Here is a 72,089-nt window from a genome sequence, read left to right on the forward strand (position 1 = left end):
GATGACGTCTGTCTGACACTGCAAACATCCATACCTTTGAGACCTTCAAAAGTGAAATATCTTTAGACATAAAGTCCAATTTTGCCGTTAGTAGCCTTGATGAACTCTCATCACGTCACTGCCTAATCTGTTAACTTACTTTTGAAAATGGCAGCAATAATTGAATTACCCTAAGGAATAAGAATGGTATTGGGTCAGGAGAGTCCTGCAAAGCTGGAAGTCAAGTCACATGACAGAGTCCTGGGAGGCTAACATTATTTAATAGATTACCACTTGGGTGAGGTTAAACCAGGTTGGTCAGTGCAAACTGGGTGTGTTAATTAAATCCCTTGAAATTAGGAGGTGTGGAGTTTTCATCAATTAGTGGTAATACACAAGCTGATTCTCTCAGGGTACTTACTTGGTAATGAAGGGAGCGCTGCAAAAATACTACGTGGTGGAGGAACGTACAGCTTAATTCCAGCTACAGTGGCGCTTGTTGAAGGATGGGCTGGACAAAGCTGCAACGGTGTTGAGGGGAAATATCTAATCAAGGAAAGGTATCTCCCTAGACCATGAGCTCCCTGATGGCATAGACTTGAATCTCATACACTAACATTCCCCCCTGTTTTGCCTAGTACAGTGTCTGGCACTTAATAAGCCCTCACAAATATTTGGTGAATAAATAATGTCATGAGCATGCATAAACCCAGGACAAATACTTAGCTTCTTGAACAGCACAGGATGAAGATTCATACTGTTTTTTTCTTCATTTCATTTTGTTTGGGTCTCCTTGGAAAGTGATCTCTTTAGCTTTAGGTCACAGCTTTCCAGTAGAATATGTATTCCCTGCCCCTCATCCAAGTCATTGCCAATGATCACAATTATCACTCAACTTAAAACTTCCTCTCAACTTCTGCCTGCAACTCAAAAGTGCTGAGTTCCTATAAATGTCCACTAGAACATCAAAACCACACTTGTAGTCTGTATTCAGTGGAAGGATCATTTTTTCAGATCACGGACAGGTTTCCAAACAAAGACATTTTAGGCGTACACAGCCTGCAGAGGCGACTTGAATAGAAGCTGTTGTGGTGAAAATGTTTCACATCTGTGGACTCTTGATCTTGAGGACATAATCATTTCAGGTATTTTAAAACTTCAACAAAGGGCAAAAATTAATTTGAATGAAGGGTGTTATAACAGTCAGATGATGACAACCTTGAAAGTCTATGAATAAGAATTTACTGAATGTGGGGCCTAATTACTTTTTGAGGCTGCAAATATAATTCCCACCCACTTAATGGGGAGACAGAGTATACTTATGAACAGGTAAATAACTATTAAGGACCACTGGTTCAGAATTCTTTACGTGCAATCGGTGATACTTATATAGATGAATGGGAAGAATTCTACACACGTGTAAAACGGCAGATTTCAGTGTCTAACTATAATCACTTATATAATTCAACAAATATGGGTGAAATTGATCAACTATAAACAAGCTTGGAGAGATATGAAAAATTAGTATGTTACTCAAATAAGAATCAGTTCAGTTCAGTCGCTCAGTTGTGTCCGACTCTTTGCGACCCCATGAATCTCAGCACGCCAGGCCTCCCTGTCCAACACCAACCCCCGGAGTTCACTCAAACTCATGTCCATCGAGTCGGTGATGCCATCCAGCCATCTCATTCTCTGTTGTCCCCGTCTCCTCCCACCCCCAATCCCTCCCAGAATCAGACTCTTTTCCAGTGAGTCAACTCGTCGCATGAGGTGGCCAAAGTATTGGAGTTTCAGCTTCAGCATCAGTCCTTCCAATGAACATCCAGGATTGATCTCCTTTAGAATGGACTGGTTGGATCTCCTTGCAGTCCAAGGGACTCTCAAGAGTCTTCTCCAGCACCACAGTTCAAAAGCATCAATTCTTTGGTGCTCAGCTTTCTTCACAGTCCAACTCTCACATCCATACATGACCACGGGAAAAACCATAGCCTTGACTAGACGGACCTTGGTTGGCAAAGTAATGTCTCTGCTTTTTAATATACTATCAAGGTTGGTCATAACTTTCCTTCCAAGGAGTAATTGTCTTTTAATTTCATGGCTGCAATCACCATCTGCAGTGATTTGGGAGCCCAAAAAAATAAAGTCTGACACTGTTTCCACTGTTTCCCCATCTATTTCCCATGAAGTGATGGGACCAGATGCTATGATCTTAGTTTTCTGAATGTTGAGCTTCAAGCCAACCTTTTCACTCTCCTCTTTCACTTTCATCAAGAGGCTTTTGAGTTCCTCCTCACTCTGCCATAAGGGTGGTGTCATCTGCATATCTGAGGTTATTGATATTTCTCCCGGCAATCTTGATCCCAGCTTGTGCTTCCTCCAGCCCAGCATTTCTCATGATGTACTCTGCATATAAGTTAAATAAGCAGGGTGACAATATACAGCCTTGACGGACTCCTTTTCCTATTTGGAACCAGTCTGTTGTTCCATGTCCAGTTCTAACTGTTGCTTGCTGACCTGCATACAGGTTTCTCAAGAGGCAGGTCAGGTGGTCTGGTATACCCATCTCTTTCAGAATTTTCCACAGTTTATTGTGATCCACACAGTCAAAGGCTTTGGCATAGTCAATAAAGCAGAAAGAGATGTTTTTCTGGAACTCTCTTACTTTTTCAATGATCCAGCAGATATTGACAATTTGATCTCTTGTTCCTCTGCCTTTTCTAAAACCAGCTTGAACATCTGGAAGTTCACGGTTCACATATTGATGAAGCCTGGCTTGGAGAATTTTGAGCATGACTTTACTAGTGTGTGAGATGAGTGCAATTGTGCGGTAGTTTGAGCATTCTTTGGCATTGCCTTTCTTTGGGCTATGGACATGAGCAAAAGGCATTATTTTAGCAGAGAAAGAATAAGTGAGAAGTAAGAAAAAACAACTGCAGACGTTAATTTTTTTAGAATTTTGGATTTAGTATATGAATATTTAATGATTTTTTAAAAAACGACTCCTAACCAGGTAGCACAGAGAAGGCAATGGCAAGCCGCTCCAGTATTCTTGCCTAGAAAATCCCATGGATGGAGGAGCCTGGTGGGCTGCAGTCCATGGGGTTGCTAAGGGTCGGACACGACTGAGCGACTTCACTTTCACTTTTCACTTTCACACATTGGAGAAGGAAATGGCAACCCACTCCAGTGTTCTTGCCTGGAGAATCCCAGGGATGGGGGAGCCTGGTGGGCTGCCGTCTATGGGGTTACACAGAGTCGGACACGACTGAAGTGACTTAGCAGCAACAGCAGCAACCAGGTAGCACAGTGGTAAAGAATCCGCCTGCCAAGCAGGAGACTTGAGTTTGACCTTTGGGTCAGAAAGATCTGCTGAAGAAGGGAAATGGCAACCCTCTCCAGTATACTTGCCCGGGAAACCCCATGGACAGAGGAGCCTGGCAAGATACAGTCCATGTATTAGCAAAGAGTCAGACATGACTTAGGGGCTAAACAACTTCAACAAGGTAGCACTGAAGACTTAAAATGCAAATGAGAAGGCAAAATCATTTGCATGTTATTTTCATTTCGATCACTAGATGGCAGCAACATATTTAAAAATTTCTTTTGGGTCACTAGATGGCAGCGAAATAATGACAAAAATGACAAATGAAATGGCATTTGTAGAGCAATAAGGGGTTATATTTTTAAATCCTGAACACTATCTACTTTTCTCAAATGTTCAGCATTAACCATCAATACCTATCTGCAACAGAAAAGATGGTGAAAGTCTTAGATAGTTCTGAGAATTTTCACAGCCAAATGGGAAGCCAGGCTTCTCTGTTGGCTCAGCAGGTAGAGAATCAATCTGCCTACAGTGCAAGAGACACAGGCGATGTGGGTTCGATCCCTGGGTCGGGAAGATCCCCTGGAGAAGGGAATGGCAACCCACTCCAGTATTCTTGCCAGGAGAAACCCATGGACAGAGGTATAGTCCGTGGGGTCACGAAAGAATCGGACATGACTGAGCGACTAACACTTTACTTTGTGAAGCCAGTAGTTGCTACACTAAAATTGAGACATATGAGAAATGAGCTTTCTACAGCCCCGTTCACTCTTCTGGAGACCCGGGTGCAAGGTACACAACACTCCCCGGATACATGACCTCAGGCAAGTTAACTTCTCTCTGCCTCAGTCTCCTATCTGTGAGCAGGAATGATAATAGCAACTGCTGGAGGGTTATTTTAAGAATTAAATGAGTTAATATACCTAAACCTCTTCGGTAGCTTTTCTAGCATGTAACAAAACCATGGGCTTCCCTGATAGCTCATTTGGTAAAGAATCTGCCTGCAGTGCAGGAGACCCCAACTGATACTTGGGTCGGGAAGATCCTGGAGAAGGGACCGGTTACCCACTCCAGTATTCTTGGGCTTCCCTTGTGGCTCAGCTGGTAAGGAATCCACCTGCAATGCGGGAGTCCTGGGTTTGATCCCTGGGTTGGGAAGATCCCCTGGAGAAAGGAAAGGCTACCCACTCCAGTATTCTGGCCTGAAGAATTTCACGGACTATACAGTACATGGGGTCACAAAGAGTCGAACACGACTGAGTGACTTTCATTTTCATCTTAAGGGGCTTTCCAGGTGGTGTTAGTGGTAAAGAACCCGCCTGCAAATGCAGGAGAACTAACAGCCTCTGGTTTGATCCCTGGGCCAGGAAGATCCCCCAGAGGAGGAAATGGCAACCCACTCGAGTATTCTTGCCTGGAGAATCCCATGGACAGAGGAGCCTGAGGGGGCTACAGTCCATGGAGTCACAAAGAGTCAGACACAACTAAAGACACTTAACATTAACCATTATCTTCTGTGAGTTAATTTTACTTCAACCAAGAAAAAATTCTAATGGCTTCTTCAATACCTAAAACCATGCTTCTTTCTTTATGTAAGGTCATGAATCCATATCTTAGCAATTCAGAGGATACTTGGGAGTTACTATAGTGAGCTCCCCTAATGAGTTTCCTCCGTGCTTGGCATTAGGGAAAATGCTGTTTGAAAGCAAGGGTGGTAACTCTTGTCACATACTTTTCAGCAGGAAAAACAAGCTGTGGCCACACTGCAAACAAGCACAAAGCTAGGAAGGGTGATTTGGGGAAGGCTAAGAAAATGTTTCTGGAGGAAGGTTCTATTCCGAGTCTCCGCGTCTGAGCTTCTGAGAATACGTATGATTAGCAAAACATTCAAAGACTAAACCAAAATAGACAGGTGGGGAACTGCGACGGTCATTCTGTTTTGCTGACTTAGCATTGTTGGCAGAACAGAGTCCCTTGGAGCGCTCTGTAAAGTGGAAAACCTATCCTTATAGTAAGTACGGAAAATCTCTTGCCATGAAATTAATCTGGGGCTTGTCTGGGAACGACACAAAATCAGAATCCTGAATGAGGTGCGCAAGTCATCCACCCAGCGGGAGGCAACTCAGCTCCAGTTGCACAAAAGGAGACAGAACAGTCAAGGCATAAAATCCAGGATCCGGCAGGTGACTAGAGAACCAGTTAAGTCCTTTAGATTTGAAGGCATTTAATGGCAGCCACTTGACAACTTGACCAGGCACATAATCACAGGTAATCAGCAGGAGTGCGAGGGAGGGTAACCGTGCAGTCACTGGGGACCACATGCACTGCAGCGGCACAGAACCCAGTGATTTAACAGCTAATTTTAGCCAGGTGAGAATCGACTGTGTGCAGTAAACAAGGAATCAGATTCTCCCTTGTATTTAAGTTATTCCCAGGAAGCGCAACCTGTAAGCTCAGGAAAATTATTTTGGTCATTAAATGTTTAAGCATGTCCATGTATTTCTACCATACTCCCTCAACTCATGTGAAATTTGGGTGGTTCCAAACACGTTTGTTCAAGGCAAGTCGTCCCCCCAAGGGCACTTGAATCCCTTGAGAGTATATTACAAATGGAAGTCCTTGAAAATACCAGGCAATCTGGGCTTAAAGAATTCTCCTTTCTCACTCGGGTGTGTGAGATTAGTTTAACGGGACACAAGGCCCCGGAGCAGCAACATGTCATGGGCAGGGAGATTGTACAACCCAAGCAGAGAAGACAGAAGGGTGGGTTCCAGCCCAGGAAAGAACTGAGAAGTGAGTAATAAGGAAACTCCAGTCCAGCAACGACTTCGGGCTCAGGTTCTTGCATCAGGGATTAATTTTAAGAGTTAACAAGCAAACTTGTCAATTCTATCTGTAATGTAAGTTGGTGTGTGTGTGCAGATGTGTGTTTGTGTGATGACCAGTCTGGGCAAAGAAGTTTTAGGAGGGTAAGGACTTTGTCTTGTGATACTGCAGAGGCCCCAGTACTCAGCACAGTTATCTGGATCATAGAGCCTGAGAATTATCTGTTGAATGAAAGGAGGAGCAAATGGACGGATGGACAGATGGACAGATGGAGGAGGCAGCCGGAATCTGAAAATAATGCATGCCAGTCCAAGTCCACGAGCTGGCGGGACCTCTGTGCTTATTCTCGGAGGGGCAGGAAGTGACATCCCGAGGGGCTCTGGACGAAAGAGCGGTTTCTGCTGCTGCCCAGGTGAGTCTGCGCAGAGAATAGGGGTGGGCATCATCCTGTTTTATAGACACGCCAACCTCATCATCTGCAAATTCAACTGGGTAGAGAAGAGACATATTTTAGGCGATATTAAAGGAGATTCTCTACCAGAACATTTATCTCTTAGTGCCCATGCTTCTCATATGCAGTTTGAAGGCAGCTGGCAACGAGCCTATGACTCTGGACTCTGGCGATATAAACTGGCGCAGTTCATGCTAGGGCTTGAACTTCTATAAATTTGCCTTTATTTTCTTATTTGTGATTTTTAGTTCTCCTTTTCCTTCACCTTTGTGCTCACAGCAATTCCACACACATTATAAAGATAATTCTTTAACTCAAATGTTTGTGGTGTGGCCAGGAACGAGCCAAGTGTGATAGTTTTGAAAATTCAATAAACATTTTCAGCTGACACATTCTGCCCCACCCCAAGCGAACTGGTAGATGTCCTGCCCTCCATAAACAACACAGACAAATATACCCTAAACGTCCTCATGCACTTGTAGTTACTACTCGGAGCTTACTTTACAGTATAGTGGAGTATTTGGAAAGAAAAAAAATTTACCCAGACTGTAAATTTACCAGAAATCAAACTCAAGTTATCTCTTGATGGATGGGGAGGAGAAGGAGAAATGGTACTGGGCGGCTGAATTTGTAACTTGAAGTGTAAATCTCTGGTTGCCTCTATAATTTTTTTTTTATTTAAAGAGGTATTTTAATGATATTTCATCAGAGGAATAATTTATTTCTTTCAGTTTGTTTTCTCTAACAGAAGGCCTGTTGTCAAGATTGTGAGGTGTACTAAGCCTCTTGCCCTTAGCAGCTTAATTGATATGAAACATTGATTAGGCCCCAGGAAGGCTGGGGAGTTTCAGAGGAATTATGAAATAACCATAAGAAGCAAAGAAGAAAGTTTGAGCTTGCTAAGAATGGGGCAGTTTAGGCTGGGCAAAAACATTCAATATTTGATGTATAATTTTATTTTTTTAGAGACTTTTTTAAAAAATGTGGATTGCTTTCTAAAGTCTCTGTTGAGTGTGTTACAGCATTGCCTCTGTTCATGTTTTGGCTTTTTGTCTGCGAAGCACGTGGATCCCAGCTCCTCGACCAGGGATCAAACCCATACCCCCTCCCCACCCCACCCGGCAACACTGGAAGATGAAGTCCCAACTGCTAGACCACCAGGGGAGTCCTTTGACGTGCAATCTTGGAAGTAAACACAAGTGACTAAACAGCCTTTTCCTTTACAGAAAGCAGTTGCCTGCAGAGGACAGAAGATGGAGAAGCAGTCGAGCAGCTGCCTGGGAGCATCACAGAGGAGAAAACCATGGAAAACAGAAGGAAGCCGTCAGGCCCTGCTCGAGGGAAACTGTGCCAAGTGTGGCTGTGACTGCTGGGGGAAGGCCTTATCGGGCACAGCCAAGGTGCCCAGCACGCTGGGCACGAAGTATGTGGTACATAGTGATATCAGCGCCACTGGAGACAGGGAGACAGCGCAGAACCAAGGGCAAAGGCGACCTGCAAAACCTGGCCCCGGGGCCCCGGGCCTCTGGGTCAGCGGAGACTCCAGACTCTTTGGCTGATGTGGCCACAAGGGCCCAGTTTTAGAACACGAACCGCCGATACAGAATTTCTAAAAATAAATATTATGCTCACAGCATTATACTACCGCATATGCTATCAAATATAAATAAGGTGGAAATTTTCAGGGGGCGAAAAGCTCACTATGAAGAGAATCATTCTTGTGTTTCTTCGCTACTCGGAGCAGGCAGGCGTGTGTGCACCGCATGTGGAAGGGGCTGGTCGGGAGCCTTGCACGAGCAGGGTCCCCTCCAGCAGACTCCTGCCAGCCCGTCAGCTTCCGCCTGTTCTGTAATTCCGCACCTCACTGGGTAACTGCTCTATTCACTGTCTCCCCGAGTGGGGATGAGCTGAAAGTGGAAGGAATGGCCATCACAGGTGTTAGACAAGCTGTGCAAACAGGCCGTGCAGTGGCTTGTGAGCAGTGTAGCTTGCGGTTTTGCCTCGCCAGTTTTGACCTTGGGTTGGTTGGTTGTTTTTTTTTTTTTGACTTGGTTATAAACTCTTTAGCATCATCAAAGATGAGACAAAGGAAAAAAAGAAGGAAGAGAGGAAAGAAAAAGACATGCCGTCACACCAAAGGATGTTGGCTATACGGTTCCTTTTTTCCCTTAAAATATTAACGTACGGAAATTTATTCGTCCAAGTGTATATTGCGCTCCCTGCTCGAGTGGAGGAGAAACAGAGAAAGGAGCAGGGAGCGGGGCACGGGGAGGGGGAGAGCAGGGAGGAAAGAGAAGGAGACGGGCAGTGCTGAGAACCACGGAGGTGGTTCGCAGAGCCACTGAAAACGCCCTGGCCTGCAAAACAGAGACAGTTCTGGTGAAGCGGTAACACAAACACACATACATAATGTGGAACAGCGACGCACAGGGAAAGTGCCGTGGAGATTCAGCGCCAGTGCGGGGTTTTCAAGTTATAGACTGCTTGTCTCCTAGCCCCAAACCCTCATTTAGCAGTCCCAAACCTTCAAGATATCTTTCCTTGCATAAAATAGACTTCTCTTTAGAGTTAACCTGGATAAGTAAAAAATTAACAAACCACGGGGTTATAAAATGTAACCATTTCTGTGTCCTGTGGCCTATCCATATATTTCTTAGGGTAATAAAAAATGCCCTTTTCCCATCTGTATACTCTTAAGACAGTTTTCAGAAAACCAGACTGACCTGGATCGAGGCCTTCCAGAGGCCTGGCGTGCTGCAGTCCACGGGGTCACAAAGAGTCAGGCACGACTGAGCAGCTGAACACCAGCAAACCTTTCACAGGCTATTCTGGCGTGAGCGAGGCCCCAGAAGCATACAGCTATTTACTCCTGCTTTTAGGAGGGCTAAAAGCCAGGTTCTCATTGGCAGAAAAAATTACATGGAGACACTTGAGGGCACCCTAAACAACAACCGAACACAGCAACAACAAAACCGTTAAAAGTATACATTCAAATTTAACATTTGGGAAAGAATGTTTTGCTCTATGATAACAGTGAATCCTGACTCTTGCCCTTGGTAAGGGGGAAAAATTACTTGTCATGCCTATAATTCCCCTTGTATGGAAAAATTAAATTGTTCTTGTTTCTAAAAGGAAGTAAAAAATTCCCCGTACAACCTGGTTATTTATAAGCAAATGAGAAGTTGAATCATGTGATGAAGTTACTACTAACATATACCAACCATCGTGGTTCGGGTAGGAGAGCCGTTATTGGAGATAAGGTGAAGCAAAGTGAACAAACAATCATTGGAAGGTACAGTGGTGAGATTTTACATTTTCTATCCCATCCAACCAACAAAAACGAGTGGGGGCATATTGTGGGCAAAGGACTGTCCCAGGGCTCTTGTCTTGCTGGACTCATACATAATTGTGACAAAAGCATTACTTTACGGATACTCTTAAGGCAGGGTTTCATGATCAGGGTACTATTAACATTTGGGACTAAGTAATTTTTGTGACAGGGAGCTGCTCTGTGAATTACAGGGTGTTTTACAGCATTCCTGGAGGCCCGTAGCACACTGGCCCCCACCAGTGGTGACAACCAAGATGTCTCCAGACCCTGTTGATCTCGCCCCCGACCAAAGCTCTAAGGAGAGAAGGACTTTTGCTAGTACTTTGCGGTATCCCATGTGGCAGACACTATGGAACACCAAACATTGTAAATGTGTAATTTGCATTTCCAGTGTAATTATCCCACCTAATACTTCCACTCCAGTTCTGGTTGATTGAAACAATATTTGAATTTACCAACTACTTTTAAAAACTAAATAGACTTAGTTATAAGGAAAAGTTGAGATGTTACTAGGCTATCATGAAAGAAAAAGACATATTTAGGAACTGACACTTTCAAAGTCTGAAGAGCAGTTTATAAAGGAAGCTGAACCCATCTGTTTATTAGGTGTACGCTGTGCTGTATCTATCTGTCTCATCTGACTCTTTGCAACTGCATGGACTATTACCCTCCAGGCTCCTCTGGCCATGGGAGTCTCCAGGCAAGAATCCTGGAGTGGGTTGCTATGTGCTCCTTTAGATCTTCCAGACTCACGGATCGAACCCTTAGCTCCTGCGGCTCCGGCATTGCAGGCAGAGTCTTGATTGCTGAGCCACTGGGGAAGCCCTTTCCAGAGCAGCACTTCATGCATATCTGAATGCATTGTTAACTGTAACACCGTGAGGCTGCACAGCGGATAGCTAAATACCCAAACCCTGTTCTGGGACAACCTGGGGCAAACTGAGCTACATCGATGCCTCAGGGCTATGTAAAATCCTCAGAATCGTGCTTGCAGCATTATCAGATTTCCAAAAATGTTTTTTTTCTCTGTGTGAGAAGGAACTCCGAAAGTATTCCTTAAGTAAATGTGAGCTTTTTCATTGAAGTTAGAGAAACAGAAAAACCAGTTCATGATTTTACAATGGGAAGTCCTGTAATAACAATTAAACCATTTATTCAATAAAGAAAATGTTCCAGAACCATATTATGCTGTCTTCCAGAGGTCAGTTTTCATCATAATGTTTCAGCAGCAGAATTTCTCACTAGTTTACAAACAAAACAAGTAGCGTTTAGAAGGATCCCGAAGCTCACTCAGGCTGATGGTGACAAGGCATGTGACTCACGGAGCCGGAATCTGGACTCAGGTCCGCTTTCTCACGAAGCCGATTCCCGCTGCACAGGTCTCCGCCTCTCTGAGGACAGTCTTAACGGAGCCGCTAACCACACCGGGCGGCAGGCTAGCTCACATGCCTAAATCACACGAATTAGCTCATCTAACACTCCCGCAACTCTAGGTACTCTTATTACATTCTGGATATGGAAACAGACTTGAGGAGGCAGAATAAATCATCCAAGATGGAGTAGAGGGTAAAGTTTGGATTTACCTTTGAGCAGCCTTTGAGGGCTTCCCTGATAGCTCAGTTGGTAAAGAATCATCTGAAATGCAGGAGACCCCAGTTCAATTCCTGTGTTGGGAAGATCCCCTGGAGAAGGGAAAGGCTACCCACTCCAGTATTCTGGCCTGGAATTCCATGGGCTGTATAGTCCATGGGGTTACAAAGAGTTGGACATGACTGAGCAACTTTCACTTTCACAGCCTTTGAGTAGAAGCTAAGTTTGAATTCGGAAAACTCAATCCAAATTCAGGACACCTGGACTCTCGGCTACTCCTCCTATCCCTTTGCCGAAGAATGTCAAGAGACCCAGAGCCAAGGGGAAGGTCAGAGCCAGGATTAAAATGGGTCAATTATGGATCAGGAAAAGGAGCTTAAGTCTTTTTGTGAAAAGTCACTGTCAGATGGCCCAAGGCAAGGAAGTGAGGGATAGTGAGGGATCCGTCAATACGCTCTGGGAACCTCCACCAGTTTCCTCATCCATAAAAAATAACCAAACGAGATGATCTCGGAACTCCCGCTGGTTCTGAAGAGCCTCATGTCGTTGCAGTTTGCACCACTCCCTTGCTTCCAGCCTCCCGGCAGCTCCCCGGTGCCATCCTACAGTCTCTCCCGGGAGCGGGCTGCTAACCCTGCACAGGCGGCTGTCCCCGCCTGCCCCTGGCTCCCCTCCTTGTGTTCCTCAGTCACAGTGCTCTGGTCACAAGCGTGACTTCTCTGGACATGTCCTTGATCAGGGCCTTTATACTGACTTTTCCCCTGCCTGGAATGTCCTTCCCTGGATCTTCCTTTGGAGGCTTCTGAAATGCCATGGCCTTCAGTAGGTCTTCATAAGTCACCGCGGTGCCTCTGGTAACATCCACTGCCTTGCTCTTCTCTATTTCACAGGAAGCCCGGGTCCCTTGTTGCTCATTCATTTATCATATTCTAGGCCTATCCGTTCCCAGGTAAGCTCCATGAGAGCAGGATCTTGCCCATCTGGCTCGTGGCTGCAGCCCCTGAGCCTGGTACATTACAGTACTTGATAGGTGTTTTGAATGAATGAGTGGATAGGTGACTACAGCTTTGACAGCCCACATAGTACCTAAAAATAATAAGCACATAACAGGAGTTCAAAAAACATATAACAGTAGTAATGAAAGCTAGGATTTATCAAGCTCTAAATATTGGCACCATGCTAAATCTTTTTATTTTTTTACAAATTAGTCCCCTTAAACATTGGTCCTTGCCACAACTCCAGAATGTGGGTAATATTATTTTGGCTTTTCAAATGAGGAAATTGAATCTTTGCAAGACCAAGCAATTGGCCCAAGGTCAGAGTGTTAGTCAATTAGCCCAGTTTCAAAACCAGGTCCAATTTCAGCACAATGTTATTTGTTACTGGCTTCTGGGTTTTCCTTGTGGCTCAGCTGGTAAAGAATCTGCCTGCAATGCGGGAGACCTGGGTTCGATCCCTGCATTGGGAAGATCACCTGGAGAAGGGAAAGGCTGCCCACTCCAGTGTTCTGGCCTGGAGAGTTCCATAGACTGTACAGTCTATGGGGTCGCAAAGAGTCGGACACGACTGAGCGTCTTTCACTTTCTGTGAAGAAAGGTTGCTATTGCTTCCATTCGGATTAGTGACTTTGTATTTCAAAGAGTATTACTTGGATAGTTACTACTTGTGTCCTGGAGCTGTCATAGATACCTAGGACTCAAAGTCGAATAATGTGATACAGCTTTCAATTTCAGATGGCTCAGTTTAATAAAAACTAATATACAATTGTGCTAAAATGGACTTCTCTGTGACACGAACACTCCTCGCCGCCCCTACAAAAAACCCACACTGCTGGAGCCTCTCTTCTTAATTGTTCCCCTGAACCTTGCCCAGGTATTTAATTTTGCATTTATTACATTATATTCTAACAATGTAGCAATGTCTCGGATGAACTGAGAGCCTCTATGTAGCAGGTGATTTACATACAGTCCCTAATTAAGTCCTTGTAACAAGCCTGAGGCTGGTATCATTATTCCTACTTTACAAATGAGCAGTCAGCAGCTTACTGAGGTGGTGGATCACAACCTGCTGATCGTAATATAGTGTCAGATTAGAATGTGGTATGGAAAATGCTAGGGTAGATGGATATGCGTGCAAAGACCTACGGGAGCCCCAAGAAGGGGACGGTTCTCAGCCTCCACAGATACTTACTTGAAACCTGTAATTGTAACCAAGAAGAGACTAGCAAACTGTTTATTATCTTACTAGCTTTATAGTTGAATGTCTAATAAACTATGTATATTTCACTTTGTAAAATATATTACCAATATATTTACTGGAGGGAACAGATACTTTACCATTTTATTTTATATTTTTATGAAGATTAATATGTTAGAAACCTTTTTATTATGATAATTGGAGCACAGACGTCAAGATTTTTGTATTATAATTTCCTGATATATAGCCTGCCATTTTTTCCTTCTGGGGCAGAAAAATGTACGTTTCTTCAGGTACTGTAACAGTTTCTTTATTTAGAATTATTCTTAAATGAACGGTCTTCCTGTCCAGTAGAAGCACAAGTGTAGGCTAACTAATATTTTTGACACATAAAATCCAATCTTAGAGTAGTCGCTTGAACATAACTGAATCATGACTGCCTGCTAAGAATGCCTCAGTAAAATAAAGTTCCATTCTGAATGCATTACGTGAAGGCACAAAGTCGTCTCTATCATTAAAAAAAAAAAAGGACAGAAAAAAGTGCTAAGACAATTAATGTAATAAAAAAGAAGTTAACAAAAAAATGTAGATCTCTACAGAATATCAAAAGATGAAATATTTTCTGCCTGCAGTGAGTATGCAAGTTCTCTCCAAGCTCAGTTCTGTGGGGAGGGTCTGCCCCACTAAAAATGAGTTCATTTTCCAGAAGTGAGAGAGGAAGGGGGAGACTCACTTGAATAATAAGAATCTATTTCCTGAACTGCAGTTTGGTGGTGTTTGAAGTTTTAGAAATATTTAATAATCAAAATGTGCTTCTTTACTTCCATGTAAGTAAAGCCACAGTCCAGCTTCACAGAAAACAAGAGACAAGGATTCCAGCAGGTCTGAAAACCTAGCTACCTTAACAGAATCTTTAGAACCCACTTTATATTCATAGACTTAGTAGTCAGCTCTTAACACTTACCAACAATACATCTCCAGGGCCTAGTGAAGAATCTCATATCAACTGCAAGGCCCTCGTCTTTTCAATTAAGTAAATATTTGAAAATTATGCAAAGAATCAAAATTATTTTAGGGGACTCCACAATATGTAGCTGCTGCTGCTGCTAAGTCGCTTCCGTCGCGTCCGACTCTGTACGACCCCAGAGATGGCAGTCCGCCAGGCTCCCCCGTCCCTGGGATTCTCCAGGCAAGAACACTGGAGTACAGTATGTAGCTGCTGCTAAGCTGCTAAAGTCACTTCAGTCGTGTCCGACTCTGTGTGACCCCATAGACGGCAGCCCACCAGGCTCCCCCATCCCTGGGATTCTCCAGGCAAGAACACTGGAGTGGGTTGCCATTTAGCTACAGAGTCATAAATAAGAGGTTCTTTGCAACTACAAACTACATTCTGTGATGGTATCCTTGCATGCACGCACAGTCATGTCTGACTGTTTGGGACCCCATGGACTGTAGCCCACCAGGCTCCTCTGTCCGTGGAATTTTCCAGGCAAGAAAACTGGAGTGGGTTGCCATGCCCTCCTCCAGGGGATCTTCCCAACCCAGGGATTGAAACTGCATCTCTTGTATCTCCTCCATTGGCAGGCAGATTCTTTAGCACTGTGGCATCTGGAAAAGAACTGTGATGGTACTAGAAACCAAAAATACTCATTGCCTAAGAATTCATGGTGACATCAACCAAAAGACTCCAGCACAAAGAGGTGCACACTTTCCTGGAATTTTAGGACAATAACAATTACATCTAACTGTGAATCATGTTTGTGTGGAACTGACTGAAATAAATAGCAAATGATGACTTTTGAGATCAATATTGCAAAAGTTTGCACTAATATTATAATTAATTTTTTATTTATCTGTATAAGTAGTATGATGTTTAGGCTGATAGGATTGTGTAAAACTGTGTCCAGCTGACCCAATGTTCCCTCTAATACTATGCTCTCAAAGATCACAGCAATCCACAGGACAGAAAATCCTTCTCTTTTTGTGGCAAAGCCCCTTGAGGGAAATGAAATCTACCCCCACCAGAAAACAGTCCTGACTTACGCATTAGGTACTAGGAAACAGAACTTCAGGCCCACAGTACTTTTAGATATCCATGAAAATGTTTTCTTTTAAAATCAGAAGAAAAAAATGAATACTTATATAAAAAATGTTTAAAATACATAATATTAACATATTAATCTTTATGTCAACACAGCAACAAATTCACGTATGTGTATGCGTGCCCTTGTGTGTGTGTTTATGAAGAAGGGATCCATAAAGGCAAACAGCCTAAGGCCCAGAAAAGCCATAATGTTGCCTTGCCTCAAAAAAATATCCCGTTAAATTTCTTTGAATTGATTCTTAGGTATAACAGATGCCAAGTTTTCTTTGGCAGCCAACTTCTGAGTTTTCACCTTTTTTCAAGTTCTCGTCATTTCGCAAGATGTTCTTTTACCCAATTCGTTAGAAGAGTGATTCTTTAGAAGTCTTGATAGCTTTAAATCAGTATTTACTCGCCTAGGCAATCTTCCTCTCGTCCCCCAAGTTAATTTTTTAGAAAGAAAGGAGGTAGGAAGAGAGGTCAGGGTGTCCATATGCTACCTTGTCAGCTAGCAAGGAAATGTCCCTCTCCCATGCACGTGCCCAAAGGAGATCCGTCCTGGGTGTCCATCGGAAGGACTGATGCTGAAGCTGAAGCTCCAATACTTCGGCCACCTGATGCGAAGAGCTGACTCATTGGAATAGACCCCGATGCTGGGAAGGACTGAGGGCGGAAGGGGACGACAGAGGATGAGGTGGCTGGATGGCATCACCGCCTCAATGGACATGAGTCTGGGTGGACTCCGGGCGTCGGTGACGGACAGGGAGGCCTGCGGTCCACGGGGTCGCAGAGAGTGGGACGCGCCCGAGGGACTGACGGGGAAGCAGGCTCGCCCGGCGCGGACTCCGCGGTGCGCGCACGGCCGTCCGGCAGGGGGCGCGCGCTGCCCGGCCCTCCGCGCCCTCCGGGGCCGCAGCCCCGTCCGCCCCAAGGTCACGCTCCGCGCCCCGCGCGCGGGCGCAGGGCCGGGACCCCGAGGGCGCCCCCGGGCTGGGGCCGCGGCGCGGGCGGGGCGGACGGCGCGCGGCCCGGGCTGCGCTCACAAAGGGCGCCCGCGCGGTCCAGCCCCGCGGGGCTCGGGGCGCGCGCACACGCTCCGCAGCCCAGTCCGCGCGGAGCAGCCCCGGCGCCCGGCGCAGCGCCCCGCCGGCAGGGCGCTCTCCCCGCCCCCGGAGCCGCGCCCGCGCGGAGCGCACCTCCGCCCGCGCCCTGCCGCCGCTCCGCCCGGGCCCCCACCCCGGGGCCGCCCCCACGCGCGAAGCTGGCGGGCGCCTATAAGAGCCGGCGACGGCGCGGCCCGCGGACACTCGGCGCGGGCTCCTGAGCGGCGGCCCCCGACCCCGGCGCGACCATGTCCCATCACTGGGGATACGGCGAGCACAACGGTGAGTGCGGGGCGCCCGGGCCGCCCCCCGGGGCGCGGTGGAGGGAGCCCTGCGCCCCGCGCCGGGCCGGGGAGGGGGCGCGCACCGCCGCGGGACCCGCGCGGCCCCTCGCGGGTCGGTCACCACCCTGTGCCGACCCAAGAGGACGCTAGGAAGGGGTGCCGCGAAACACTGGTCGTTGATCGCAGAGAAATTAGGACACTCCCCCCTCCCACCGCCTTCATCCCCTCTCCCCCCAACCCGCTTCATCCTCGGCACCACCTGTGGCTAAGATTCTCAGCACGAACTGTGCCCGGGCGTTTTCTTGTGCTGGTGGTTTGAATCCTCTGCGCCGACCTCTGAGTTTTCCTGATTTCTTGACTTCTGAGGTCAGGCGGTCCCCAGGAACCCGGCTTTTTCGGGGCCACAGGTCCGGGTTCCCCCAGGCCCGCGGACGTACCGGCAGGATGTGTCCGGCGCGTCTCTGAGCGTCTTGCGGGGTCCGGGGCTTCTCAGGTGCTGGAGATCCCGACCCTTCAAGGCGAGGGGGTTGGCGGGGCTGTGACTCAGTCCTTGCCTCTGGCAGGAGAACTGAGGAAGGAATCTCCCTTTGCGGGAGTGTCTTTAGGAAGCTTGCTCCTTGAAATCCTAATCACAAACCCAGGGTCAGCCGCTCAGTTTCAGTAAAAGAAACATAAAAATAGTTAATATGTATATGACGCTCACTGCTTGTTCTAAAAGCGTTACATGGATTGTGGTTAGTTCTCACACCAACCTCTATGAGCCAGATGCTATTGGTACCCCATAATACAGAGGGGAAAACTAAGGCACAGATCAAATGTTTTCCCAAAGATTGCTTGCTAAATCGTTTCAGTTGTGTCCTACTCTTTGCGACCCCATGGACTGTAGCCCGCCAGGCTCCTCTGTCCATAGGATTCTCCAGGCAGGAATGCTGGAGTGGGTTGCCGAGCCCTTTTTCAGGGGATCTTCCTGACCCAGGGATCGAACTGGCGTTCCTTGCATCTGCCTGCATTGGCAGGCACTTTACCACTAGCGCCACCTTGTATCCGACTGTGAAGTGGTATGGCCAGAATTGGAGCCAAGCAGGTCCAAGAATCATTGCCCTTTCCCCGGAGTTGGGGTGTGCCCTTCCCCACGTTGTGGGGGCTCACACATCTGTTCAACCCCAGGCCCTGAACACTGGTATAAGGACTTCCCCGTCGCCAACGGAGAGCGCCAGTCGCCAGTTGATATCGACACCAAGGCCGTCGTTCCCGATCCAGCTCTGAAGCCTCTGGCCCTTCTCTATGGGCAAGCGACTTCGCGAAGAATGGTCAACAATGGCCACTCTTTCAACGTGGAGTTTGATGACTCTCAGGACAAAGCAGGTCAGTGTTTACAAAATAACTTGTGTGTTGGCAGCAGCTCTTTTCCCAGCTTAACAGGCGCAGGACCCCCCCACCCCCACCCTCCTTTTACTACACTCTGATCATCTTCGTTGGATTTCAGCCTCTGGGAAGCAGGGTAATTTTTTTGAAGTGGCAGGGGCTGTTTCTCCCCATACGATTCCCGGTTGTTTCTATGTAGGGCATTGAATAACTGTGCTATACCTGAGATAAGTAAAAAAAAAGGCAGGGCCCCTTGGTGACAGAGATCAGCAATGAGGAGACTTGCAAAAACTGAACCTTTTAGGGTTGGTTTTCACCGTAGCATCCAGAAGAGCGATGAACACCCGCCGCTTTAAAATCTGGAAATTCTTGAAACATTGTGTTTGTGAATATTTTCTCAGCCTTGGGCCAGTGTGATAAAGGTGCCTGTGTATCTTGGTATCCATCCAGAATTTCATTCCATAAACGAAGATGTTTTAGAGTTGGTGGACATACCTGGTCCCTTGCTGACAAAACCAGTTACCACAATTTATTTCTAGTAGTGCTGTTTACAGAACACTCTTTGCTTCTTCTTTTTATTAATTTTTTCTTGCTTAGAAGTAGAACGATCCCCTTCAGACACAGTAGCAGCCTTCTTTGCCCACTGGTTGATTTCCTGGCCAGTCCCCTGTTTTCCCGAGTGAACTGAGTGAGTGGTGCTGCAAACACGTTGTGTGTGGTGGTGGTGTGTGACTGGGAGTGTGTGTAGCATTGCACAAAAGGAGAAGAGACAGATCCAACATTCGGCAACGCTGTCAGAACGTTCGCCTAATGACCTGCAGTACCAGTATATGAATTTAATTATAATCATTGTAGTCGAGTTGCCTTGCCTTTTTCGGTAGCTGTCCGATGTGTTCAGTACAGTTTTGAAAAAATTCTTCTTCCTCCCTCCTCTCCTGGGAATGATAGTAACTTAAGCCCTCTAAGTTTTTGTTTTCTTAACTGTAAAATTGGAGTATCTATTACAGCGGAAGTATTAAATGGGACAGATATATAAAGCCCAGTGCCTGGCGGCACCTAAGATTCCTCCATGAATGGCCGTTGCTCTTGCCGGCTCTTCACAGCACTTGGCTGCCTTTATTAGGCAAGTGCTGTAGCTGATGAAAACTTTTTTTTTTTAACATGGTAGCAAGTGAATAGGATTTATTAATGAGAAAGAAAGTAAAGTTTTTAAATTGCTTTAAAATTACTTCTTACCACTTGATGATGTTTTAAAATCTTATAACACGTATTTTTCCAAACATGCCAGTTATTATGTTAAACTATGAACTGATTTTACATATGACATTATTACATAGTAATATGTTTTACCATGAATATGTCCAGTTCTGATGGATTTCTACATGAGCAGTAACTGATGAGAGCCAGCTGCTGCTGCTGCTAAGTCACTTCAGTCGTGTCCGACTCTGTGTGACCCCATAGACGGAAGCCCACCAGGCTCCCCTGTCCCTGGGATTCTCCAGGCAAGAACATTGGAGTGGGTTGCCATTTCCTTCTCCAATGTGTGAAAGTGAAAAGTAAAAGTGAAGTTGCTCAGTCATGTCTGACTCGTAGCGACCCCATGGACTGCAGCCTACCAGGCTCCTCCGTCCATGGGATTTTCTAGGCAAGAGTACTGGAGTGGGGTGCCATTGCCTTCTCTGGAGAGCCAGCTACCTTTTTCTAACTACCTCTTCTGGTGAATAACACACACATTACTAAAGCAACTGTGTGTGTTTGATTGTGAAACAGATGAAAACCAAGTGGTTCAGATAGAGGCTCAAGTCCATGTCTTTAGAGACAGATGTATTATTCACTTAGTTTTTATATAAGAAAAGAAAAATCTCACTAGCACAACCTTTGTGTAAGACAAGTCAGGCACCCGGAGGTCAGGATGGAGCCGTGGTCCCTCACTCGCCTCCCCTGAGCCCGTGCTGGGGATGCCTCAAGCAGGAAGACGAGCAATAGGTGCTGACGGTCACTTTGGTGGGTGCAACAAGGAGGTGTTCTGAGGAAACATGGAAAGCAGGTTTGGAGTTGGCCCGAACAAGTCAGAAAAGACTTTTCAGGGTCAATAAGGTTTGAGCTTAAAGGATGAGGCTTGAAGGATTTCAGCGTCTTGGAGGAGACTCCCAGCAAAAGGAAGCAGGAAACAGGGGGGACTTGAGAGAGCCAGGCAGGAGGTACACTAAAAACAAGAGGAATGAGTGCTAGAGAGGTGGTTCTCCTTTACAGACGAAAGAACCCTTTGTAATTTGGCCTGATACCTCTTCAGCATTTGCAGGTGTTTTGATTAAACAAGGAAGCATTTTTTTTCTAGAATATGAATATATTAAATGTTGATGTTAAGGGAAAACACATCTACAGGATAGAAAAAATAAAACCAAAGATAGCATGCAGAGAAACACCCTTTGGACTTTTTCTTTTAAGATCCTAGACTCTCAAGTTAGAACACATGGTGGAGGTACTCTAGTCAAACCCACTTAAAATAAACATGAAGAAACGGGATGCTCAAGAGTTCAGGTTACTTGCTAGTCGTCTCCTTCCTAGTTTGTTGGAATGAGACTAAATGGCAACTACTGAAAAATGGAAATTGAATAAGAATCCTTAAATGACAGTTATAGTTAATGTTTAGTGTGTTCATACCATGCCATACTTTTAAAAACTGATATACTTTTCTGTTCTAAGTCTAAAAATAATTTTTCATTTTGTTCATTCAGTTTTTTAAAATCTGTAGTTTATTATCATCTCTTTTTATTAGGAATTATTTTCACTGGGTTAATATTTTAAGATATCCTTTATTTTCTATATTTAAATGCTTCAGTTCATTTACTCCCCTCCCCTGCACCCAGTGAGATATCAGTCTTTAAGAACTTTTCATAGGCTCAGATTTTCGGATATATCCTAAATGTTCTTACACCCAAACTTAAATACTTGGGTATAAGGAACTGAACTGGTAGAATCTATTGTTATGTTTAAGCTTGCAAGAATTCTTTTTAAATATGGAGTTAATAGGCTTTAACTAGGAACTTGGGTTAAAGCTCTCCTCAATCTTCTAAGTGCCTTTAAAAAGAAACCACCTGAAATTAATGAAAAAATGTTAATCCTGTTAGGTTTTTTAAATTATTAAAAAATAACTCTCCCTGTTTGAGATCTTTTATTACATTCTTTATCTGGGAAGAAAAGAATAGTAGTCAAATTATTAACTCCTGCTAACTTATTAACTTTTACTAATGAGTTTAAAACTCTCTTGCTGTATTGCAAAGTTAGAGGCAAATATTGAAAACCAGAGCTCGAATTATTGGGCCAACCCTAAGCTTCTGTGAGATAGACGAAAGCATTCTAGACCCTGTATTTAATTGTGTTCATGTCAAAGGGTTACTTAAAAAAAAAAAAGAAACACAAAAGCTGTCAAATAATTGCCATAAACCTGAAACTAGAAACTGCTGTTCCCTTCTGGCTTCTTTGTGGTTATGTTAGCGAAAGTGACAGCTACACATCTCACTACTGAAAAAGAAGAGTGTGGGCATCTTTCCCTCAGATTTGTCTCTGCTGACACTTGCTTTTTTAACCTTAGCAGGTAGCCCTAGAATGGCTGACCACTGCCAAAACCCCAAAACAGATTAAGTTTCAGATTCTTCATAGAAATGAGTATTCACCTTTTAGAAATGTTTTTTAGTAGACTATTTACTTCATTAATAGGAATCCCTTAAATTTTAAACTAAGGATTATTTGGACTAGTTTATTTATGTTTTGAATTTAAGAGAGATTATTGACGTTCACTAAGGTCTGTAGTTTATTTGGATGCATCTTATATCATGAACACGTTAGTAGCTCAGTCATGCCTGACTCTTTGTGACCCCGTGGACTGTAGCCCTCCAGGCTCCCCTGTGCATGGGATTCTCCAGGGAAGAATACTGGAGTGGGTTGCCATTTCCTTCTCCAGGGGATCTTCCCAACCCAGGGATTGAACCTGGGTCTCCTGCATTGCAGGCAGATTCTTTACCAGCTGAGCCACCAGGGAAGCCCTCGCATCTTATATTAAGTAATATTAACGTGATCAAGAAGGAAAAAATATTAATGTTACATTTATAGTTTTTAATTCGCATTAATAGCTAGTTTATTTCAATGTTACTAAAATGAACCTTTCACAAGTAGCATAATTTACATAAGTAATATGAATAAGAGGACAGATGATAATGTTACTTTTAGTGCTTCTGTTGTGTTTTATATATAGTATGTGTAACTGATGGAAGATCAGGAAAATGAAAGTCTTCTCGGGCTCTTGATTTTGTGGTTTGGATTTAAATGAAGTCTGGAGGTGTCTTGAGCAGGACCTTGGGTCTTGGAGTAGAAAACCCCATTCATGTTTCTCCATCGCTTGTGGAAGACGTTTCTGTGGTGCCACAGATGATGGACTCTACACACAAAAATGCCTGGATTTTTCCAGAGGGAAAAAAATGCAGTCAGCAGTTTCTGCTATTCCTTAAATCTATTTTTTCATTAGAAAAATGAAATTTTAAAGTGGAGTAGTTTAGAAAATGGCATGGAGCAATCAAATTAAGTAAAAGAGTAAGTTCAGTTCAGCCACTCAGTCCTGTCCAACTCTTTGCGACCCCATGAATCACAGCACGCCAGGCCTCCCTGTCCATCACCAACTCCCGGAGTTCACTCAAACTCATGTCCATCAAGTCGGTGATGACATCCAGCCATCTCATTCTCTGTCGTCCCCTTCTCCTCCCGCCCCCAATCCCTCCCAACATCAGAGTCTTTTCCAATGAGTCAACTCTTCGCATGAGGTGGCCAAAGTATTGGAGTTTCAGCATCAGTCCTTCCAATGAACACCCAGGGCTGATCTCCACCCAGAATCCTGTGTAAGTTCCCTGTCTTGAATCTCGTCTTTCCTATTTCTCAAGTAAAAAGATGCACGCTACCTTTATGAGTGTGTGTGTGTCGCTCAGTCGTGTTTGACTCTTTGCAACCCCATAGACCTTATGGCGGAGAAGGCAATGGCAAGCCACTCCAGTACTATTGCCTAGAAAATCCCATGAATGGAGGAGCCTGGTAGGCTGCAGTCTGTGGGGTCGCTAAGGGTCGGACACGACTGAACGACTTCATTTTCACTTTTCACTTTCCACTTTCACACATTGGAGAAGGAAATGGCAACCCACTCCAGTGTTCTTGCCTGGAGAATCCCAGGGACGGGGGAGCCTGGTGGGCTTCCGTCTATGGGGTCACACAGAGTCGGACATGACTGAAGTGACTTAGCAGCAGCAGCAGACCTTATGGAGTTGGAAATGACATTCCTTCCCCTGGAGAAGGAGATGACAACCCACTCCAGCATTCTTGCCTGGAGAATCTCATGGACAGAGGAACCTGGCAGGCTACAGTTCATGGGGTCACAAAAAGATGGACATGACTGAGCAACTAACACACTAACACCTTTCCTAATGACAGTAGGGGCTTCCCAGGTGGTGCTAGTGGTAAAGAATCCACCTGCCAAGGCAGGAGACCCAAGAGACACCGGTTTGATCTCTGGATTGGGAAGATCCCCTGGAGAAGGAAATGGCAACCCACTCCAGTATTCTTGCCTGGAGAATCCCATTGACAGGGGAGTCTGGCGGGCTACAGTCCGTGGGGTCGCAAAGAGTTGGATGTGACTGAGTATATTCTATTTACAGTGGACTTCTCAACTACATAGTAACATAGCTTTATTTTAACAGAAGCTCAAATAGATACCTGGTAATAGTAGATTAGTCCTGAAAGTGTTTAATCGTTGAACACTCAGGCATTTCTTTTTTTTTTTTTTAGTATTAGAAAGCCTTATATAATAAAAGCTCATATTACTCTTGCCTAATTCTAAGTCTTTATAAACTTTATAAACATATTTTTTTAAGGGTATGTATAGTTATAAATTGTATTTTCATCTTGGAAAAAGTCTATTTGGGGGGTATAAGGATAATTCTTTAATTTTTCCTTTATTATCAGATTTTTAAAAAGCACTTTTACAGTAAGTTTTTTAAAGTTTTAAGAGATGTGATTAAAGTTTTAAGAGATACATCCACATTCATGTTTCTTAATAGATCAGTAATATAACACCATTTTAATTTGTTCTCTCTCTTTTTAAAACAAATTCTTTTCTTGTCCTGGCCTATTGTAAGGCAGAGCTGTCAGCCAGAGGTTGTATCAGGAGCCACAGAAGGACCCAGCTGCCTAGATATCTTCCAGCCAGCTTTATCTTTTCTTTGAATAGACGAACGTGTGCTGCTACCAATTAAGTGTATTTAGGTGAAGTTGTCCAAACAAACTTTATCACGAAGACCTTGTCCCTTGGTTTTACAAAGCTGGAGTTATCTTGGGCTCTACTCTGCTGAATTATAAGCCAAAACTAATAAAATTCACTTACAGCAAAGGGGTTCTATTTCCAATTCTAGCGAAATAAACCTGAAGTAGCAGAATCACCCTAATTTTAAAAGCTTTTAAAGATGTCAGTTTGTTGCTGGTCAGTCGCTGAATCGTATCCGTTCATGACCCCATGGACTGCAGCACACCAGGCTTCCCTGTCCTTTACCGTTTCCCAGAGCTTGCTCAAATTCATGTCCGTTGAGTCAGTGATGATATCTAACCTTCTTATCCTCTGCTGCCCTCTACTTTTGCCTTCAATCTTTCCCAGCATCAGGGTCTTTCCCAGTGAGTCAGCTCTTCGCATCAGATGGCCAAAGTATTGGAGTTTCAGCTTCAGCATCAGTCCTTCTAATGATACTTTCGGTGGCTCAGAGGTTAAAGCGTCTGCCTCCAATGCGGGAGACCTGGGTTCGATCCCTGGGTCAGGAAGATCCCCTGGAGAAGGAAATGGTAACCCACTCCAGTATTCTTGCCTGGAGAATCCTGTGGACGGAGAAGCCTGGTAGGCTACAGTCCACGGGGTCGCAAAGAGTCGGACATGACTGAGCGACTTCACTTCACTTCAGTCCTTCTAATGAATATTCAGGACTGATCTCCCTTAGAATGGACTGGTTGGATCTCCTTGCAGTCCAAGGGACTCTCAAGAGTCTTCTCCAACACCACAGTTCAAAAGCATCAATTCTCCGGCAATCAGCTGTCTTCACAGTCCAATTCTCACATCCATACATGACCACGGGAAAAACCATAGCCTTGACTAGACGGACCTTTGTCGGCAAAGTGATGCCTCTGCTTTTTAATATACTCTCTAGGTTTGTCATTGCTTATAAATATATGTCATAAATATATCAGTTAAATCCCATTAATGCGTATAAATTAAGTAAAAGCTTTTTGGAGGGCATGGGGGAAACAGTGATTTATTGCTATTTTAATCCGCCCCTAAGACACAGCTCGTTAATTATCTACAGATAGACTGCTGTCTAAGAGTGTGATTTCTGGTATGAATTTAAGTATAACAACATTACATTAATACCAGAATCATGGGATAGTTATTAAAGTTAGAATTTTAAGAAAGCACTATGCACTGCATCTCACAGATGATCAATCTGTGATGATCAGTCAATTCTTAGTGAATAAATAATTGAAGGTATCCATTTTACAGATGAGCCAATTTAGGTCAGAGTCTAAATAGAACATTTTAAGTATAAAGCTGAACAGTAGCAGTGACAATCCAAAATGGCTTCCCTGGTGGCTCAGATGGTGAGGAATCTGTCTGCGATGCAGGAGACCTGGGTTCAGTCCCTGGGTCGGGAAGATCCCCTGGAGGAGGGCATGGCAACCCGCTCCAGTATTCTTGCCTGGAGAATCCCATGGACAGAGGAGCCTGAAGGGTTACGGTTCATGGAGTCACAAAGAATTGGACATGACTGAGGGACCCAGGGATGGGGGAGCCTGCTGGGCTTCCGTCTATGGGGTCGCACAGAGTTGGACACTACTGAAGTGACTTAGCAGCAGCAGAGGGACAAGCACACAATCCAAATTCTAAAGAATTGGGGAAACTTGTCGAGAAGAAGTGATTTTAAGATCAAGGGAATGCTTCAGTTCAGTCGCTCAGTTGTGTCCAATCCTTTGCGACCCCATGAACTGCAGCAAGTCAGGCCTCCCTGTCCATCACCAACTCCCGGAGTTTACCCAAACCCATATCCATTGAGTTAGTGATGCCATCCAACCATCTCATCCTCTGTTGTCCCCTTCTCCCCTGCTTTCAATCTTTCCCAGCATCAGGGTCTTTTCCATTGAGTCAGTTCTTTGCATCAAGTAGCTAAAGTATTGGAGTTTCAGCTTTAGCATCAGTCCTTCCAATGAACACCCAGGACTGATCTCCTTTAGGATGGACTGGTTGGATCTCCTTGCAGTTCAAGGGGCTCTCAAGAGTCTTCTCCAGCACCTCGGTTCAAGAGCATTAATTCTTCAGCACTCAGCTTTCGTTATAGTCCAGCTCTCACATCCATACATGACCACTGGAAAACCACAGCCTTGACTCGATGGACCTTGGTTGGCATGCTTATTGTCTCACAAATTCTAGTGAGAAGTGGCATCAGAGGCTGGCGAAGCTGAAGGTCGCTCACTGGGCCGAGGCAGAGCAGAGGTTCCTGACTTTGCAGGTGTGCGATGGCCCAGCATTGGCGGGCCACTGCCAGCACCTCCTGACTGATTCACAGAGGAATTCATAGTCCCCTGAAAATCTCCTCTCTCTGAAACCTGAACCTGTGACTCCCAAACAAACCTGGAAGGAAAGTGTCCTATGCTCAGAAGACAGAAGGGGAAAGCATCCATCCTTCCAGTTAGTGCAAGTAAAGAAAAAAAAAACAGTTGACATGATTCCATTCAGCTCTGCAAACTAAGCCCGAGTCTAGATTTAATTTTCACAGAGTGAAAATGAAAATTTAGTACTCTAAAAGAAGATTGAAGACTGTGATATTCAGCAGTGTGCATGCTCCATGTGCATGGATGAGTTTGTGTGTGTAAAAGTGTGTGTGTGTACCACCAGGCTCCTCTGTCCATGGGATTCTCCGTCAAAAATACCACACCTCTTATGTCTCCTGCATTGGCAGTTGGGTTCTTTACCACTAGCGCCACCTGGCAAGCCCACATAAATATTATCTATATTTTTTAATTTTAGTGCTGAAAGATGGACCTCTTACTGGCACGTACAGGTTGATTCAGTTTCATTTTCACTGGGGTTCCTCTGACGACCGAGGCTCTGAGCATACTGTGGATAGGAAGAAATACGCTGCAGAGGTAAGGTAGACTTTTTATTTTCTTTCAAAAGATTAATTTGTAAATTCAGCTCAAACCATTTTCTTTACAAAGGATCTTCATATTTTCTTCTTGTAACCTTTATTTGTGATATTACGGTTAATGCTGCAAAGTTTTCTTTAAGACCTCCAAGAACACCATTTGCATAAAGTAAATGAATTCAACTCAGAGGATCCTGTTTTAAAGTAAAATCTAAAAATAAATGTTCCTCAAAGGTATGCAACACTTTGTCTTAGAGTTGTTGGAGGAATCACTTGCTATTATGCCAAGCAGTGGACAAGCAGAATTAAAATACAAGTTTAGATTTATAATTATCCACATTTCGCCTTCTTTCGTGAGTTCTAGCTGTGAAGATACCTGTGTCGGCTTTTATCCTGTTTAATCGTTTGCTGTTTGTGCTTCTGCTTTAGCTGCACTTGGTTCACTGGAACACCAAGTATGCGGACTTTGGAACAGCATCGCAGCACCCTGATGGCTTGGCTGTTGTGGGTGTTTTTTTGAAGGTCAGTTGATGGCCCAATTCTCCCTCCCGCCCCCGTTTCCAAAAAAGATGAACTGGACAGAACATTCATAACAAATAGGACATTCTACAAAAAGCCTAGGAAATGCCTTTGGCTCTGAAGTATTTGGGGGCTTGTTTTCCTGCATATTTGCTCATCTCAGTGGAGATAGAGATAAAAAGACAATTCCAGAGGTATTTCTTAGGTACTGTTTGGATGTAAATGTGAAGGATGTTTACACATGAAATGTGAAATGAGAAAAAGCAATACTTGGGATAAATACTAGTACTCTTTTTTTCTCTCGTTCAGCCTTAAGCTGGGTAGTACTGTTCCATGATAGAGAATGCTAAATTAAGGCCAGGTTTTGGAGGAGTGAAGGACAGTCACTCCGTGTCATAGAATCCAGGCAGCAGGAGTGGGACATACTGATTGAGCTGCCCCCCGGATGGTTATAAACCCAGTGGAGAAGGGTCTGGCTACAGATTCGTGGTTCTAGAAATCCTGTGTCAAGATGACAGCTGCACGCACAGGTGACAACAAGTGAAGTGAAAGTGGCTCAGTCGTGTCCGACTGTTTGTGACCCCAGGGACTACAGTCCGTGGAATTCTCCCTGCCAGAATGCTGGAGTGGGCAGCCTTTCCCTTCTCCAGGGGCCCTTCCCAACCCAGGGATCCAACCCCGGTCTCCCGCACTGCAGGCGGATTCTTTACCAGCTGAGCCACTATAAGTGTATGAGATCACGCAAGGAAACCCTGACGAGGGGGGATGACACTGCTCAGTGAGCAACCCTGAGAAACTGCAGCCTGGGGGGAAAGACCCTGAGTAAATGATCAGCAGGGAATACAGGAGTCAGGGGAGATTTGGGAGGCTGGAGGAAAGGTCGAAAGAGGGGGAATTTTGCAAAGGAGGGAAGACAATAGTGCAAAATTCCACGTGAAGCTTAAAGCAAGCATTTGAACAGTGCTGTTGACTTTGGCAGTTGGAGGTCACTGGTGACATCTGAGAGGGTAATTTCAGGTGAACCACAGGGCCAGAAGCAGGTTGTCAGTGAAAACAGAGCAGTCAGACTAAGAGTGATGGGTGGTGGTTTTTGCTTCACCATTTCAAGAAATTATACCTTAGAGCTGCCTAATCGAAGAATGGTGTAGTGCCAACTGTATATACTGTCTTGTCCTTTGTGTCTTTCTATAGGTTGGTGATGCTAACCCAGCTCTCCAGAAAGTCCTTGATGTGCTGGATTCTATTAAAACAAAGGTACAGTTGAATTTTTTTGACACCTACATAGCGTACCTGTTTTCCATACCTGACTCATTTTTTGAAATTCTTTTGCTCAAGCTGAGTAGTCTCGGTTTGATGGGTGGTGCTTAGATGAGCCCTTAATAAAGGTTACATGTTTCTCATATGTTTATGTAACTTAATCTTTATCCCAAAGTTGATCCTAATGCTTGTATAATTTTCAGACTTGTATTTATTTAATCTTGCTTCATGTGAACATCCATATGCAAGAATCAGAGAAAACTGTGATTGCAAGGAGGCTGAACGACCACCTGATCCAGTTATTCACTCTTCATAGGGCAGATATTTTCTGAGTACTTACTATATGCTGGTCACTTTGTTAGTCTAGGAAATGCACTGGAGAACACGATGAGTAAGGTCCTGCTTTGTGACCTCTTTGAATTCATATTTAAATCTATGTGCTGCAATGGCAAGCCACTCCAGTACTCTTGCCTAGAAAATCCCATGGATGGAGGAGCCTGGTGGGCTGCAGTCCGTGGGGTCGCTAGGGGTCAGACACGACTGAGCGACTTTACTTTCACTTTTCCCTTTCACACATTGGAGAAGGAAATGGCAGCCCACTCCAGTGTTCTTGCCTGGAGAATCCCAGGGACGGGGGAGCCTGGGGGGCTTCCGTCTATGGGGTCACACAGAGTCGGACACGACTGAAGTGACTCAGCAGCAGCAGCAGCAGCTGAGGTCATGGGTCATCTGCTTATAAATACTGCTTTCATCAGCAGCAACCTGGCTTTATCAAACTCATCCTCAAATTAAAGCAGCATCTATCTTCTGAAAGGCTTACCTGTTACCCTGAACTTGACTCCCTTGATTTGTATAGAATAAACCTGTTCCTACAACACTAATTCAGAAGGATGTATGCACCCCCATTTTCACTGCGGCTTTATTTACAACAGCCAAACATCCAGTAACCAGTGTGTGGGTAAGAAAACGTGGCAGGCGGATAGATATGGATGGGGCTTCCCAGAAGGCTCCACCTCGCAATGCAGGAGACATGGGTTTGATCCCTGAGTTGGGACGATCCCCTGGAGGAGGGCATGGCAACCCACTCCAGTATTCTTGCCTGGAGAATCAGTCCCATGGACAGAGGAGCCTGGAGGGCTACAGTCCATGGGCTGGTGAACGCGTAGGATAGGACTGAAGTGGCTAAGCTCAAGACATAGACAGATAAAATGGACTCAGCCGCGCAGGAGAATGAAATCATGCCATTTGTGATGACATGGATGGACCTTGAGAGCATTAGGCTAAGTGAGATAAGTCGGATAAAGAAAAACAAATACCAGATGAATTAGTGGAATCTAAACAAATAAGCAAACAAACACAAAACCAGCTCACAAATACAGGGAATCAATGGTGGTTGCCAGAAGCGGGAATGGGGACCAAAAATGGGTGAAAGGGGTCAAAAGGCACAAATTTCCAGTTATAAAGATGTTTTTGGATTGACTTATAAATAAATCAAAATAAGTGAGAAGGCAGTGGCACTGCACTCCAGTACTCTTGCCTGAATCCCATGGATGGAGGAGCCTGGTGGGCTGCAGTCCATGGGGTCGTGAAGAGTCGGACACGACTGAGCGACTTCACTTTCCTTTTTCACTTGCATGCATTGGAGAAGGAAATGGCAACCCACTCCAGTGTTCTTGCCTGGAGAACCCCAGGGATGGGGGAGCCTGCTGGGCTGCCGTCTATGGGGTCGCACAGAGTCGGACACGACTGAAGCGACTTAGCAGCAGCGTAGTGACTATAGTTAATAACACTGTATTGGCTCTTTGAAAAGTCATCACAAGAAAATTCTGTAACTGTTTATGTTGAGAGATGTTCACTAGACTTATTATGATCATTTGATAATATGTTCAAATATTGAATCATTACATTGTATTCCTGAAACTAATATATGTCAACTATACTTAGCAGCAGCAGCATACATCAAAAAAAAAAAAACAAACAACAACTAAATCTTCCTTCCACTTGATCCTGTTTTCTCTGAGCCTTTCACCTTCGCCCAAGCTAACTAGTCTTACCTGACAACTGTCTCTTTGCAGCAGCCTGTCACTCTTTGGACAACTTTTTCCCATTGCTTCTGTTTCTCTAAAGTGGGGTGTCCAGAACTAAATGCAGTTCTTCAGTTCTAGTTGAACCATCAAACAGTACAACAGGACAATTACCTCCTCATCAAGGATATGGTCTACATGTTCTGTTCCTACATCCTAAAATCCCGCCACTTCAGTGGCAGCAGTTTCACTTTAAATACCGTCTAAGATTAGTTTGAGTGTACTCCGGGAGTTGGTGATGGACAGGGAGGCCTGGCGTGCTGTGATTCATGGGGTCGCGGAGAGTCGGACACGACTGAGCGACTGAACTGAACTGAACTGAACTGAACATTAGTTAATGACAATGAAAAAAATAAGGGATTGTTTGAGAGGACAGATGAGCAAATGGGCCAGTGAAATTGCTAGTCAGGTTCTCTTGCTCATATCTGCTAATCTAAGTTTCCACGTCGAATGTCTCCTGTTAATTTCTTTTATTCTGTTTTCTGGTGAATATGGAACGTCTCTTTAAAAAAAAAAAAGGAAGGTTTTTGACTCTCCAAGTTGAACATGTCTGTTTACCCTTCTCCTGCGTGCCCCCCACCTCTGATCACATGATGTATTTTAACCTGGGTCTTTGCCTTGTGTTCCAGGGTAAGAGCGCTGACTTCCCTAACTTCAATCTTTGCGGCCTCCTCCCTAACGTTTTGGACTACTGGACCTACCCTGGCTCACTGACCACCCCTCCTCTCCTCGAAAGCGTGACCTGGGTTGTGCTCAAAGAACCTGTCTCCGTTAGCAGTCAGCAGGTCCGTTTGCTCAAGTCAGGGGGAGCACGTAGTCCAGGCAGAAGGACTGGACCTTTGGAAGCAGACAGACCTGGGCTTTAATCCTCCTGCGCTCCTGGTGCCAGCAATAGTGCTTAGCAGATGTAATTCGCATTCAACAAGAACTTGTTATTAATCATAACCTTAAGCAGTTGTTTCTTTTTACTCTGAAGTTGGATAACATTGAAGATTACCTGAGAAAGGTGTCTGTCACCCAGTACATGCTTTTTTGTACATTAGGAGGAATCTGAAGCCTGGAACAAAGGGATTTTATATTCAAGGCTGCATAGCCATGGATGATAATTTCTAGCCGACGGCTCACTCACCTAAGAGCTTACTGTCGTTTATTTGTATCAGAATACGTTCTGGATTCTGACAGAGTTGAGAGTCATCCCTTGGATAAAAAGCATCTATTAAAAGTCACTCCAAGTTGCTTTAGCAGCTTAGACCAGACACACATTTCCTATAGAGCGTAGTTTGTGCTGTTCAGCGCACTGCAGTGACAACGGTGGTGTGTGTTAACAGTAGTTGACTTACACGGAAATTGACTTCCTCTGGAATTTTGTTTGGCAAAGAGATCAAGTTCAAGGCTATTGATTCTCGGGCAGCTGCCTTGCTTCCCAAACCATCATTTAGTGAAAGGGAAGTGACACTTTCAGAAATGGCCTCAGAGAAGGAGGAGACTGGTGGAGGGCTGCCTGGGTCACGTCACTCTGCTGGGAACTCACCCGAATTTAAAAGGAAATCAGAACTACCCAGTGATAAGGACTGGAAATCCCAGCGTGGGCAGATTTAGTCCTGTGCTTCTGTAAATTTTAGCAGAGATGTCAGCCATCATTAAATCCTGGAGCCTGCAAACCTGGGGTCATTTTATCTAATTGTACCCATGCTAACGTTTATCTTCCCTGGGGCAGAAAACAAAACCTTAATTTGGATCTAGAATTGTTATTATTACTTTACATATCCAAAATATTTTATAGGTTTTTGACGTTTTATTATGTAATTAAAAGAGGAAAAAACAAGCTAATTGAAAATTTCCTTCAAGTAACAGCAAGATGTTTATTTATTCTGTAGAAATTAATTTGTTGTATAAAAGTATATATATGTAATCTATATGTGATTATATATCTGTTGAGAATCAAATTAAGTTTTGAACATTGCCATCTGAGACTGTGAATACTGGGAAATGTATTTCAAGATTTAACACAAGCACGATGATTGAATGCTCTAGTGAAACTTGTATTTCATCTTTAATTTTGTCTTCCAGATGTTGAAATTCCGTACTCTCAACTTCAACGCGGAGGGCGAGCCTGAACTCCTGATGGTGGACAATTGGCGTCCGGCTCAGCCACTGAAAAGCAGACAAGTCAGAGGTTTCCCCAAATAAGGCGGCCCCAGGGCGGTGTCCAGGGCAGAGTCTTTGGGCCTCCCCTTAGCTTAGCACAAGTCCACCTTGGTGAACTGGGCCCTCGCTGCTTTGCGTCTGGCTTTCTAGACCCTTCATGTCTCACCTGATGTGCTTATTACTAAAATGTGAAATCCTAGACCGATTGTCACGACTGACAGAATTGCTGTGACTGGTACTTTGCTTACGATAGTAGCCTTTCTGTGACAGAGAACATAAGAACCTTGATTTTGCTCGCAGAATGTGGGGTAATGAGCGCTCAATGGTTCAGTAAAATGCTATTTTTAAACTAAAAGAAGGTAGGATGATTGAGTGCAAATCTATATACGGGGATAAACTGAACTGTGTAATATAAATCAGGTAAAATAGTCTTGATCCTATGTAATGTAAATCAGATAAATGTTTGTGATTCCAAGATGGTATAATAAAGAAAAACTTTAAATTCTTATATATTTGTAGCAATGGTATCTTAATTATGCTATGATTTAGTGACTTTTGAACTATACAGATGTAAATGAATTATCTATAAAAATTGTTATAGTTGTGATAGAGTATATTTCCATTCAAATAATATATCGTAACTTAATAAATATTGTATTTTAGATACATTCTCTAATAAAATCTGGAATTCTATCTTGGATTATTTTATTTTATGCTGGGTAGTGGGTAATGGTGAAGGAGCAGATGTATACTTTTTAAATTCGCATTAATTCACTGTAAATAATAAGTCATCATAATGGGCTTACTCATAATCAAGAGTCTCCACAGGAGGAAACACCCGGAAGGTTATCTGTGTTTGCCATGCGCTCTTGTGAGCTTTCCGAGCACTGGCTCGTGTGATCTCTGTGAGGGCAGATCCTGAAAAAGGAGAGGAAGTGCTTACTAGAACTGCAGGAGGGGGAGGGGAGCCTTCCTGAATCAACATATGCTCCTGGGAAACGCAGAAAATAAAAGTAAAATAAAAATCCATTTTATTCAGAAGAGGAATCCAGTGGTCCGCAGAAGTGACAGAGTCGTCCGAATCTTCGGAAGGTGACTCATACCTGCTCCAGGTGGGAAGCAGGGTGAGCAGATGAAACGCCAGTCTCCTGCTCCCGTGGCTGTCTTGGATTTAGCTCCATGCCCAGACCCTGGGATGTTTGGCTAATGAGTTACTCTGGGAAGCCAAGTTTAACACATGACTCAGGTTTCGCACTTTGAGGGGAAAACAATAAACCTCTTTGCACCAGAGATGTCACTAACCCACTCTCACCTGCTTTGCTAAAGAACTGAGCTGAGTTTTCTGTAAAAGAAAGATCACAAACTTCAGAGTTTGATGGTCTGTTGTGAATCCCAGCTCTTCTCAATCTCTATGACCCTGGGTGTAAAGAGAGGATAACACCCAGGATATTCATATTATATGAGGTAATGTCTGGTGTATAGGAGGTGGTCAAAAATAATACATTTTAAGCCTGTGTGTGTGTGTTTGTGTGTGAGTCTATTAACTTAGTTTCCTGGAACAAGTCTTCTCTAATTTGTTGTTTATTGTTTTGGGTAGGGGACCCACAGGCCAACCTTAAACGGAATCGTGTATGAATTAAAACTAAATCTACTAAAGGTGAACTGCAGAGGGCCTCTTCTAAATATGAAAAATTCAACCTGTGTCTATTTTTACATATTGCTTTTCTGTTATATACTGAAGCAGAAACTTGTCAACACTGAGTTCCATATATAGGTGAGTTATGATGTTCTTGGTGTATAATGATCTCTAAATTTTGTAATAAAAATATACCACTCATAGCCAGAAATACATGTAATCAAGAGAAACTATTTTCTTGATCTTTTTTGGGGGGGAGACTTTCACAAATATTCTAATTTATGCCGGTGCTTTTCAGATGTTTCATCAAAATATTCCTTTAAAGCAGAGAAGAAATTCCTTAGGCACAGTTCAGAGCAGATCATTGCTTCATTAGAATTTCATGTTTCACAAAATTTATTCAATATGTCCATCCTACTCTGTATTATAGCCATGTTCATTTTTAATGTAAAATGTTACAACTGGCTTATTGCAGTTAATAAAAGTGGCACTGGGGTATTGTTTGTCCTGCAGCTTATCGTCACCTCTGGTTATCAGGTGTCCTTGCTGGGACCTGAGTAGCGCCAGTTTGAGAAGCGCTGATGAAGTAATGTTGGAGGCAGGAAAGAATAATTTAAAGCTAAACATTGAAGATTTTGATTACATTTATTTCTCCAAGGACAACTGTTAGCTTTAAATGGCTCCTTACTTTAACGGATGTCATAATTGATATTAGCATGTCTACATTTTTAAGCTATATTTGAATTTCTCTTTTGCATCTCAGAAATAGGATCCTAACTCAGCTATTCACACTGAATTAGAAGGGAGGGAACATAAACGATACTCTTGTAGGTAGAACAGTGGCCCTCCAAAGACGCCTGCGTCCAGAAACTGTGACTGCTACCTTACCTGGAAAGGAGACTACAAGTTTAGTTACAGTTCAGTTCAGTCGCTCAGTCGTGTCCGACTCTCCGCGACCCCATGAATCCCAGCACGCCAGGCCTCCCTGTCCATCACCAACTCCCGGAGTACACTCAAACTCATGTCCACAGAGTCGGTGATGCCATCCAGCCATCTCATCCTCGGTCGTCCCCTTCTCCTCCCGCCCCCAACCTTAGTTACAGTAAGGGTTGTGAAATGAGACAATCATCCATTGCAGTCACTGCGGTTCTGATAAGAGAGAGACTCGAAGGTCGGGAGCAGAAGGAGGAGATGGGACAGTGGAAGCGGAGAAGATGGATGAGCCCTCGGGCAGGGGCGGGCAGCCCCCGGACTCCGCGGAGGCGCTCCTCCCGGGCCGCGAGAAAGAGCCGGCCCGCCGCCACCGGATCCTCGCCGGTGGGACCCGCGGTGGCCTTGCGGCCCGCGGGCCGGTCGGATCCTCCCCGCTGAGCTACCGCAGCGACGTGAACGGAACGCGAGGCGGGAATTAGGCGCCCTGCGCGGGAAAATAAGCGGGGTCAGCGGCTCCCCCGCCGGCCCGTGAGCCGGGGGAGCCGCGCCCCAGCCTGGGCTGTCCTGCCCTCCGGCCCTAACCGATCTCGCCTGCTCGGATGCCAGGCTCCCCCGCTGGCGCTCCGTCTCTCAGCCGGGGCAGCGCGAGGTGCGCGCCTCGGCCGCCGGTGGCCTGCGCCCCTGGGGTGCCCTCGGTGTCCCTCCCCGCCTCGGGAGCCCCTGCAGGGCCGCCCGCGTTCGCTGCCGAGAGCCGTGTGCGCAGCGGGGCCGGGGGAGCGCGCGAGGGACGGGGTTAGTCAGGGGGCGCCTCCGGAGGGGACGGGGCTTCGCCCCCTGCTCTGAAACCGCGGGGCGGGTGGGCGCTGGAAGGCCGGGCTGGCGGACTGGAGTTCCGCCCTGTGTGTGCAGGGGAGAGGCAGCTCTTTATTCGCCGAGGCTCAGCTCCCTCTCCCGGGCCACCCTCACCCACCTCCGCCCAGCAGTGGCGGCAGGGCGGCTGAAAACTCAAACGCGCCCCTAAAGAGCACCTCAGTCTATGCAGGCTTCCCATCGCCAGCTCCACACCAGCCCGCACGGAGGTCAGGCCTGGGTCTGTAAGCGGTCCCCTCGCCCCGGCCTCCGCCGTGGAGGGGCTCGCCCAGGCCGGCCCTGGCCTCGCTCTGTGTCTGCAGGAGCCTGGCTCACCTGGTCCTTGGAGGCGTCCACAGCCGACCTTACCCCCACCGTCAGTTCAGTTCGGTTCAGTTCAGTTCAGTTCAGTCGCTCAGTCGTGTCCGACTCTTTGCGACAGCACGCCAGGCCTCCCTGTCCATCACCAACTCCCGGAGTTCACTCAAACTCACGTCCATCGAGTCGGTGATGCCATCCAGCCATCTCATTCTCTGTCGTCCCCTTCTCCTCCCGCCCCCAATCCTTCCCAGCATCAGAGTCTTTTCCAGTGAGTCAACTCTTCTCATGAGGTGGCCAAGGCAAATTCCTGTTGTCCCCTACAGTCCTGGGGCGCCCGGGCGGATGGTGTTTCCAAAGGAAGCACAGGGGCTTCCCGGTGCCCCGGGGGTTGGGAATCTACCTGGCCCTGCAGGGGACCCGGGTTGGATCCCTGGTCTTGGAGGAGCCCATGTGCCGCGGGGCAGCTGGGCAGGGAGCTGCGCCTCCTGAAGGCTGTGCGCCTGGAGCGTGTGCTCCGCAACGGGAGAGAACTGGTGCACAGCGGGGAAGACCCCGCAGCCGCAAGTGAAGAAGCAAGAGTCAATGGATGCAGCGCATAAGGGAAGCCCCTTTGGCGCCGCAAGAAGCACAGCATCGGCTTCTCTCTGACCCAGTGCCTGCGGTCCTCGCTTTCTCCTCCTCACCCAGATTTGACCCTGCAGGCAGAGGGGGGAGATGAAGACATGGGTAGCTGACCTCTTCTCTAACTTTCCCTCCCCTTCTCCCCTTTCCACTGTCCAGAGAGATAGGCTGGCCCTTCCTGTACGACAGGACTCTGTCTTATACTCTGTTTTCTTCTGGAACTAACATCCACCAGGCCCCTTCCCCAGAGTCATAATAGCAGATAAAATGCACATGAAGGAACTTGGTTTCATAGAAGAAGGTCCATCAGAAAGTATTTCCACACTTCTATCCACATTGCCCCTAGCAATCTACTGTTACTGAAGACTTCAAGAGATTCCTTTATCCTACTTGGTACAAATCTACAAGATATTTAACCTGTGTTTCTCCCCCTTTCCTCTCCATACTTTCTTGGTCCTGGACCCCTACTTTCTCTGTGAGATAAATAGTGCTTAAATATGTCAACAGAGGTGGCAGCGTTACTCCTCATCTAGAATTTCTAACAACCTGTTGGATGGCATGAGATGAGAGAATGCTGAAGGCTCTGATACTGAAAGGTTCATGTTCCAGAAATAGAGGATCACACAACTTCCTTTACATGAGTGACACCCTGAGGTCTGACGGTCCTTCTGTGGGAGTGTGTGGGGTGGGGAGGAGGGGAGGAAATCGCATCAAGAGGATGCCTGATGGAGTTACTTTCTGCAGAGGAGAACGGTGGCTTCACTAGTGAGGACTTGCTTCCCTGGTGGCTCAGCTGGGAAAGAATCTGCCTGCGGTGCAGGAGACCTGGGTTCGATTCCTGGGTTAGGAAGATCCCCTGGAGAAGGGAAAGGCTACCCACTCCAGTATTCTGGCCTGGAGAATACCACGGACAGAGGAGCCTGGCGGGCTACAGTCCATGGGGTCACAAGAGTCAGACAGGACTGAGGGAATAATGTCCAAAGAACGACACCTGGAAGGAGGCTTTGAAGACGCCCCAGACCTTGGCCGATAGGGTCCTACAGGCTCACTGGGGCACTCGGCCCAGCCCAGCCCCTGCCCTCAGCCGACAGGGTCGTGCAGGCTCACGGGAGGCACTCGGCCCAGCAAAGCCCCTGCCCTCAGCCGATAGGGTCCTGCAGGCTCACTGGGGGCACTCGGCCCAGCACAGCCCCTGTCCTCTGCACATGGGCCCCCACAGGAGCTGTGGATGGCACCTCGGCCACCCAAGTGGCAGGCATCACCAGCCCCAGGCATCTGAAGGTCTTGGCCACACAGCTTTGAGCTTTGGACATCTCCGGTTTTGCTCGTTGAGCTCCTTTTAGAAGAGTGAGCCTGGCTGGCTTGGCTGAGGCAGCACCGCCTCCCAGAGCAGGGCTCTCCCGCCCTCGGTCACGAGTCTTTCTCTCCACCCATTCACGCCACCTGAGTTTCTACTTTGCACAAGTTTTCAAGTCTGCAAAGCTTGCAACGCTTTGTTGTCTGAAGCTATTTTCAAAAAGTTCTGGCAGGAGGAACGATGCCTTCCAGCTCTGAGACCTGTGTATAAACACTGAATTTCAAAACAATTTTTTGTTAAATATACCCCCCCAGTGGTTGGCACGGCATGCTTCTCGTGCATAAGTTATCTTGTGTGTGACTCTGGGTTAAGCCGCCTGGTTCTTTCAGGAAACATAATGAGGTAGAGTGTTGCACTACGTCTCTTCCCACGTCGCTCCTGATGTATGTTGTTCAGTCATAAATTTGTGTCCGACTCTTCACAACCACATGGACTGCAACACACCAGGCCTCCCTGTCCATCACAGTCCCCCAAAGTTTGCCCAAGTTCGTGTCCATTGAGGCGGTGATGCCATCCAGCCATCTCATCCTCTATCATCCCCTTCTCCTCCTGCCCTCAATCTTTCCCAGCATCAGGGTCTTTTCCAATGAGTCGGCTCCTCACATCAGGTGGCCGAAGTACTGGAGTTTCAGCTTCAGCATCAGCCCTTCCAATGAATATTCTGGACTGATTTCCTTTAAGATTGACTGGTCTGATCCCCTTGCAGTCCAAGGGACTCTCAAGAGTCTTCTCAAACACCACAGTTCAAAAGCATCAATTCTTCTCCTCATGTATACATCCTTGAAAACAGAAAATCCGACTATTGCTGACCAAGGCAAGCTGATTTTACAGAGAGAACAGAAGTGAGGTTTTCACCTCACACAGTGAAGAATTTCAGGGCCCACATCCCCACTCCCCACCCCTTCCTCCAGGACCCCACAGCCCCCTGGACTGCGGCCCCCTGTCCCTGCAGCCTCCCTCAGACTTCACTTTCCCCTCGATTTCTAATAGAGAACAATCTGGCACCATCTTCCCTCTTTTTCCTCATAGTACATACACGCAACGCATGTGTGAACCTGTGTGCACATCTGCACACACAGATGTCCATCTCTCGATGCTGCCCTACACTTACGCACACGAAAGGCCTGCAGAGGGGAGTTCCTGCAGTTCAAGAGCCACGATCCATAAGTGGCGGTGAAAGTGAAAGTGAATTCGCTCAGTCACGTCCAACTCTTTGCAACCCCATGGACTGTAGCCTATCAGGCTCCTCCGTCCATGGGATTTTCCAGGCAAGAGTACTGGAGTGGGTAGCCTTTCCCTTCTCCAGGAGATCTTCCCAACCCAGGAGCTGAACCCATGTCTGCTGTATTGCAGGTAGTTTCTTTGCCAGCTGAGCCACAAGGGAAGCCCATGCTCTCAATACAATCAAGTAAAAAGAATTCCTCTTTTCCAAATGGAGGCTGGGGGCCCAGGCACTAGAGATGTTCAGTATATCCAGTTTCCCACAGCAACTGTGGCGACAAAGGACGTAATTACCAGCCTGTGGGCATGCCTCCACGGCCCTCTGTGAAGCATGACGTGCTCATTCATACCTGTGTGCGGGGTGATGGCCTGGGGGTTGTCCAGAGATGCTGTCAACCCCTAGCCCCAACCCGGCCTTTTCTCCGAACTGCTGAAGTTCAGGGACCAAACGCAAGAGCAGGACTCGCTGCGGCGGGCTGCCGGCCTCCAGGGCAGGGGAGGTGGTGTGGAATTTGAGAACGTGGCTGTTGCCGAGCCTGACTCAGAGCAGAGACGCAACTAGAGCTCACACAGATATTGCTGAGCAAAGGACTGAATAAATGTATTTTAAAGTCAAACGCAGAGAAACGAGTTCTAGGGAGAGATGTGGGTGACAGTTACACAACCATGTGAATAGGCCTGACGCCACTGAACTGTCAGGCAGATTTTATCACTTTTAAAAAAAAAGTCCGATGTGCATTCTTTTCCATTTCTGACTGTTGCGTCATTCGCTTTTCCCTTCTCAGTTGAAAACAGACACACAAAATAGAACAGATACGTACAAGCTCACTTGAAAGGTGGATAGGGCCTTAAACAAGACTGGGCCACCACACAAGTGGAGTTTAAGGGCCACTAACGTGGTGGTTAATCGTAATGGGTTCTGGAATTAGATTGTCTCAATTCAGAGCCTGGCTTTTGGATTCTCAGCAGCATGAACTAGGGCAAGTTATTTAATCTCTTTAAATCTCCTTTCCCTCATCTGTAAATTGAGGATTATAATACTAGCTCTCACATGAGATTTTTGGAAGATAATCTGTGTAAAAGAAATACTATCATGCTTAGAAAACAGTCAAAAATATCAGTAACAACTAGTAAGACGTTCTAGACCCCAAAAATGACTGAAAATGAATTGTTTCCAGTATTAGTCCAACTCAGACCAGCCTGCGGCTCGCAGACTGCATGAATGATTCGGTTCATCATCTTCCCTTTCCTCCTCCCAGGGATCAGGACACAATCTGTGCTGCATTCTTGGACAATCCCCCCAAGAATTCTCATGTGCTCCGATCATTCTGTGAAGTAATACAAGACAAACAAAAAACATGCTTTTTTTGCCTTTGTTTCCAAGTCTAGAGAGCTCTTGCATGCATACTAAGTCACTTCAGTCGTGTCCGACTCTTTTCGACCCTATGGACTTTAGCCCGCCAGGCTCCTCTGTCCATGGGTTTCTCCAGGAAAGAATACTAGTGTGGGTTGCCATGCCCTTCTCCAGGGGATCTTCCTGACCCAGGGATTGAACCCGGGTCTTCTGCTTGGCAGGCGGATTCTTTACAGCTGAGCCACCAAGGAAGCCCATTATGTAACCAGAAAAGGAGATCATGAATCCATTTCAGATGGACATTTTTGGCTGTTTTACTTACCGACCACTCTGGAGCAGATTAGCTATGACAAGGAGCACTTTCTTAGCTTGTCTTAGCCTGCTGTGACAGAAAAATAGAAATACCAGCTTAGCGGTAAGAGGTGTTCCCTATGCATCGCTGTGATTCATAGGGCTTTATAGCTATGGTATCAGAAGCAAATGAAAATGAAGTTTAGAGAGCGACGTAGAGCCTTGAGAATCCAACTGAGAGATGCTTTTCAGACTCTGTGACCTTGAACGAGTTGCTCAGTGACTCAAACCTGTTTCTTCCAGGGTAGAATGATGATCATATGTATCAGGAGGTTGATGTCAGAGGTAAATGGAGTTTGTAAGAAGAGCAGGAGCGTAACCTGGCTTATGGGGAGTGCTCAAGAGAGAGCCACCCTTAAATGTATGCTCAATATGAGATCTGTTTCCTAGCAGACAAATCTACGGCCATCTCTTTATTGAGGGTCCCGTCAGCCTCCGTTGCTTGAGGTGACACAGAGGGGGAAAGCATGAGGCCTGGCTACTTGAGGTGAACACAGGCTCTGCTATCGCTCACAAGGAGATGAAAGGCAAGAAGGCAAGGTGTTTAACTCCTCAGAGCTCCAGTCTCCTCACCTGTCCATGCAGAAAGCAAGCCTACCTACTTGTTATTTAGAGATAATCTAGGTAAAACTCTATAATCACCATCCCTTGCTGATGGCAAGTGCTCCATACATGTTAGCCATGGTTAGTAAAAATTCATTGACTCAACCACACAGATAGCCATTGGATTTTTTTTCCAGGCTTCTGGAAATGCATCACCATAGAGGTGACTATGTGTTGTTCCAACAACCACGTTGGGGCTTTTCATTTCAGAACACATGCTGATCGTGCTGTGAAATCCATGCAGTGTCTGAGTCTTCTGGATGTGGTGTGTGAAACACCCACCACAACATCTCCAACGATGGTGTCCATCCAGCAGATAAATGGTCCATTAACTGTAGAATAAAAGCATATATATATTCTATAAAGAGATTTGAGCACCAAAGAATGGATGCTTTTGAGCTGTGGTGTTGGAAAAGACTCTTGAGAGTCCCTTGGACTGCAAGGAGATCCAACCAGTCCATCCTAAAGGAAATCAGTCCTGGGTGTTTATTGGAAGGACTGATGTTGAAGCTGAAACTCTAATACTTTGGCCACCTCATGCGAAGAGCTGAGTCATTTGAAAAGACCCTGATGCTGGGAAAGATTGAAGGCGGGAGGAGAAGGGGACGACAGAGGATGAGATGACTGGATGGCATCACCGACTCGATGGACATGAGTTTGAGTGAACTCTGGGAGTTGGTGATGGACAGGGAGGCCTGGCGTGCTGCAGTCCATGAGGTCGCAGAGTTGGACAACGCGACTGAGCGACTGGACTGAACTGCACTGTGGGATGGAATGAGGGTGAGAAGTCACATATCGGGCGCCTCCCTTGGTGCAGACATAGAGCTGTCAGAGCTGATAGGCTCTCCCGTTTACTTTTTCAGCTGATCTTGTGGTGTTTCAGAAACAATTCTTCAGGCCACCCCCAAGCATTTTCACAGCCTTTTCCACTGTGCCAGTGAGCAAACCTTCAGTGTTTCTGCCAAGTTTTCATTTACGTGTTTTTCACATAAATTTACTGAGTAATTACAAAATAGTTATAATCATAAGGTTACCATTTGTATTGTGTAAAAAATGCCATTGTCTTTGAAATAATTTTGTATGTAATAAAGACAGTAAATTGACTTTAAAGGTGTACCAATAAATTGCTATATCCGGATTTGCATGTAAGTCGGGAAATGTATATAATGTTTAAATCTTTGACACTCCAATCTTACCTGACAGACTTGCAGAAAGTTTGATCTGTGTTGATTGATTCTTTCTTTCCAGATATTTCTTCAGATCATCTGTATTCTCCGGAGGCCTACATTTATTCAAAACTTCCTCCTTGGGCATTGCTTGCTGACAGAGAAGAAAATCAGACATTCCTTGTGGGCAGGTTCCAAAGGCACTGCACTTCTGAGGTTTCTGCTTCTGTGTCTTTGCAGCACTCCGGCTCCCAGAAAGGAAAGGGGAGACCTGCCGTGGGAGCCGGGGTTGGGGCCCCACTTCCCTGGGGGACTGTCAGCCGGCCAGGCCTTTCAGCTTGAGCCCCGATGGTCCCCTGGCCTTAGTGCAGCCCTCCTTCAACTCACATGGACGGCGATGCTCTTGGAAAAAAGAGGCATTAACCTTGCTGCCCCCCCTAGTACAGAACTCTCTGTCCCCGTCCCCACCACCCCCCCAACACTTCTCACATCTCTCTAAGAGGCTTCCGCAGCACCGGGCTGTTTGACCTTCGTGTTCTGGGCAGCCCAGGGCCCAAACTTCATCGGCCTTGCCCTGGTCGCGTTGTCAATTCCACGGCCCATTCTGGTTTTAGTCACGTGTACACAGTTGGCTCAGACGGTAAAGCGTCTGCCTACAGTGCAGGAGACCTGGCTTCAATCCCTGGGCCAGGAAGATCCCCTGGAGAAGGAAATGGCAACCCACTCCAGTATTCTCGCCTGGAAAATCCCATGGATGGAGGAGCTTGGTAAGCTACAGTCCTTGGGGTCGCAAAGAGTCAGACACAACTGAGCGACTTCACCTTACCTTACACAGTTTGCAGGTTTTTATAAACTTGAATCCCAAAGAGGTCGGCGTTCCCATGTCTTTTTCAAGGGCAGATTTTCGGCTCTTACCTGCATTGACTCGTCTCAGTAGGCATGTGGGGTGTCGTCCAGCTCTCCTCCTCCAGAGCTTCAAGGCCAACCTTCCGACACATCCCCTGAATGAAGGGGATTCCTAAAGCAGTTTTCCAGCTCTATTAGTTTGCTATGGCTTCAGTCCCCATAAACTGAGTGGCTTCGGTAGCACTGTATTGTCTCACAGTCTTAGAGGCTGGAAGTCCCAAGACCACGGTCAGGGCCTCTGAAAGCACTAGGGAAAGATCTGTCCCAGGTGCCTCTTGTAGCTGCTGGTAGACTCATGGCAGCTTAACTCTGACACTCTTGGTGTTCCCCTGTGTGTCTGTACCCACATTTTCCCTTTAAATAAGGGTGTCAATCATATTGGGTTGGGGGCCCACCCTACTCCACTACGGGCTTCCCTGGTGGCTCAGTGGTAAAGAATGCCTGCAATGCAGGAGATGCAGGTTGAATCCCTAGGTCAGGAAGATCCCTGGAGGAGGGAACAGCAACCCACTCCAGTATTCTTGCCTGGAGAATGCCATGCACAGAGGAGTCTGGTGGGCTGCAGTCCATGGGGTCGCAGAGAGTGGGACACGACTGAAGTAACTGAGAGGCACGCACTACCCCAGCACGACCTCATCTTAACCAATCATGTCTGCAAACCACCTGATTTCCAAACAAGCTCATATTCCGAGGTACTAGGGTTAAGACTCCAATATTTCTTCTTGAGGTAGGGAGAGACACAATTTAACCCATAAAACTACTAAATGTCCTTTTAAATAATATCTGTGTCGAATGACAAAGTGAAACCATATTCTTCAGAAATTCCTAAATATCTCTCATTTGGATGTACACTTATTTATATTACTTCTTTCTAAAGGAGTTAATGGAATATACATCACAAGTTTTAATCCTTGCAACAGAAATTTTCAAAAAATTAGAAAGAAGAGAGGAAAAAAGAAAGCACAATTGAGAGTTTTCATGTGTTTATGCTGTTTGGAGACTTTCCTCTTTCACAAGAGGCAGACCTTTCTAAAGAATATTTGCTTATGTGCCAAAGTGAAAAAAAATAAACACTTATCAAGCTGCACTCACGTCCCCAGTGCCTTCAAATGCACTCTGTTAGAAACCTTCGTTTTCTCAGGAAGCAGTGAATCTCTTGCCCATATTGTATGTTTCACCGGCATGTTTGTTATTCTAGAGTTTAGTTATAAAACATGTTCTTTTACAATTGGGACGAAGCTATTTCTATATACATCAGAATACCACCTACTGTTACCAGTGTATTAAATTTCTATACTGTTAGGTAAAATAAAGCTCTAATAGCTTTGTAAGTTGAAAAGGTGTTTTTGTATAAAGGAAGTAGTGCGAGAGACGCCGGCCCCGGTGGCGCAGACCCGACGCGAGAGACGCCGGCCCCGGCGCAACGAACCAGGCAAAGAGGCGCGGCTGAGAGGAGCTACCCCACGCCTGAGGCCAGGGCCGGCGGCCGAGAGGAGCTGCCCCACGTCCAACAGGAGGTGGCTGCGCGGGCACAGGAGGGCCGAGAGGAGCTACTCCACGTTCAAGGTCAGGAGGGGCGGCCTTGAGGAGATACCCCTCGTCCAAGGTAAGGTACAGCGGCTGCACTTTGCTGGAGCGGCTGTGAAGAGATTTTCCACGACCAAGGTAAGAGAAATCCAAATAAGACGGTAGGTATTGCTGGGGGGCATCAGAGGGCAGACACACTGAAATCATAATCACAGGAAACTAGCCGATCTGATCACATGGACCACAGCCGAATGTGGTCCACTGGAGAAGGGAATGGCAAACCACTTCAGTATGCTTGCCTTGAGAACCCCATGAACAGCATCAAAGGGCAAAATGATAGGATACTGAATGAGGAATTCCCCAGGTCGGTAGGTGCCCAGTATGCTACTGGAGCTCAGTGGAGAAATAACTATAGAAGGAATAAAGGGATGGAGCCAAAGCAAAACCAATACCCAGTTGTGGATGTGACCAATGATAGAAACAAGGTCCGGTGCTGTAAAGAGCAATATTGCATAGGAACCTGGAATGTTAGGTCCATGAATCAAGGCAAATTGGAAGTGGTCAAACAGGAGATGGCAAGAGTGAACGTCGACATTCTAGGAATCAGTGAATTAAAATGGACTGAAATGGGTGAATTTAACTCAGATGACCATTATATCTACTACTGTGGGCAGGAATCCCTTAGAAGAAATGGGGTAGCCATCATGGTCAACAAAAGAGTCCGAAATGCAGTACTTGGATGCAGTCTTAAAAATGACAGGATGATTTCTGTTCGTTTCCAAGGCAAACCATTCAATATTACAGTAATCCAGGCCTATGCCCCAACCAGTAATGCTGAAGAAGCCGAAGTTAATCGGTTCTATGAAGACCTACAAGACCGTTTAGAACTAACACCCAAAAAAGATGTCCTTTTCATTATAGGGGACTGGAATGCAAAAGTAGGAAGTCAAGAAACACCTGGAGTAACTGGCAAATTTGGCCTTGGAGCACGGAATGAAGCAGGGCAAAGGCTAATAGAGTTTTGTCAAGAGAATGCACTGGTCATAGCAAACACCCTCTTCCAACAACACAAGAGAAGACTCTAAACATTGACATCACCAGATGGTCAACACCGAAATCAGATTGATTATATTCTTTGCAACCAAAGATGGAGAAGCTGTATACAGTTAGCGAAAACAAGACCAGGAGCTGCCTGTGGCTCAGATCATGAACTCCTTATTGCGAAGTTCAGACTGAAATTGAAGAAAGTAGGGAAAACCACTAGACCATTCAGATATGACCTCAATCAAATCCCTTATGATTATACAGTGGAAGTGAGAAATATATTTAAGGGACTAGATCTGATTGATAGAGTGCCTGATGAACTCTGGACGGAGGTTTGTGACATTGTACAGGAGACAGGGACCAAGACCATCCCCATGGAAAAGAAATGCAAAAGAGCGAAATGGCTGTCTGAGGAGGCCTTACAAATAGCTGTGAAAAGAAGAGAGGCGAAAAGTAAAGGAGAAAAGGAAAGATATAAGCATCTGAATGCAGAGTTCCAAAGAATAGCAAGGAGAGATAAGAAAGACTTCCTCAGTGATCAATGCAAAGAAATAGAGGAAAACAACAGAATAGGAAAAACAAGAGACCTCTTCAAGAAAATTAGAGATTCCAAGGGAACATTTCATGCAAAGATGGGCTCGATAAAGGACAGAAATGGTATGGACCTAACAGAAGCAGAAGATATTAAGAAGAGGTGGCAAGAATACACAGAAGAACTGTACAAAAAAGATCTTCACAACCAAGATAGTCACGATAATGTGATCACTGACCTAGAGCCAGACATCTTGGAATGTGAAGTCAAGTGGGCCTTAGAAAGCATCACTACGAACAAAACTAGTGGAGGTGATGGAATTCCAGTTGAGCTATTTCAAGTCTTGAAAGATGATGCTGTGAAAGTGCTTCACTCAATATGCCAGCAGATTTGGAAAACTCAGCAGTGGCCACAGGACTGGAAAAGGTCAGTCTTCATTCCAATCCCAAAGAAAGGCAATGCCAAAGAATGCTCAAACTACCGGACAATTGCCCTCATCTCACACGCTAGCAAAGTCATGCTCAAAATTCTCCAAGCCAGGCTTCAGCAATATGTAAACCGTGAACTCCCAGATGTTCAAGCAGGTTTTAGAAAAGGCAGAGGCACCAGAGATCAAATTGCCAACATCCGCTGGATCATGGAGAAAGCAAGAGAGTTTCAGAAAAACATCTATTTCTGCTTCATTGACTGTGCCAAAGCCTTTGACTGTGTCGATCACAATAAACTGTGGAACATTCTGAAAGAGATGGGAATCCCAGACCACCTGACCTGCCTCTTGAGAAACCTGTATGCAGGTCAGGAAGCAACAGTTAGAACTGGACATGGAACAACAGACTGGTTCCAAATAGGAAAAGGTGTACGTCAAGGTTGTATATTGTCACCTTGCTTATTTAACTTATATGCAGAGTACATCATGAGGAACGCTGGGCTGGAAGAAGCACAAGCTGGAATCAAGATTGCTGGGAGAAATATCAATAACCTCAGATATGCAGATGACACTACCCTTATGGCAGAAAGTGAAGAGGAACTCAAAAGCCTCTTGATGAAAGTAAAAGAGGAGAGTGAAAAGGTTGGTTTGAAGCTCAACATTCAGAAAACAAAGATCATGGCATCTGGTCCCATCACTTCATGGGAAATAGATGGGAAAACAGTGGAAACAGTGTCAGACTTTGTTTTTTTGGGCTCCAAAATCACTGCAGATGCTGACTGCAGCCATGAAATTAAAAGATGCTTGCTCCTTGGAAGGAAGGTTATGACCAACCTTGATAGTATATTAAAAAGCAGAGACATTACTTTGCCAACCAAGGTCCGTCTAGTCAAGGCAATGGTTTTTCCCGTGGTCATGTATGGATGTGAGAGTTGGACTGTGAAGAAGGCTGATTGCCGAAGAATCGATGCTTTTGAACTGTGGTGTTGGAGAAGACTCTTGAGAGTCCCTTATACTGCAAGGAGATCCAACCAGTCCATTCTAAAGGAGATCAATCCTGGGTGTTCATTGGAGGGACTGATGCTAAAGCTGAAACTCCAATACTTTGGTCACCTCATGCGACGAGTTGACTCACTGGAAAAGACTCTGATGCTGGGAAGGTTGGGGGCGGGAGGAGAAGGGGACGACGGAGAATGAGATGGCTGGATGGCATCACCGACTCTGTGGACATGAGTTTGAGTGTACTCCAGGAGTTGGTGATGGACAGGGAGGCCTGGCGTGCTGTGATTCATGGGGTCGCGGAGAGTCGGACACGACTGAGCGACTGAACTGAACTGAAGTAGTGCATGAATTTGATTTTGTGTCAACTCATTGAATCTTTAAGGAGAAACAATTCATTTTCAAACTTCTTTGTTAAGTGTCGAAACTTTGGGCACATCTAGATTTCAGATAAAACCCTTTTTAAAAAGACTTCTGAATCAATACTTCATATAATTTCCTTTGCTCTCCTAGGATAGGAAGCAAAACCTTAGACTTGTATTGAAATGACCTGGGCAGAGAATTAGCCAAACTCCATCCTGTTCTCACAAATTAAATCAGATTATTAGGTGAAAGATCACAGGAATGTCAGTCTCTTTTTTTTTTTAATACTTCCATTAACTTCAAGGATGCCACACTCACAGTTTTTCTCTAAGAGTACTTCCTATCCCGTGTTAGCCTCAGTTGCTGGCTCCTTTCTTTCCCAGGCCTTATAAGGATGGAGTCCTCTACAAATATACTGTTGGCCCATTTTCCCTTTAGTTTATTTCATCCAGGATGTCAGCTTTAATGGCCGCCTGCATATTGAAGATGCTCAATTTTTATTCCCCACTTGAGGCCTCTCTCCAGGGCCACAGCCTTTCTTGCCCAGCCGTCTTTGCCGCTTTGCCGCGTGGGTGTCTAGCAGGCCCCTTAAACCCGAGTGTGATCAAAATGACCTGTCGGGCTCCGTCGTCCTCTCTATCGTTGGCTTTCCCTGGCTCAGCAGACAGCACCGCCTCCGACCCACTCGCTCCCACCAAGGACTGAGACCTCGTACCTCATTCTCTTTCTCTAAGACACTTTCCATGCAACCCTGTGCAAGTCATTCGCCCCTGAACGACCGCAGTAACATCTCAACACACTTTCTGCCTCCATTCTGGCCGCTCTGCTCTTTGCTGTTCACACAGACGCCAGCCTGTAGACCGAAAGCACAAATCAGATCATATTGCTCTCCTCCATGAAGCCCTCCCAGGGGTTCCCCCGCACCGACCAGCAGGCCCAGACCCGCCCTCAAGGCCCTGCTCTTTCTGGCTTCAGCCCCGCCTTTGAACTTGCCACCCCTCTTCCGGCCTCACTGCATCCCGGCAGACTCCTATTTTTTGTGCTTCAAGGGCTTTGCACATTTGCTGCTTCTTCTTGGGAAGTTTTTCTCTGAGATTTTTAAATGACCCTTCTCTCTCACTGGACGTCTCAGCTGAGTCCACGCCACCTTAAAAAGTCTGCATCTCGCTCTTCCAATCCGCACAGCCCCCAGGGCTCTCTCTCTGTCCCTGCACAGTGCATCAACTGGCCTTATTCTCTGCAAAGCATCTCCTACTATTGGGGGAAAAAATCTTATATATTTTTTAATTTATTTTTTTCCCTTTTAATGGGTATTTTTTTAAATTTATTTATTTTAACTGGAGGCTAATTACTTTACAATATTGTAGTGTTTTATTTATAAGTTTTGGCTTCTGGTATTTCTCTGGTCTAGAATGTAAGATCTTTTTGTGTCAATAGCACCTAGCACAGTGCCCAGCACACAGAGCGTGTGTATTCTTCAATTAACAGTTGTCACTTTGGGGACTAGATACTTTAATTTCTCTGTTAGGTTGGGACAGAAACAGGCATATTTTAGGATTGTTTATAAAGTGCTCAGCTGGACTTGCAGAGAAGTGTTAAGTAAACATTAGCTTTCTTGTTTCTAAAATATAATTTTGGGGGGTGCTCTGCTGCATGGCTTGTGGGATCTTAGTTCCCTGACCAAGGGTGGAACCTGGGCCCTTGGCAGTGAAGATGCAGAGTCCTAACTACTGGATGTCCACAGAATTCCTTAAAACATCATTTCTGGTCTAGAAAATTTGCTGTTAGCTATTAGTGATGCCGAACAGATGTGCTGAGACAGACATTCTCAGATGTCACTCACGGAAGCAGAAACCTCTTTGAGACTTACTGGAGCAAGACTTCCAACAGGTATGTTCCTACCCTTTGATTCATAAATAGCCAAAGAAAATTATATCTATATTTTCATAAAGTAAATTTAATTTAAAAATGTATCTACCATTGTTTGTAATAGTACGAATCTAGAAGCAACCTCAACAAGGTAATACTTAAATACAATATGGCTATAAAATGTATACAATGAGATGGGAATTTTAATTTTACATGTCCTTAAATTAAAAACTTACTCAAACTTGTACTATGGTGAGTCTCCCCCTCAAATAAAAATCCATTGAAAAATGGAAATGAAAATACGTAAGCGGTGATTTTTCTCTAATTTCCAACTTTATTTCAATTTTTATTATAAGCGTCCGATAAGTAAACAAAAGCACATGTTCATAATAATTCTGATTAAAGCTGGATTTTTAGCACAACCTTATGTATTTAGTAATCTAGCCTTCATTTGACAATTACTTTTTAAATAGTGAAAAAATATAAAATACCAAACATATTAAATGTCCATATTCTAATCATTCTCTAACAACTGTTCATATATCATTGTTTTTGCTTTGTCTTTTCTCCCCAGTAACTAATTTAAAACATTATATGACAAATGTTTGCAAATACACAAGTCATATTTCTTTGTTGATATTGGAGAAAAACAGAGAAATAGGTCCAGAAAGAATGAAGAGGCTGAGCCAAAGTGGAAACAATGCCCAGTTGTGGATATGACTGGTGATAGAAGTAAAGTCCAGGGCTGTAAAGAGCAATATTGCATAGAAACCTGGAATGTTAGGTCCATGAATCAAGGCAAATTGGAAGTGGTCAAACAGGAGGTGCAAGAGGGAACATAGACATTCCAGGAATCAGCGAATTAAAATGGACTGGAATTGGCGAATTCAATTCAGATGATCAATATATCTACTACCGTCGGCATCCTTTAGAAGAAATGGAGTTGCCCTCATAGTTAACAAAAGAGTCTGAAATGCAGTACTTGGGTGCAATCTCGAAAATTACAGAATGATCTCTGTTCATTTCCAAGGCAAACCATTCAATATTAGAGTAATCCAAGTCTATGCCCGAAATACTAATGCTGAAGAAGCTGAAGTTGAATGGTCCTATGAGGACCTGCAAGACCTTCTAGAACTAACACCCCCCAAAAGATGTCCTTTTCATTATAGGGGACTGGAATGTATAAGTAGGAAGTCAAGAAACACCTGGAGTAACAGACAAGTTTGATCTCGGAGCACGGAATGAAGCAGGGCAAAGGCTAATGGAGTTTTGCCAAGAGAAGGCACTGGTCATAGCAAACACCCTCTTCCAACAACACAAGAGAAGACTCTACACATGGACATCACCAGATGGTCAGTACCGAAATCAGATTGATTATATTCTTTGCAGCCAAAGATGGAGAAGCTCTATACAGTCAACAAAAACAAGACCGGGAGCTGACTGTGGCTCAGATCATGAACTCCTTATTGCCAAATTCAGACTTAAATTGAAGAAAGTAGGGCAAGCCACTAGGCAATTCAGGTATGACCTAAATAAAATCCCTTACGATTCATACAGTGAAAGTGACAAACAGATTCAAGGAATTAGTTCTGATAGGCAGAGTGCCTGAAGAACTATGGACAGAGGTTCATGACATTGTACAGGAGGCAGGGATCAAAACCATCTCCAAGAAAAAGGAATGCAAAAAGGCAAAATGGTTGTCTTAAGAGGTCTTACAAACAGCTGAGAAAAGAAAAGTGGAAGGCAAAGGAGAAAAGGAAAGATATACCCATCTGATGGCAGAGTTCCAAAGAATAGCAAGGAGAGATAGGAAAGGCAGTGCCAAAGAAGGTTCAAATTACTGCAAATGCAAGGTGAATGCTTAGTCGCTCAGCCATGCCCAACTCTTTGTGACCTCATGAACTGTAGCCCACCAGGCTCCTCTTTCCATGGGGATTCCTCAGGCAAGAATTCCTGGAGTGGACTTCCATGCCTTCCTTCAGGGGATCTTCCCAACCCAGGGATTGAAACCGGGTCTCCCGCATTGCAGGCAGACTCTTTATCATCTGTGCCAACAGGGAAGCCCAATAATACTGAAGAGGGTAGCCTGTCCCTTCTCCATGGAATCTTCCTGGCGTAGGAATTGAAACAGGGTCTCCTGCATGGCAGGCGGATTCTTTACCAGCTAGACTACCAAAGAGGTCCGAACTACTGCACAGTTGCACTCATTTCACACCCTAGCAAAGTAATGCTCAAAATTCTCCAAGCCATGCTTTAACAGTGCAAGAACCAAGAACTTCCAGATGTTCAAGTTGGATTTAGCAAAGGCAGAGGAACCAGAGAGATCAAATTGCCAAGATCCACTGATAATCCAAGGATCAGAGAAAATGCAAGAGAATTCCAGAAAAACATCTGCTTCATTGACTACACTAAAGCCTTTGGCTGTGTGGATCACAATAAATTGTGGAAAATTCTTAAAGAGTTGGGAATATCAGACTATCTCACCTGCCTGCTGAGAAAGCTGTATGCAGGTCAAGAAACAACAGTTAGAACCAGACATGAAACAATGGACAAGTTCCAAATCAGGAAAGGAGTACATCAAGGCTGTATATTGTCACCCTGATTGTTTAACTTATATGCAGAGTACATCGTGCGAAATGCAGGACTGGAGGAAGCACAAGCTGGAATCAAGATTGCCAGGAGAAATATCAGTAACCTCAGACATGCAGATGACACCACCCTTATGGCAGAAAAAAAGAGGAATCAAGAGTCTCTCGATGAAGGTGAAAGAGGAGAGTGAAAAAGCTGGCTTAAAACTCAGCATTCAAAAAGCTAAGATCACGGCATCTGGTCCCATCACTTCATGGCAAGTAGATGGGGAAACAATGGAAACAGTGACAGACTTTATTTTCTTGGGCTACTAAATTACTGCAGATTGTGACTGTAGCCATGAAATTAAAAGATGCTTGCTTCTTGGAAGAAAAGCTATGACCAACCTAGACAGCGTATTAAAATGCAGAGACGTTACTTTGCCAACAAAGATCCACATATCCATATGGTCAAAGCTGTGGTTTTTCCAGTGGTCATGTAAGGATGTGAGAGTTGGACCATAAAGAAAGTTGAGCACTAAAGAATTGATACTTTTGAACTGAGTGTTGGAGAAGACTCTTGAGAGTCCCTTGGACTGCAAAGAGATCCAACCAGTCCATCCTAAAGGAAATCAGCCCTGAATATTCATTGGAAGGACTGATGCTAAAGCTGAAACCCCAAAACTTTGGTCACCTGATGTAAAGAACTGACAATGGAAAAGACCCTGATGCTGGGAAAGATTGAAGACAGGAGGAGAAGGGGATGAAAGAGGATGAGATGGTTGGATAGCATCACTGACTCGAAGGACATGGGTTAGAGAAAGCTCCAGGAGATGGTGATGGACAGGGAGGCTTGGCATGTGGCAGTCCATGGGGTCTCTAAGAGTCGGACCCAACTGAGCAAATGAAGTGATTTATAAAGGAAAAATACTTATTTTAGTGAAGAATGTGGCGATTAAATAGCATATCTGGGATTTGTCATAAAATAATTCAGAAATGAGAAAGGAAAATATAATAACTATAACAATATAATTACTGATAATTGTTTACTTTGAATTTTGATGGTTCATTTTACTTCTTCCTACTTCCGTGGGTGTTTGAAATTTTTTTTTGAAAAAGTGTTTTAAAAAACTACATGAACAACAGCAAAAAAGACTTCTTTAACCTCTTTCCCTTTCAAGGTTTATTCTCATCTCTCTTCTTTTCTCTTGTTATTTTTAGAAATAGCTGTTTGACTAACCACCTCCACTTCCTTATTTACCTACCGCAGTTTGATTTTAAACCCACACAATCTCCTTGAAGCTGCTCTATCAAAAGATTGTTTGTGTCTGTCATCTGCTAATTCATTCTCCACTGCATTGCGGAACAGGGAAGACGGCTTCACCGCAGAGGGAAGGAGACATGACGTACAGTGTGGGGACGGGGGTGTTACTCCAGAAGCTGGTGCAGGATATCCTAACCTATGGTGATCTGTTCATAAACGTAAGGTCACCAGGCAGGATGTCATAGTAATCCTTCTGAAGAAGTAACTGTCAACTCTGCAAACCGCAGTAGCCTTGACTGAGCAGAGGATAAATTCCTTCTCTGCTTGCCAAGCGCTCATCAGCAGAAGAATAAGGGTGTGCTTAGATGTCGTCATCTGCCTCCTGGGGATGGTTTGAGGATTCTTGTCATGGGAACAAAACATGCCCTTAAATAAAGAACAAATCCTTGCAGAGACCTCCCAGGCTTGGCTCCAGTGGCTCGCTCCAGGGCCCCAGCCCGCTGTGCTCTGCGTGGCATGCCTCAGCCCTCTGGGTCTTTGCCTCCCCTGCCATCTCTGCCACCTTCCGCTCAACTGCCTCTGCCCCAAATCCTCTCTCTCCCCAGAGTTTCTGAGTTCAGCACAATCAGCCTGATCATAATCTCCAACATTCCAGTTCGGATTTTTGCCAAGATGTGGGTATTACCTTCAGCTGTCTTCTTTCCTGACCACTTTGTAGTGTTTGACCATGTTGTCCAATTAGTTTTTATGGAAATTCTTATCTGTTATGAAAATCATCTCTCTTGGTCCCCCTAGAGTAAACCAGTTCTCCTGTGACCTGCTCTCCCAGCTTTGCAGGGCTCCTTTCTAACTCTTACCAGAAGCATAACTTTCTGTTTATTTGAGTCTTTGATACCGTCTGTCTTCATTATGTGACAGATTCCACAAAGGCAGGGATGGGACTGTTAGCTTGCCCTCAATAATCCTTGGTGTCTTAGAAGTCATAGGTTCTTGACTGGCTCTCGATCAGTCTCCCAATCTGTAACCCTCAAGAGTCATTTGACTCCTCTCTCATCTCAGTCCATCCTGCTCCCTGCCTCCAATTCATGACCCATATTTATCTGTTCCTTTTCAGGCCAATCCTAAACTGACAGATTAGCTGGGCTTTATGAACTTTGTGGTTGAAAAATGGACTCATTGTTTTCCTAAACCCAGCTGCCGCATCTAAACCCAGTTCCTTTTCCTTCCTTATGGGAAACTTCACGGTCTTTAGTATTTGTTTCCTATTAGTATACTGCATCACTTCCCAATAATAAAAGATCTTGAAATTTACTTTTCTGTGTACCTCATGTCCTGCTAATATGTCAGCGACTGCCATGGTTGTGTGAATGAGTCTTGTGGTCAGTCCCTTGATTTCTTTATCTCCAAAGACCATGACCTGCCCTCCAGCTCGGTTACAGAGTCAGACTCACATTCTGGGCTTTGTCACTAACCTAGACTAATTCCTATCGGAAATCTTCCCCCAGTATCCCATCCGGATCATAATCTCCAATATTCCAGTTCTGATTTTTGCCAAGATGTGGGTGTTATTTTCAACTCTCTTCTTTCCTGACCATTTTGTAGGGCTTGACCATGTTGCCCAATTAGTTCTTGCGAAGACTCTTATCTGTCATGAAAATCATCTCTCTTGGTCCTCCTCCTTTTCTCAGGCCTTCTTGCACGACCTTTCTTCTGCTTCTCAAACTGTTGCTTCTCCAGTATCTGTCCTTGCCCACTGCTCCTTCAGTCAGTATGTCTTTCTGGGTTATTCACTGGTTTATGTAATTCCCAATTTAAATGGATTGGAAAAAGATGAACAGGCATGTCCTTCAACGTTCACTAGCTGTGCTATAAGTTCAGATACCTACTAGCATTTTTTCACAGCTGTAATATACATGCTAGAAAGGACACCTTATTGCCCTCTCACTTTGCCAGAGTTATCATAATTGCTTCCTGTTTTCATAATTTGTGGGCTTTCCTGGTAGCTCAACTGGTAAAGAATCTGCCTGCAGTGCAGGAGACCTTTTGATCCCTGGTTTGGGAAGATGCAACCTTCCTTCTCCAGAAGGAAATGACAACCCACTGCAGTATTCGTGCCTGGAGAATCCCCTTGGATAGAGGAGCCTAGTGGGCTACAGTGCATGGGGTCGCAGAGTCGTACACAACTGAGCGACTAAGTATGCACGTGTGCTTACAAGTTATAAAACAAGATATGCTGTGATGTCCCATCATCATTTTTTCTACCGATTTTGTGATCTATGAAAAGAACCTATGTGTGCTTGTTCTCAGTCACTCAGATGTGTCTGACTCTTTGTGACCCCGTGACCTATAGCCCACCAGGCTCCTCTGTCAGTGGGATTCCCCAGGCAAGAACACTGGAGTGAGTTGCCATTTCCTCCTCCAGGGGATCTTACTGACCCAGGGACTGAACTTGTGTCTCCTGCGTCTCCTGCATTGGCAGGCAGATTCTTCACCTCTGCACCACCTGGGAAGCCTAAATTGCTTCCTAAAGTTCAATCTATTTTAATAGCCTGCAAATCTGTAGCTCCATGAATAGATGGATTAAAAGCACATAGCATCTAATACAATAGACTTTCCCCTAACCCAGGAGGATATGAATTCTAAACACCTATTCTGAGACTTGCCTTGCACAAAAGCACTGCTCAGCCATCACATAATCATTTTCCAATTTCCTGACAGCAACATAGTTTCAGGTTAAAAAAGAAAATTAAAAATATGGTGGCTATATTGGAACACTCTTTTACTTTTTATCAGTGCACCCCAGGATCACACTCTATATTCCAACTTTTTTTTTGGCCACATCTTCCGGCTTGTGGGATTGTTGTTTCCAACCAGGGATCAGACTTGGGCTCTCAGTATGAAAGTTTGGAGTCCTAACCACTGCAGTATAAGGGAGTTTCCTCCAATGATTTTTGAGTCTAGTTGGTCGCCTTAGAGAGAAGTGATTTATATTTGTGCAGGATTCTGCAAAGTTCTTTTCCAGTGGTATTGAAACATCTTCAACTCAGAGGGAAATAAATCAGTAGACCATTATGGAAACGTTTTCACCTGCAGAGTTTAAAACCGCTTCCTCCTTAGTCGGTAAGGTATTCCCTGAAAAGCCCAGAAGAACTCCAACTGCAGCATTTAGTAAGCCTCCATTGTTTCTGCTTGAATATATTTAGCACACAGCTTCTGGGAAGGTAGCCAGGTTACAAGTTGCCATATCTAACAACATATTTCAAATGTAAAAGTGGAAGTGATTACAAGATTATTACTTGTGAGGCTCCAAAGAGACAGTGGATACTGCTGCATAATAAAGTTGTCTCGTGAAATTTTCAGTTTCCTGACATGATCCTGTGAGGCAGCAGCTGATTGTTTTGTTCATGAATTAAATAAAGTTTTAGAGCTACAAGCTGTTCAACTTCAAAGTGTGCTGCTTTGTACTAATTACCCCATTCACTCTTGGTAAACAGGAGGACGACAGCTATAAAACCTGTCAGTCATGTCCTGGCTCTTACATGAGTTTTCTCAACAGGTTAATGTTTTGCAGTCATCAGAGGCAAGTTTTCTCTCAATTAAAGGGAAAACCTTAGTGATCTGTGGACACCTTAGGAAAACTGGAAATCTACAGAGCTGCAGGCAATGATTGGTTCAATGGCTTCAAGAATTCCTAAGCTTTCTACTATGTTAAGTTCCTGGGGAAACTGAGTTTAAATTACAAAAATGCAAAAATGGACTCTGTGGGAGAGCGTGAAGGTGGAATGATTGGAGAGAATGGAATTGTAGCATGTATATTATCATAAGTGACCAGTCCAGGTTTGACGCATAAATTTTCCTCTGTTAATTTCTTTGCATTTGTGCTTTTTTAATAAAATTCTTTTTTAGAAATTTAAAAAAAGAAAAAAAAAAATTACAAAAATGCAAAGACATTTCTTTGAGTTAGAGCAATGGAAAAAATGGAAAAAGCTACTCTCTGAATTCGACTTTTAAATATGTGGTCTAGTAGAATGGTCCACCTTCTGGATCTCTACCTTGCAGGGGAAACACCCGCATCAGGAGTTAAGCTTGCAAAGACTGATAGGGAATAAATACCAATAGAGATATAACTGTGCCTGTGTGTCTATTAGGACTGTTAACTTATTAGTGCTTTGCTTGAAAAAGTCCCCTAGCTTTTGGACGATCTTCCCCAATCCTACTCTTTCCGTTAGCTCTCTTATTTTTCGTGTGTCATTTTGCAAAAAATGAACGTGCATTGTAATAGATACATTTAAATCCATTCCATTTTATAAACAGGAGAAATCTAAATCTATGAGAGATTAAAACCAAGTCACAACCAATTCAAAGACAGAGTCAAAATTAGGATTTATGGTTAGTAATTCTTGTAAAGCTGTTTTAAGTGGTACTTGTTCATCTGTACATTACCGCTGGAGATGCATCAGTTCAGTCAGTTCAGTCGCTTAGTCATGTCTGACTCCTTGAGACCCCATGGATGGCAGCACGCCAGGCCTCCCTGTCCATCACCAGCTCCCGGAGCTAGCTCAAACTCATGTCCATTGAGTCGGTGATGCCATCCAACAATCTCATCCTCTTCATCCCCTTCTCCTTCTGCCTTCAATCCCTCCCAGCATCAGGGTCTTCTCAAACGAGTCAGCTCTTCGCATCAGGTGGCCAAAGTCTTAGAGTTTCAGCTTCAACATCTGTCCTTCCAATGAATATTTAGGACTGACTTCCTTTAGGATGGACTGGTTGGATCTCCTTGCAGTCCAAGGGACTCTCAAGAATCTTCTCCAACACCACAGTTCAAAAGCATCAATTCCTTGGTGCTGTTTTCTTTATAGTCCAACTCTTACATCCATACACGACTACTGGAGAAACCATAGCCTTGACTAGACGGACCTTTGTTGGCAAAGTAATGTCTCTGCTTTTTAATATGCTATCTAGATTGGTCATAGCTTTTCTTCCAAGGAGTAAGCGTCTTTTAATTTCATAGCTGCAATCAGCATCTGCAGTGATTTTGGAGTCCAAGAAAATAAAGTCAGCCACTGTTTCCACTGTTTCCCCATCTATTTGCCATGAAGCAATGGGACTGGATGCCATGATCTTAGTTTTCTGAATGTTTAGTTTTAAGCCAACTTTTTCACTCTCCTCTTTCATTTCCATCAAGAGGCTCTTTAGTTCCTCTTCACTTTCTGCCATAAGAGTGGTGTCGTTTGCATATCTGAGGTTATTGACATTTCTCCCAGCAATCTTGATTCCAGTTTGTGCTTCCTCCAGCCCAGCGTTTCTCATGATGTACTCTGCATATACGTTAAATAAGCAGGGTGACAATATACAACCTTGACGTACACCTTTTCCTATTTGGAACCAGCCTGTTGTTCCATAGAGATGCATGACTGCCTGAATATTAAAACTCTTCCAATTCTTTAATTTTCATTTTATTTTTACATATTTATTTCCAAAGACACTGATATATCACTCAATGCTTTATGGCTTTTTCAGATCACACATGCTACACATTTTAAGACATATTTAAAATGAAATGTGTGTAATTGAAAAATACTACACAGCTTTAAGATTGTGCTACATAGCTTTTCAAAAGATAAAGCCCAACATTCCAAAGACTTTCCTACTAAGTGGTAAAAGACAGAGACATAGATTTGGCATCTGATGGTAAGCTGGCTGGCAGAGGGTGGTACTTTCATGATGGATGAGGATGTCAATGGCGGAGGTGGAAGCCATCGTCCTGCAGGACAGAGTGACAGATGGCCAGGCCACAGATGGACGTGATACCAAAAATCAGCCCTGGGGCCATCTTGTTGTGTGTCCCCAAGGATCTTTGCTTATGACATTTCTCTACATTAATTAATTAATTATGCATTTGACCTAAGAAACATGAATCGTCCATCTACTACTGTATTCTAAGAACCGTGCTCAGCAGGAGGGGCGGGGGAGAGATGAAAGAGTCTCTGCTGTCAAGTCCACCACAGTCCAGAGTGATGATGAGTATCTGGCTCTATGGGAGCAGAGGAGACACTTCTAACTTGGACCATGGTCAGGAAAGGCTAAAAACTGTGAGGATAATGCTTGAGTTTAGACTCCAGGAAAACTTGGGAGTCTACTAAGTTAAAAAAAAGGGAATAGCAGAGTTTCACACAGAGAGAATGGCATATGTCAAATCATCAAAAAGAAAACCATGTGGGAGTTTGTGGAAAATGCAAGTAGGTGTGAGTGAAGCCTAGCCTGTGTGTGTGTGTGTGTGTGTGTGTGTGTGTGATATGTGGGCAGTGGGAGTGGTGCGGAAGGAATAAGAGGTTGGAGGTTGAAGCTGAAGTCAAATAGGCAGGTAAAATGCAAATCGTAAAAGAGCCTGTTTATCAAGAGATTGAGCTCTGTACTTCCGGACAAACAGCTTATCCATCCAAAGTTGCCTCCAGTGTCTGCTTTCCCTCCACCACGTCTCCAGACGTTCACTAGACATTTAGCTGTATGATGGTGGTGGGTGTGAAGGTCTTACCCTTGACTGTATCTCTGGTGATAAGAAGAATAGCTGAAACATGGGAGGCGCTTCCTCATTACAGGTGGAATGGAGAAATTATCTCTCTTCTCAAGCTTTCAGCTCTATGCCAGCTCCTCCCTCCCAGAAGATGGCTTTAACTTCTTACACAGGACCTCATCACAGTCAGACACTGTATTAGTTTCCTATGGTTGTCATCACAGAATATCACAAACTGAGTGGTTTAAACGGACACAAATTTATTGCTTCATATTTCTGGAGGCTGGATGTTCAAAGTGAAGATAGCAGCAGAGTTGATTTCTTCCCAGAACTGTGGGAAGAAGCTGTCCCAGGCCTCCGTCCTAGCTTCTGGGGTTTTGCTGGCCATCTTCCCTGCGTCTGAGCATGGGGGAGCAGCGATTCAATCCCTGCTTTTCCGTGGTCATCTCAGCATGTGTGTGTGTGTGTGTGTGTTTAAAATTCCCCGTTTTACCAGGACATCTGTCATACTGCGTTTGGTCCCATGGTAATAACCTTGTTTTACCTGGATTAGCTCTGTAAAGGTAATCTATCTTACCTTCAAGTAAGATAACATTTTGAGGCAGTGGGGCTTAGGCCTTGAACACATGACTATTTGGGGGGTAGAGGGGCGTGATTCAATCCATCATATTATAAACTTCAAGAACTACCTTCAGTTCATTTCAGTCGCTCAGTCGTGTCTGACTCTTTGCGACCCCATGAATCACAGCATGCCAGGCCTCCCTGTCCTTAGTCACTTCCTAATTTACAGAGAATAGAATTCACTGTTGCCATTTTTAAAAGAAGAACACTGAGGTTTAATGACTTATATGAACAGATCAAACTCCCACAGTAAGCAAGTAATAGAGTTTGAACATGGTCCTAACTAGCTGTATTGAATCCAACCCAAAGAAACATTACAGGGAGGAATTACTTGTTCAATATGTGTGTGGATTCAATATTGAAACTGTTTGTTCATCGTTTTATTTATCTGGTATTTACTGAACATCTATGATGTATCAGGTATTGTGCTAGGAGCTTGGGGGAAAAGATTAGTAAGACAAGAAGACTGATTTTAAAGCAATTTACCATTTCCAATTCTAGACTTCAGTATTAAGACAGGTAAGCATTTATTAAATATAGGAGATGCTTTTCTAGACTGACTGACAGAGTCTCTAACTACCCTGGCTGAAACAATTTCTCTTAGATACCTCAATAAAACAATACAGAGATGCATTGGGCTAATAATAAATATAACTTGGGAAGATTGGCTTCAAATGTGTTTAAAGAGTTTTTAAAAATGGTGGACAGTTTAATATCTTGTTCAGATAAAATAGCAGATTACTTACAAAATTACATGCATCAATGACTCAGAATGCTTGCCAAGCCTCATGTTCACTCATTTAGTGTGGTGGGATTTGAGGGTGATGAAAAGAAACCCAATTCGTCTTAAGAGGCAGTGTATTTTCTGGTTTGGCAAGTATTTACTGAAGGCCTACCATGTGTCAGACTGCTTCACAGGCATTTTCCATTTTGTTTGTGTAACTGTGTGCGATTTACTCAGCCCCGACGATTCTCAGTCCCTCACCACCCTGTTATAAAGATCACATGAGATATTATGAGAAAGCACTTGGAATATGCAGCTTTTCGATAAATGTTCAATGTGAATCATATAATCTTCACTATTGTTCTTAGAATAAGATTGGAGGACTTTTATCAAATCTTTAGTGCTTTAAAGCTGAAAGTTCTTCTGTAACTTTATTAAAAGTACGTATTATCAGAGATATGCAAGCTTCATTTTTGGCAGTAGAGCAAACATTAATATAATAAAGAAAATGATAGCAATGGTCTGAAGCTGAAACTAAATTATAGTCTGAATTATAACATTTTAGACAAATTATTTGTAAATGTATTTAAAAGGAGCTTTAAAAAGTAGCATTTTTTCATATCTTTACTATGCATTGCATTAAGATCAAAGCTACTTATTTATTTACTTTTCTGTTCCGTACAACGCTTGTGGGATCTTACTTTCCATACTAAGGATCAAATCTGGGCCCTCAGCATTGAAATTGCAGAGTCCTAACCACTGGACCACCAGGGGATGCCTGAGATCAGAGCTATTTAAATGAAGCAATCAGTCACATTCTCTGTTTAGGGTAAGAAGGTTTAAATGTCTTATAAATAAAGCAATGGGTTCATGCTGTAAGAAACAAAATTGATCAATTTAGTCTCACAAATATGAAACAAATACACCAACATATTATGTGAATAAGTGTGGACCAATCTGTAGCTATTCTACACAGATGAAACTGTACCTTAATTTATTTTAGATTTATGTCCCATTTGTTTCTGAAAGGATGTGAGGCAGTGAACAGAATTCAAATGGTTTAAAGCTACAAAAGACAACTGAAATGCAACACCAACAAATCAATAAATTCCACCAAAACCTAAACAGTCTGTGTTTTCAGGTTCTGGGCCAAGTTTGCTTCATTTCTTAAGGAAAAACGGACTCAGCTTCCTCTTATCCGTTCTCAAAGGAGTCTCATAGGGAAGTGAGCACTGTTCCCGTAATTGTTAATAAGCACACTAACTCATGTGAGCTGGACTTCTATCCTGCGCACAGCAACGATGTATCAGTGAGCCTGCACGGAGTCGAGTTGTTGCTGTGGACTTGATGCAATAAATAATGATAGTTGTAAGATTATGGATCTGGAATATATCTATTTTACAAAGTAGATAAGGTATTGAGAATATCACTATATATTAAGAAAATAGCTCTAGAAACTTATGTTGACTAGAAAGAACTTTCTACCATAACTTGTGTTATAGTAAATGACACTCCAAATGATGATTATCTCCTTTTGTAAAATTTATTAAATTTTAATTTAGAAAATTAAATGAATTTTAAAAAACAGTTATTTCCTTTTAGGGGGCAGAATTATTTTAGTGAAAACAAACAAACAAATAAAGCAGACTCATGCATTTTTCCTTCGTTCCCTTGGTCATTTCTCCCACACACTTTTATTGGGCACGTGCAATGCGCTGAGCAACAGAGCAGGGGCGGAGGATGCAGGGATGTGTACAGCGTGGCCCCTGCCCCGCAGCGTCTTCGTCCAGGTGGGAAGTGAGGATGTCACCAGGCTGCTGTCCTGGCAGCAGACGAGGGGCACTGCACAGCGACGAGGCATCAGGACCCTGGGAGAGCAGACGATCTGAAGAACAAGTGGAGGGCATGGAGCCGGTGTTCACCCGGAAGGGACGCCTCAGGGAGTCTTCCCAGTTCATGCAACGCATTCAGCGGAACGTGGCGGCCATGAGGCAGGCGGAGGCACCCAGGCACTCTGCAGAGACAGCCTCACCCTGAAGCCCGCGGGGAACGCCTGGAGGATGTCCACATGCTCCGCACCGAGCTTCAGAGACACTTCCCGGGCTGAGGCGGGTCGCGTGGGAAACGTGCTGGGCTTGGGGGAGGCAGGAAGAGACCGTCAAAGAACATGTGGGCTGGAGGGGGACAGAAACCCTCAGGAAGACGGCTGCAGGGGTGAGAGTTTCAGACTGGCTGTTGCTGAAGGGGAGGCAAGTCCAAGATGACTATGAACAGATTCCACCGGAACTCAGTGAGTGTCACCAAGCAATAAAACGGTTCTGCTTTGTCCCTTGCAGCTACTGGAAGGGAAAACGTGCGTCGTTCAGTCGTGTCTGACTCTTCGTGACCCCATGGGGTATAGACCATCAGGCCCCTCTGTCCATGGAATTCTCCAGGCAAGAGTACTGGAGTGGCTGGAAACTCACGTCTCCAAGGGACCGTCCAGACCCAGGGATCGGGCCCAGGTCTCCCACACTGCAGGCAGACTCTTTACATCTGAGCCACACTCATGCCTTTGCTCACTTACCAAGCTCCCCTCTTACAGCTAAGGTTCTGAAACAGGAAAGCTGCAACATCAAAACAGTTAGTACTTATCTCTTTTTGAATTCCCCAAAAGCACTGAAAGATGCGGAAAAAAAAAAAAAAAAAAAAAAAAAATATATATATATATGATGAGTCACTCACTGTATCCTAAGAAATCTAGACTAATACTTGTGATTAAAACTAAGAAAATTATAAAAAATAAATAGTGTTAGGAAAGATAGAGACCTTGCAATTAACTTCAAAATAACTATGAGTTTATTGCATATATATATTTTCAGCTCTTAAATTTCTTATCAGAAATTGTGTGGAAGAATAAACCAAAATGGAGAAAATACTGAAAATTATTAAAGCTAGATGGTGTCTATAATATTTTCTCTATATGTTTGAAGTTTTTCCATAATATAAAGTTTCTTGAAAGAGTTATGGAAATATTGTATGTGATGAATATCCAAAACTAGAAAGTGCTATAACAATTGCATTAAATTACTTGGTCAATTTATTTGGCCTCTGAACTTGTGGGTCTATTGAATTCACACAGTAAGCTTATATTGCTCTAACATCTTAAGAAAATGGTCCCCCAATTCCTTCCCCTAGAAAATGATTTACAATTATGATTCAGTCAAATTCAACAAAAGATAATGATAAAAATATTATCATTTTCTATCCAAATAATTTTAATGAAAAATAAATCTGTGCATTGATAGGAATTAACTTCTTGAAGAACAATGATTTACATATATTTACATCCCAGCTTGTTTCAAATTACTTGATGTGGCCTATGACATATACTAGAGTGATTTCTTATCCTAGAAAATGGGATATATGTCTCAAAATAATTGAATCTTGGAGAATAATTTTCACAAATAATATATAATTGTATTTCATGTTTTGCTTACTAATGCAGTTTTCAAAGTGGTGATGATTTATTACTATTGGTTTTTAAATAAAAAAGTTTTATGAAAAAATTCAAAGTGGAAGTTGTCTTAATTAAAACTGAGGAGAAAATAGTGTGAATTAATTTTTCTTTGTCATAAAAACGTTTTAAAACAAATTAAACAAGACTTAAGAATTATAGACCTGGTACTGTAGATGACTCTCCAGTGCTAAGGTTTCATCTATATTGGTAAAACGAGAAATTGTAAGCCAGAATCTCCTTGAAGCCTAGAAGATTCAAGTAGTCTGCAGTTATCCATTTTCCAAATTTGACTTCAAGAATAAAGGTAAACAGTGATGCAATATTGAGACACTATCCAATCCATATTAGAGGAAGATTCCCCACCCAGGTTGCAAAGCAATCAGGTCTGAAGAGACTGTGCTAGTATCTTGTCTGGAATTCACAGAATATTTTCTCGTGGAAGTAATCTTTCTTATCATGGTTTGGATCCCAGAAAGCCCACAGATTTCTTTACCATGTAACGGGTTTGCATATGTACTGATAAGGCTGGCAGCTGATGAATGCTGAAAACACTTGCCTGTGCGACTTCCCCACGCCCCAGGAGTTTCCCACAATGCCTTTTGTGCTGCCCCTTTGTTCCTCTGGGTCCGCATCTCACACCACTCTGCCCTCCCCCTCTGAGCTCTGGTCACGCGGGTCTTCTTGAGCTCCTTGAATACGCCATCTTAGGACACCGGCACGATCTGTTTTCTCACTTAGATGCTATTCCCTCTGATTTTCACCAAGGCTGGCTCCTTCTTGTCCTTCAACCATCCAGGAAAATGGTCCTGGATACACCTGCCTAGTAGACTAACCTTAACTGTTAGATCTTCTCTGATACCTGGAATAAATTAGCCACCTGTACTGCTGTCCTGTTTTCATTCTTTGTCTAGCTCAAAAAAATCTACCACCTGAAACTTTCCTGCTCATTTCTTTGCACATTAGGTATGCGCTCTGCTACTATGTAAGCTCTACAAGAAAAATCTTGTCCATCATCACCTCCCGTCGCCTAGACTATTCAGGGACAAAGCAGAGCCTCAGTGCATGACGGAGGGAATCCCATAAACAACTCTGTAGAACTACCCTATATAGTAACTGAGACTCTAACTGCCGCCAGACAATTTAGTCTGAGTCACATGTTAGGGAATCAGGAACGCATCTTCCGTTTCATCCCTGATGGTATCAGGCATTAGGGTTCTCTTGCAACGCCCTGGGATGAGGGAAGCAGCGCTAGAGATGAGCCACTGAACACAGCCGTGGGGGTGGCTGGTGTGAGGATGAAGGACGGCCCTGAGACTGACGGAGGGGAGGCGGTGGAGGTCTCCGGGGCAGAGGGTTCTCTCCTTCTCATTTTGTCTCTGCCTTCCCCTCCCTTCCGTCCCCTCCGTGCTCACTAAACGAGATCAGGGCCAGGACAGAAGCCAGCCGGCAGCACTGATTGCACAGCAACAGACAAACGTTTCTCCCTTTTTCGCCGTCCTTCCTCTCATCTTCTGTTCTTGCTTCCTTCTTCCCTCTCTAATTTCTCTAGTTCCTCCTGTTCCTCACCCTCGTCTCTTGCAACGTTCAGTCGGCACTGCTGGGAGTGAAGTTGTAAATGTGGCCAGTGATAAGCACTCTGCAGCATGCAGTACATGCAAAAGAATGCTCGCCAAGTAGGACAGAGTCTACAGCTTTGCCTAAGTCAAGACGGATTACTTCTCTGACCGGCTCTCGGCACTAACAGACTTGCCACTTGGCTACTTAAAGAATTTTGATTAGTGGGGTGTGATATTCTTCCGTGAAGCTAACACGATTTATTAGACTGTCAACTTCAAAATGAAAAAGTTCAATAGAAAACACTGTAAACTGTATCCTTTTAAAACAATAACTTACACTGAATAGATAATGACCACTTGTATTCCTAAATTCCTAAATTTACTTAGTTAGGTTAAGAAGTCTTTTTTTCTCTCAGGAGAGGAGCTAGAATACCTTTCATAGATACACAGATACTGTTATGGTCTTTTCTAACAGTTATGGACTTCCCTGGTGGCTCAGATGGTGAAGAATCTGCCTGAAATGCAGGAGAACAAGGTTTGATCCCTAGGTGGGGAAGCTTCCTTGGAGAAGGGCAACCCACTCCAGTATTCTTGCCTGGAGAATTCTATGGGCAGAGGAGCCTGACGGGCTACGGCTCACGGGGTCGCAAAGAGTCGGACACGACTGAGCAGCAACGGAAAGATGGACGGTTCAGTGACACAACTAGTGGTACAATCAGCTCGGCTCCGGGGTCAGAAATAACGCTCCTGGACTCAGAGGCCGGACTTCCTGACTCCTTTGGCCGCCTTCTTCAGCGTATCTGTTTCTTACTTCCCAGGACCGAGGAAGATGAGCAGTTGCTGCTTTAGTAGGTCTCCCCGTCTCCAGGCTGGTGACAACGAACCCGACCGTCCCAGACAGAAGCCTGCAGCCCGCTGAGCTGCTTCTTTGCCCTTGGGTTCTTGCACAGTGACACCGCCGAGAGGCAGCTGCCTCACGGGGCTCTGCAAAGGAGGCGGGGACCCTCGAGTCTGCTGACTTTTCTGGAATGACAGGCAGCCTAAGAGCCAGAGGCCGGTAAACTCTTGAAAGCAAAGTTGCTTAGAAACAGCAAAACAGCAAAATTCTTTAAAGCAATTACCCTTCAATAAAAAATAAGTTAATTAAAAAGAAAAAAATAGAGTGAGAGCATACTGTAAAAAGTCACGTTTATTTTGTGATCTATAATTCAAACAGATTTCAGCATTTGCGTCTTCGGTAAAACTTCAGAAATGGGAAGTTGGAACTCACTATAAGTTTTAGGTTTTTATCCACGACAATTATTTATAACTGCTGTAGAGTATGATTGGGTGTCACGTTATGCTCCCCCGCTTTCTCCGTGAATGCACTTCAACAGCAGCAACAACAAAGCCTGGAAAAAGTTGACTAGCTGAGGAGCTCACGCAGCAGCCTCGCTGGCATCTGTTCCTCTTGTATCCGGTGCAGCCCCCCTGCAGTCTGGGTGAGATTTGCCCCGCTACTAAGTCCGGAGGGGCGCTGCGATTGGTCCTGAACAGTCAGGCAGCCTGTCCTCTGGCCACGGTGATTGGCTAAGGCACTCAGACACCAGCCAATCAGGGCATTTTTCTCGCCACAGGAATTGATTCTGCACGTGGCCAGGTTCTAACCAATTCAGTAAGACTTTTTGTTGAAAAGGAATTTGCTTGCTTTTCAGAGAGCCTTCCCAGTTGGCTCAGTGATAAAGAATCTGACTGCCAATGTAGGAGCTGCAGGAGACTCAGGTTGGATCCCTGGGTTGAAAAGATCCCCTGGAGGAGGAAATGGCAACCCATTTCATAGACAGAGGAGTCTGGTGGCTACAGTCCATGGGGTCGCACAGAGTCGAAAAGGACTGAGTGCTCTCATGCAGAGAGAATAATTCAGATCAGCAATTTTTTCTGAGACATTTTGGTGTTCCAGTGTGACACCTGGAATATATGAACCTCCTTGAGAAGAAAAGCTGTAACCAACCTAAACAGATTGTTAAAAAGCAGAGACATTTACTTTGCCAGCAAAGGTCCTTCTAGTCAAAGCAGTGGTTTTTCCAGTAGTCATGTATGGATGTGAGAGTTGGACCATAAAGAAGGCTGAGCTCCGAAGAATTGATGCTTTTGAACTGTGGTGTTGGAGAAGACTCTTGAGAATCCCTTGGACTGCAAGGAAATTGAACCAGTCCATCCTAAAAGAAATCAGTCCTGAATACTCATTGGAAGGACTGATGCTGAAGTTGAAACTCCAATATTTTGGCCCCCTGATGAGAAGAACTGACTCCTTGGAAAAGACCCTGATGTTGGGAAAGATTGAAGACCAGAGGAGAAGGGGAGGACAGAGGATGAGATGGTTGGATGGCATCACCAACTCATGGATATGAGTTTGAGCAAATTCTGGGAGTTGATGATGAACAGGGAGGCCTGGCGTGCTGTAGTCCATGGGGTCACAAAGGGTCAGACACGACTGAGCAACTGAACCGAACTGAGGAGGCTGAAGAGAAAACTAAAGTCTAGAGGAGAGCACAGCCGAAGGAGAACACGAAAATGGAATGGAAATGTTGAAGGCACTGGCACTCGTTGAGGACCCAGTGAACCAATCAACTTCTCGTTACTATTTAGCCTGTTTGTGAAGGGGTGTCAGTGACTTACAACAAAAAAGAAATTCTAAATGGCACATGGATTAGCTGTGACTATAATACTTCTTACAATTTTCATTTGTCATTAACATTGATCAGAAAGAGTTGCACAAATGATTCATGCAAAGAAATCCTTTGGTTTGAAAGGTCAACTTTACCTTGAGTAGAACCTAAGGAGGGTTTTAATTTAATATTTGATGACTTTGATAACAGTAGAAAGGTTTTAATTTGGCTCCTCTTGCAAGTATATCTCAGGTTTCTTATTAGTATGTAAACATGGAACTTAATTTTGAAATCATCATATCAGGCAACCAGAGTTATAGTCAGGACATTTAAAATGATTGAAAATATACTCACAGATCGACAGTCAGTCAATTCTAAATACTAGCTTACAATTTCCATTGTACCTTTTCTTTTTGACTGTGTGGCAGGACACTCAGGGCAGGGAGCCCGGGGACTAGGGATTGAACTCAAGCCACCAAAGTGATAGCACTGAGTGGTTACTGGACCAGCAGGGAATTCCCATCCATTGTCCTTTCTTGAAACATTTTGAGAACTTTGTTTTTCCTTGACAGAATTAAGTATCAGTCCTTTCTAGAATAACTCTGAAAAATCAATAAACCTATTAATTGGAGGGATCTCTATTCGTGGAAAAAACAGTGGGTAATACTTGCTATAGTGTAAAAAACATTATAATGCATGTTATAAATAATCAAAAAGTTTAAAACTTCTATCCTATCTGTTTTGTAGAAAATTAAAGTTAGTTGGGGAAATGAATCCTAAATTCTTAATTTAACTGAAATCAACTGAAACTTTAATTGCATCTTATTCTGTGACTTCATTTATTTGCACCATTGCTCT

General features: G+C 44.5%; 1 protein-coding gene across 1 annotated transcript; it reads left to right on the plus strand.

Moving 5' to 3' along the window:
* The first annotated feature begins 16,831 nt into the window (after positions 1-16,831).
* On the plus strand, positions 16,832-34,453 carry CA2 (carbonic anhydrase 2). The gene is made up of 7 exons (XM_055432499.2): positions 16,832-17,163; positions 18,333-18,530; positions 27,634-27,752; positions 28,181-28,273; positions 29,462-29,524; positions 32,241-32,396; positions 33,682-34,453. Exons 1-7 carry the CDS (start codon positions 17,130-17,132, stop codon positions 33,799-33,801), a joined length of 783 nt encoding a protein of 260 aa, XP_055288474.2. The 5' UTR covers positions 16,832-17,129; the 3' UTR covers positions 33,802-34,453.
* The last annotated feature ends 37,636 nt before the right edge of the window (positions 34,454-72,089 follow it).

The sequence above is a fragment of the Moschus berezovskii genome, chromosome 16, assembly GCF_049115385.1.
Source record: "Moschus berezovskii isolate FMDL1 chromosome 16, NW_MosBer_1.0, whole genome shotgun sequence".
NCBI classification, from domain to species: Eukaryota; Metazoa; Chordata; class Mammalia; order Artiodactyla; family Moschidae; genus Moschus; species Moschus berezovskii.

Coding starts and splice junctions, on each gene's coding strand:
- CA2 (XM_055432499.2), top strand. CDS start 17,130: ATGTCCCATCACTGGGGATACGGCGAGCACAACG. Junction 17,164..18,332: donor GGGATACGGCGAGCACAACG/GTGAGTGCGGGG, acceptor GTTCAACCCCAG/GCCCTGAACACTGGTATAAG. Junction 27,753..28,180: donor GGAAGAAATACGCTGCAGAG/GTAAGGTAGACT, acceptor CTTCTGCTTTAG/CTGCACTTGGTTCACTGGAA.